The following is a 72089-nucleotide window of genomic DNA, read 5'->3' as shown; positions in this document are numbered from 1 at the left end:
TAACGATGTTGTACAGGGACATCATTTTATTTTTACTTCAATTTTTATTGTACCTGAGTTTTTTAATGTACTTCACTCCCACCCCTTCTACTAAGGAAGTTCCAACTCCACACAGAACCAAGACCGCAGATAGTAAGCAGTACTGAGTTACTGTGTATAGTACGTTCCAGAAATATGTTCGCGTTTTCCAGTGACGAAAGAGCTTTCAATATTGAATCATATTTTCGCATAGGTACTGTCCGTTTGCCTACGTCGCATCCCGATTTCCCCCACCTGCTTCTGCTCGCCCCTCTGTAAAAGCTGGGCTGTCTTAGCTCTTTTCTGAAAACATTAATTTCTCTTAGGAATTGGACGTTTACGTAATATTATACAGCTGTTTAATTTAACTTAAATAAAAGGGCCTCGTCAAGTAATTAACTGTCACGTGATTTCCTCCCTTTCTACAATCCTGCGGCATAACCACTTGGACGGACAGTAGATAGCATGTCTGAGTAATTTTATATTTTCGGGTCGGGCAGAAGTGAAGATTGAATTCACAGTACGTAGAGTAGGTACAGAATTATTTCAACATGAGTTACTAGTACGAAGGACGAAACTGGCAATTGGAATTAGATGCAATAGTCTATAGTGCGATAATATGCACAAAAGAACTGAAGCCTGTATCGAAATGAACGGCCACCATTTTCAAAATTGTGTTTAAATATTAATATTATGATTATTTTCCAATTTAACTTCTTTCTCTATATTGTACGCTAATGTGCTGTAGACAGTATACACTGCATAATGAATACGTTCGCATGGATAACTCACTTCGTGAGTAAAAACACTTATTCTTAATACAGTACTGTACTTTGATTAAAGAAAAACCTAATGAAAATTATCAAACTCAAAATCGCGAAATTTCCTAGTTTACGTAAATGGATGAGCTACTTTTCTTCCATCCTATACCTAGTAGAGTGATTTGTGTTTTACGCCAGTATCATCGAACTCCAGTCTTGGAGGGGGGAGCAAGCGGTGTTTCCGGTTCTCTAAAGGTATAGACAGGTTAATATTAAAAATGTTAGTAAAAATAAAATGATGTCCCTGTACTATGTTACATAGCGTCGAAAATGTTATGTTTTATTTAACGACACTCGCAACTGCCGAGGTTATATCAGCGTCGCCGGTGTGCCGGAATTTTGTCCCGCAGGAGTTCTTTTACATGCCAGTAAATCTACTAACATGAGCCTATCATATTTAAGCATATATTTAAATGCTATCGACCTGGCCCGGGATCGAACCCGCAATCTAGGGCACAGAAGGCCTGCGCTGTACCAACTGCGCCAACTAGGTCGATGGAATTGGTAATAGGGAGAGGGTGTTTGGCTAGATAAGGCTGAGGATTCGCCATGCGACTACCTGACTCACTTTATGATAGGGAAAAACCGCGCAATAATCCCAATATCAGCCCAAGCGATAATGGAACCAACGCTCGAGAGCTGCTCCGTATCAGTAGGCATTTGCGCGTACCAACCTGAGCTACTGTACTCCGGTGGTTTACTGTATTTATTTGAATTTTGAAGTACAGTACACACAGTAATATTTGGAAAGAAAGTAAACTGCCAGTTCTAGTCAAGACTTAGCACGATCCTTTACAGTTGAATATGAAATAGCCAGAACGGGGACAGAACACCTGGCGAACTAAGGATCTTCTGCTGCTAGGCAGAGAAATCGAATAGATGGAAGGATAAATCCGTTGAAAAGGGAGATAAATACAGGGAAGAGGGAAGGAGAGCAAGTGGGCAATGGAGATGAGGACAGCTTGGAAAGAGTGGCGACGGGATGTGAAGTTACGTGCGACGCAAACGGGGTACTTTACAGCCCGAGAGCAGAGGCTAAATTAAACATCATACACCGCGCACCTGCGCGTTCGCTGGAGAGCGGCCCGGTCTAACGAAGGCGGGCGGAACTATATCTGTATCAACTACCATCATTCATCTGCCGTGTTTTAAGCGTTAGCGCTTACGCACAATTCTACCGGACGCGAGTTCGAATCTCTGGAAATAGGAGTACTACCTGTTCCACTTCACGTTACCTCTCGGAGTGATGTCGCAACTGTCTCTGTTTACATCAGAACTACGGTGACTGTTGGCTGCAAGCGGAGATGCGGGGGTAGGAAACATGATATAGAACGTGTTGCAATGTTATAGACAGTATGTAGGTTCTCGCATACCATGCAACAGTAGAATAGTATAACAGGATTCCTTGACGTCTGTAGTACCTGTCAAAGTCATCTAGCTCTACTACTTTTGTGCGTCTTGGGTTTTTACCGGGAGTTGAATTCCTAGTTTTACTGCTCTTTCACACTCTTTCCCAATTGTTTTTATTGTTGTTTCGCTTATCCCAACGGCTTTTGCTGCTCTTTCTACTACTTTTGCTAAAGGTAGAATGTGACCCGCCCTTTTTTCCTCTCTACAAAATTTCAATACGTTATAAATTATCTTCCTGCTTTGAGAATTGTACACTTTCGGGGATGGTTTCTTCTTTGGAGGAGTTTCCATATTTTGTCACAATTGCAATCCTTCCCTGAAAATTCCACACAGTACATTAAGCTATCTTATGGATTCGGTTATATAAAACCTAAACTGAACTTCATTGAATGCACAGTGTATTCAATGATACAACTAAATAAAATAACTAATGCAGTATTAGAATACGTCAACGGCATGTAAACACGAAACGTTTCATTCAATACACAGCATATTAAAAGATATTATAACTAAATGAATCACTAATGCAGTATTAAAATGCTTCAGTAGAATATAAATACGTACCGTTCGATTCAATGCACAGTATATTCTATGATAATACAACTAAATAATTAACTAATACAGTATTAAAATGCTCCAACGGATTGTAGACACGTCCCTCACGCTGCTCTAGTCTAGACTGATAGACTAATATTCTCTCGCGACTGTACAGTGTTTGACGTAACGGATGGTTCACGAAGACGCCGCGGGTAACGTGAGCTGAAACGGGTTGTACACATCTTTTTATTTACATACTAGTGGCTTGTGCAGCAAATGCTGCAAACTAAGTCCATTAGACGTTCAAATAAAATTTTTTCAGATTTATTTTCAATGAATACCAGACATTTTGAAAGTTATTTGCTTCCATAATAATGAAACATACTCCCTCTGAATGGTTTTTCTTATGCCAAATACTTTTTCTTGAACTTATCCACCATCAGTTTTTGAGTTTCAATGCGAAAACGCAAGTAACAATGTCAGGACGATCAATGGGTTTTTCTTGTAGGAGTAAAACAATACCGGTAGCTATTTCAGGTCATTATGGATTGTACGTGAAACTTTCGAGTCAATACTGAAGAGAATGATGCATATAAATATCTATACCACACCATCATTAAGTATATGAAAAAGACTCAACCCCACTCGATTAATAACTATAAAAATATTTCATCTTTAATAACAATATTATTATATTGCGTAAGTTTTGTAGTTTTATATATAATAGCCGCCACTTAGTAAATTATAGAATTGAAGATCTAATTTAAGGTATTCTCTACATCTACTTACATAACCCCAAAACGTTTCACTTTCATATCACCAAAATAGCATTAATATGTATAATTAATGAAAAATAGTCACAGCATGGCATTAACTATAATAATATTTCATTTCTAATGGTAATAATGTCATCAAACCACCTCAAGTTTTGTAGATTTTAATATCCAATACACAGCTGTAGTCCTACTCAGAAAATTACACACCTGTAAATTATTCTTAACAAGTCTTGAAGTTTATAATAACCAATTTAATTCGAACTGTCAGCAATACTGCAGGTCATGGTCTTCGTGTAATAGCCTATTGTTTATTGTAGTGTGTTTGTGTTTTGTTTTATTCTGAAAAGCCATTATTTCTCAAAACTGACGGATGGATTTTGGAAAATAGGAAAATTATTTAGGAAAATAAACATTTCACTGAAAACTACTATTTTTCTAAAAAAACTTTGGGTTCCATGCTTCAAAATGAGGGGTCATTTATTAAAATCCGTTCAGCCGTTTTCCCGTAATTTCCATTACCAGTTCAAATGATATATAGGATGAGTTTATATTTCTTGTCTTGTACTGTATTCTCTAAACCAGGCTTGCAGAACTAGGCGACAATTGTGGCGTTACGTCATTCATCGGAATACGTCACTCACCCCTTCCTTCCACCCCCGCGTCATTGACTTGGTAGGAGAGGAGATTTGTATTCAGTGTCTGTCTTATGTGATTGTGTACGGGCCACAGATACGTCATTCAACGCCGGTGGACTGTGGACGGGGAATCAACGCTTTTCCCATGCTTCCCACCCCTCTCTCGCCAGTTCTATATTCCTGCTCTAAACTGTAGTCCTGTCGTCATCCTGATCACATGATTAAAATGTCCAGCTAATTGTGGGCCTTTATGTCTAGTTTGCATTAAAGGTCGCACATTATAAAGTTTCTCCCTCTAAGAAGTGTGGGTGAATATGATAAACTAAACATCAATCTTCATGTATTTGTCATTTCATATAGAGGGGAGAAAAGCCCTCTGCAATACACTGCGTAGAATCGATTTATTGTGCACAAAAACAACTTTTGCATGACTTTCTACCGAAAAATAAAAATATGTGGTTTCATACCAATTCTGACTCTACTTATAAGTATAAAGTCGAACAAATACACATAATTGATGAAAAATATAACACCGTGTAGACAAAGGATCTCGTAACCGTACCCCCAAGGCCGGTGAGACGGGTGGAGAAAACTTCTTGAAAACTGCGTTCCGGTGGGCATTTTATGCGCATAACTCCGTGAGATCTGAATCAACCCGGACGATTGAGATGTGGATACATCGAGCGTGACGAAATCGATTACTGTTTTACTGTACAATTATTAATAATAATCCGTGGCGTAATAGTCCACGAAGGACCAAGACCGACCAGTCGACTGCTGGCCTCACGGCCACAGGCCGAAGCAGAGGTGGACGATCATCCAACCAGAATGGAGGTATCGTGTGGTTAGCACGATGAGCCCCCCCAGCCGTTATAGCTGGTTTGCGTAACCGGATTTCTCTACCTATCGTAGCTTTCCAAGTGCATCACGATGCGCTGTACAATTATTGAATACAGTAAAACAGTAAAAGAATCTTCGAATCTTTATGGATAGTGATCTTAACTGGAACTCTCAAGTTACACATATATGCAAGAAAATATTGTTGCTATTCCACCCTTTAAAACACGTAAAACACTTTCCAACACTTATATTAAAAAAGAATCATACAGACAATCGTGATATCCGATCTCGATTACTGTGATTCCTTGTTAACAAACTTAAGTTCTAACTTAAATGAGAGATTGCAACGTGTTCTATGTACAACATTCGTCTGTGATATTCGGAAATTTGACCATGCAACACCGTCTCTTGAACTGCTCTTGTGGGCTCGTCTAAAGGAACGAATGATCATACACGCTCTTTCACTTCTACACAAAATTTTACACAACTCTTCTCCAAATTACTTGTCTTCACGGTTTCAGTTCCTAACCACTTCACGAAATCAGATCAATCTCTTCTATTTCTCGTCACAGAACTTCCCTATACTCATCCTCCTACACTCTATCATTGCCTCGCCTCTGGAATTCGTTATCTAGTGACATCAGGGATTACCAAACACTATCATAGTTTTAAAGTAAACTAGAAAAGTATGTCATATCTCACGAAATCCGTTTCTGAGAAGTTGTTAGACTTATGCCGAAGTTTTTATCTTTGGTATTTTGGTAATAATTTCCTTTTGTTAGATTAACCCTTTTTCTTGTACTTGTTTCACGATACTAGAACAGCTTATTGTCCCTTGATTAATATTAATTACGCTGAAGTATCACTGTTATTTTGTGTTTGTATTTGTTGTATATGTTTTCACATTTTTTTTTTTTTTTTTTTTTTTTTTGCATCATTGCTTACTATCTTAGACTAGTTTTTATTATTTTCAATTTCTATTTGTATGTTCACTTGTTTTTGATGTCATATTTACTTTGTCACACGTTATGTATGTGATCTTGTCATGATGTATAATTTTTTTCTAGAAGTTGTATTGTATTTCTGGTGCTGTAGAAGAGAAGGACTGATGCCGTTAACTCCACCAAAATCAATGAATGAATGAATGCATGAATGAATAAATAAATAAATAAATAAACAACAAATAAATAAATAAATGTAAAAAATATTATCAAGTGTAAATTGGACCCTCAACTTAAAAAAAAAAGTGTTCTTGAAAATGTGTGAACTTTCAAAAGTCTCGAAATTCAAATATTTAGTGAATGTAAGAGTTGAGACAAGCACAACAGGAGAAAAAGCTTCAAACAAGCTCTAGACCACCGCTGAGAAACACGAGAGAGAGAGAGAGAGAGAGAGGGAGGGAGAGAGGGAGGGGAGGGAGGAGAGGGGGAGAGGGGGGAGAGAGAGAGACACTCCATGGACACTAAAGGTAAAATATTTATTTCTCCAATTTCATCCAGAACAGTTCTCAATGATAAAAATAGTTCTGTATATCTATAAACTCTCCGGTTATTGAGTCATTGCTGTTATTTGTAAGTTTTTCTTCAACTGCAAAATGGATGTGAAGTAAACCCACGGTCAATTCTCGGATTAACCGACAAAATACCATGTCGCTATCACAATTCCGTTGATTCGTGCAGTTTACAGAGGATTAGTTTCTTTTTAGCATGCTCCAATACTTTGCAGTAATACTACATTCTTAGAATATGCATTTAAATCGCATTAGAATTAATTTACGCAAGTGTAGTAACATTTTTACAGGATATTGCATTCGTGTTTTAAACTATAGTTTGTCAAAGTCTACGGCTTTTATAAATCTTGCGAACACTTTTCAAATATTTGTTTGTTAGTTCATCTTTGGTTGGAGGCCACGTTCCTCCTGGCCCCCCTACCCCATTAATAACCACACTCTACCAGCTACTAGATTTAACTGGCCGTCTGAGTATATCAAAGCATTTCACCAAGTAGACGTTCCCGACACGTTTTTCCAAACGTTTCCCCAACGCTGAAGATGCTGGTCTGTGTCTGTAAGCGTTGCACAGAAACGTCGCATATGTGACTGAACGCTTGAACGCTATCCTGTGTAGTATATTTTATTGAATTAAATTATACGACATGAATTTCAAGGTAAAATGAAGTGGAGAGAGTCGTTGGGTTGTAATTTGTAAAATTCACGGAAACGGGAAACCTCGATAAAACTCATCATCTGATTTTGTTCATTACATTTATGCCATTCCAGTCAACGTTGGCAACTAATCCGAGTTCGTAGAATGACTCTCTCTAGTCCTGAGCTGCAGTACTGAGTACAATAAGCCTAATTATAGGTCCGTATTTATATGCATTCAAGATCGAAGGAGATCTTACGCACTGACTTAATAGGATAAGAAAGCATTAACTACAACCGAAATAGCGTAATTAATAATCTTATTAGCAGCTACCAATTATGGAATACTTTTATATTATCGAAAAATAAATAAATAAATAAATAAATACACAAATACATAAATACACAAATACATAAATAAATAAATAAATAAATAAATAAATAAATAAATAAATAAATAAATAAATAAGTAAATAAGTAAATAAATAAATACATAAATCAGGAAATAAATAGGTAAACAAATAAATAAATAAATAAATAAGTAAATAAATAAATAAGTAAATCAAATAAATAAATAAACAAATACATAAATGAATAAATAAATAAATAAATGAGTAAATAAGTAAATAAATAAATAAGCAAATTAGAAATAAATAAGTTAATAAATAAATAAATAATTAAAATGAATAAGTAAATAAATAAGTAAATAAATAAATCAATCAAATAAATAAATCAATCATATAAATAAAACAATCAAATAAATAAATAAACTCAGTTCTAACACCGCAACTAATTGACTTGCCCTCCACACATCTGAACTTGGCTGTTTGTAGACATTAAATAAACAAATCCCACTTCAACTTGCTTGCCGGATCAGGATTATACCATGTTGCCAGCTCTTCCACTAACACTAAAATAATTGAATCATCATTACCAACGTTAAGGACAGGTTTCTTCTGGATCTGTTCCGTCTCCAACCATGTACCAATATTTTTGGTCTGCCCATCTTTTCAACGGTATTCCCAAAGATCTCTTAACAATTGGCATGTAATGAAGAATTGCTCTTGGTGACATATTGTTGTTCATCCGTAGTGCGTGCTGTGTCCACTATGTTCTTACTAAAATCAATGTCATAAGGAAATTTCTAAATTAAGTAAGTACAATTTAGAGTAAAACATTATTAGAATGCTACGCAATATCGTGCAAACTGCGTTGTACAAACAAACATGTTTCTTAATAATGACCATCAAAGCCTGTTCAAAAAAGTTCTTTTTCCGAAAACTTCAAACAATCGGAAATATGCCAACGAATATTTTTGTTTCTTTTACTTCAACGGTAGATAAATTCATGAGGTCTCATTTGATCCTAAATATATTATTGCTCCGATAATGTGAAGTGATTAATATTAAGAGCTAACTATTACTGTTTCTGACGTGAAACGTCTATGTTCGAGGTACAAGAAAGAAAAAGTGTAACGTTTTGACATGAGAGATTTATTCTGACGTCACTCGTTGTAACAGAAGTGTAAGGTGAACTTCGAGGGTAATGGTTTCCCACGTAAGCCGTATCGATCAGCACGAAAGCTCATCCTGCTCTAGTTTTTTCGTCGTTTCCCTCGGGTCCTGAAACAAATGTCGAGATGAGACCTAAAAGAAATGGACCATGGACCTAAACCCTTCCCTCCAAATCCCCCTCTCCTATTTAAGTGTATATTTCTAAATTATTTACATTCAGGTTCTTCTTTGAAAACATTCTTCGGGCGTTGACTTTGTGATCGATCTTCATGTCTGCAAAGCGGCCTACGATCTCCAAGAATTTTAGTGTGCTCACAATGTAAAATCTAATTTTGTATTGTTCATTTTATTATAAACACTAAAAAGTGTCCACTTAATAATAACAACAGTTAAACATCAAAATTCGGACTACTCTGTACATGCTTACTTACTTACTTATTGGCTTTTAAGGAACCCGGATGTTCATTGCCGCCCTCACATAAGCCCGCCATTGGTCCCTATTCTGAGCAAGATTAATCCAGTCTCTATCATCATATCCCACCTCCTCAAAGCCATTTTAATATTATCCTCCCATCTACGTCTCGGCCTCCCCAAAGGTCTTTTTCCCTCCGACCTCCCAACTAAATTCTGGATTCGCCCATACGTGCTACATGCCCTGCCCATCTCAAACGTCTGGATTTAATGTTCCTAATTATGTCAGGTGAAGAATACAATGCGTGCAGCTCTGCATTGTGTAACTTTCTCCATTCTCCTGTAATTCATCCCTCTTAGCCCCAAATATTTTCCTAAGCACCTTATTCTGAAACACCCTTAACCTATATTCCTCTCTCAAAGTGAGAGTCCAAGTTTCACAACCATACAGAACAACCGGTAATATAACTGTTTTATAAATTCTAACTTTCAGATTTTTTGACAACAGACTGGATGATAAAAGCTTCTCAACCGAATAATAACACGCATTTCCCATATTTATGCTGTGTTTAATTTCCTCCTGAGTATCATTTATATATGTTACTGTTGCTCCCAGGTATTTGAATTTTTCCACATCTTCAAAAGATAAATTTCCAATTTTTATATTTCTATTTCGTACAATATTCTCGTCACAAGACATAATCATATACTTTGTCTTTTCGGGATTTACTTCCAAACATATTTCTTTACTTGCTTCAAGTAAAATTCCCATATTTTCCCTAATCGTTTGTGGATTTTCTCCTAACATATTCACGTCATCCGCATAGACAAGCAGTTGATAAAGCCCGTTCAATTCCAAATCCTCTCTGTTAACCTGGACTTTCCTAATGGCATATTCTAGAGCAAAGTTAAAAAGTAAAGGTGATAGTGCATCTCCTTGTTTTAGACCACAGTGAATTGGAAACGCATCTAACACAATTGACCTATACGGACTCTGCTGTAAGTTTCACTCAGACACTTTTTAATTAATCTAACTAGTTTCTTGGGAATACCAAATTCAATAAGAATATCATATAAAACGTCTCTCTTAACCGAGTCATTTGCCTTTTTGAAATCTATGAATAACTGATGTACTGTACCCTCATACTCCTATTTTTTCTCCATTACTTGTCGAATAAAAAATATCTGATCAATAGTTGATCTATTACGCCTAAAACTACACTGATGATCCCCAATAATTTCATCTACATATGGTGTTAATCTTCTCAAAAGAATATTGGACAAAATTTTTTACGACGTCAACAAAAGTGATATTCCTCGAAAGTTACTACAGTTAGTCTTGTCCCCCTTCTTCAAGATAGTATGGTTATGGACTCCTTCCATTGTTCTGGTACAATTTCCTTTTCCCAAATAGCAAGTAGGGCTACCCAAGTACCAAATCTCAAAACGTTATTCCTTTGCTGTGGTCGTGCCAGAGAATCAGTCTGTACATGCTAAACATAATTAGCCACCACTTAAAACTTTATCTCATAATAATAATAATAATAATAATAATAATAATAATAATAATAATAATAATAATAACGTAATAATAATAATAATAATAATAATAATAATAATAATAATAAGACGTAAATTTAAACAGTCAAAGTAAATAAATTGCAAGTTTACAGGACTAAGGCCTACAGCAGGTGGGTATTGGTACTAATAAGTGCACTGATTCTGTAATTAATATGGAGACATGATATGTTTACTCTGCCATCTATTACAAATTTACTCTGGCTCCAATTCTGTCTCATTAATTGATTGACTGGTAAAGTGATTGATTAAGGTTTTTCACACAACAGGTATGAAAATGTTGGTTATATTGATTATATTCAATACGGTGTTAAAGGAAGCAGATATTCTACAGTATTTTATTACATTAATTCGAAATGTTTGAGGCAATCATTTCGATTTCCTGAAATTCCTTGTCAGTTCTTTCATATTTTTTTTATGATTTAGATTACTCTGGATGCACTTATATAGTTTTTTTTAGAAATGTCACTTGTATCCCTTTGATTCTGACCCCCTCATATTATCTCTTATATTTTCTCACACGCTATTAATATGTAACTCCTTCTCAAGTTAGTCGGAACTTCCTAATAGTAAAAATATCACTGACATAATTTCCTTTAGAAATGAAACATTATTGTATCACATCATCAGAGAATGTGTCAACAATATGATGAACATTGTGAACAACGCTGTAGTCCTATAGCAAATTGACTTTAGAGTGTGTCGACTGAAGGGAAAGCGGTTTTATTTCGGTAATAAATTTTATGGAAGGCTGTGTCTGCTATCCCTCTTGTACTCGATATACAAAAATTTTCCTTAGCAACACGCTCAGTGTTATCAGCTGGCAAAACGGGTCACACAGTACCGCCGCCTCTAAGTAAGCACGTCCAAGTGGAGATAACACTCGATTCAAAGAAAAGATCTTTTGCAAAATTTACGACAATTTTTTATGCTTATACTATATGTTATAAATTGTCCTAAATGACTGAATCTGACAATTTATAACACTATGTTATAAAATTCTGAAATGTATTAAAATTTGTTGGGTTATATTTCCTATTATAGAAATAATTTTTTAAATAGGCTACTTAATAATTACATATGTACTTCACTTCATTCATACCTCTTCCATGTATCAGTTTACTTTATGCAAAGAAATTCCAGGAATATAATACAGTTTATTTTCAAAAAGTCGTCGTTTCTGTGTCCTGTTGTTAAATATAGGGAAGACCTGGTATGGTAGTTACACTTTTTGTTCGTTTTTATTTTTTACGTAGTCACCAAAAAGAATATATCCACATTTTCATTTAATTAACTTGTAGTCCACATGTTTCTGAATGTTTGGAAAAATAATTATTGGCTTCATTATTATTGTGATGAGACTATCAATAATTATTTTGTTATAAAATGTTTGTGACTACCATCTCCGCAATGGTTGTCAAATTTGTCGGAGTTGGATGTCACGTGTTAATATTACGAGAAAATGGACTACAATATTCGAAGGAACAAATACCTATTTTTATTAATAAGATACCTAGAGAATAATAAAGAAGTGTATATAGTATTTGTGGACCTAGAAAAGGCGTTTGATAGAGTAATTGGAATAAACTGATGGGGATCCTAAAGAAAATTGACGTGAATTGAAAAGAGAGGAGGCTGTTCAATAACATTTATATGAAACAACGGGTCAAAATCAGGATAGGAGAAGAAATGTCAAAAGGAAGTGAAATATGGAGAGGAGTACGACAAGGATGCCCTATATCACCTACCCTGTTCAAGATCTACTTGGAGGATTTAGTGAAGAATTGTTTTCAGAAAATGGGAGGAGTGATAGTAGGAGGAAGAACAATAAAGTGCATAAGATTTTCTGATTTTATGGCGCTGTTAGCAGAAGAGGAGACGATACTGAAGTATATGCTACTGGAGCTAAATGACAACTGTGAGCAGTATGGTATGAAGATAAATGCAAATAAGACAAAGAGCATGATCATAAGAAGAAAAATACAGAAGGTAAATTTGCGAATTCTAAATGAGGCAACAGAGCAAGTGGACAGCTTCAAATACTTGGGTGTACTATAAGCAGTAACATGAGCTGCTGCCAGGAAGTCAAGAGGAGGATTCTGTTAATAGAAAAAGGAGCATCTTCTGCTGACTTCTGGAAAAAGAACTAAGGAAGAGACTACCCAAATGCTTTGTATGGAGTATGGCATTGTATAGGCCTACATTAAAACATTAATTTTCTGTATTGTAGGCCTAATGTTACTTAAAATTATCCTTCTTCATACCGACTGTTTTTCACAAAAAGCTAATAATTTTTCTTATCTATAAATATATCTAAATTAAAAATAATTAAATTATTTATACAGCTTAACCACTTTGTCAGGATTAATTATTTCTTTTGTAACGTATCTTGCAATCTAACAATAAGGTCAATTGCATAGACTATAATAACGTAGATAACTAAAGTTGTTTCATTCTAGGCCAATGTCATTATTTGGTTCTCAGCTTTTCATTACGACATTATGAATGAAATATTACATAAAAATATTGGGATAGGTCATTTTTCTTCTCTTCTTTATCATATTTACTTCACTGAATCTTTTCTTCTTTTTTTCATTTTCTTCGCCTTTTACTTCAGTGTTTTGTCACTTTCCACTCTTTTCTGTCATATCTATTTCCTCTTCCCCAACTTCTTTCATCACTTTCTTCCTCTTGTCACCTTTCTTATGCTTTCCTTGCTTATAGAACACAATTATTTCAGTCCTGTCTCACAACCCTTTAACCATCTTTGCAACATTGTGTAGGTTTATGGAATGGAATTGGATTTACAGGAGGGAAGTACTATGGCCCAACACTGCGACCTGTTACGATCTATTTCGATATCAAACTAGGCGCATTCCCAAGCCCACACCGGCTGACTACACTAAGGTTCGCTGCGTAACCAAGTTTCGAGCAGGCACCCCTCTCGTTCCTAGGCCAGCTTTCTCCGTGCGTCGCCAGCCGGCGACCGGAGAATGCTGTGGAATGAAGATGAAATGGAGAAATGGTTGCGGAATAATGTAGATGCTTAATATAGGGAAAAACGGGAGAATTCCGAGGAAAGCCCCAACTGCGACCTTGTCCGTCACAAATATCACTATGGATTTTTCAATGAAAAATCCCAGGCTTAACCGGAACTCGAACCCGGGCCGCCTGCGTGACAGGTTGGAGAAGTGACCACTCAACCACCGTAGGGGTTTTTTGTAGGCCTAAGTCATGTCACAACGAAGACACGTCAAACGCTAAACCTCTTGAACACGAAGAAGTCTGGCACTGAAAGTGAAAGCTTAGTACAGCTACAGTATAGTACTAAGAGAGAGCCTGAGAACTAGGAGCAGTGTGGAAAGAAAGAAGGAACATTACTACAACAAGTACACTGTACCGCAGTCCAGTGGCGGTGCTTCATAAATCCGCCGCCCCCGCCCCTGGCGCTGTAATGCACTAATAAGACGGTGCACATACATAGTGCGGCACCAGGTGTTTGCCTTGTTGGTGTCCAACTGACTGCCTCTCTCACTCCCATTGGCCAAGCTTTTCCCTCCAATGAAACTTCGGGGGATTTTAACAAGTTACATAGCTCAGTCAGAGAAGGAATTGGATACCACCGGTGAACAACATGTGCGTGGAACAAGCTACCCATGCCATCTTGTATGTTGAGATAGCAGTCTACTGGAGAAGGAGGACAGGAAGAGAGTGACAAGGAAAAAGAGGACAAGGGAAAGAGAAAGAGAGGAAGAAGATAGAAAAATGAGGAGGAGAATGTGTATGAGGAGGTGAAAGAGAAGAAGAACAATATGAAGAAGAACGATTCTGCACAGTATCAGGGATAAACTGGCATACAGAATACATCACCGTTTCGGGAATGAAACTACAGTTATGTTGGTTTCAATGTTTTATTCTTGTTTCTGTTTACAAATGAAGAGTAATGGATATATGATAAGAGGATTAATTGAATACCCCCTCCCCCCGAATAAGGTTATAAGCACAGTCTAGTGTATACAGTCACGAAGCTCAATATGTAGGGAATATGCATCCACAGATAGTTGATAACCACTAGGGAAAAAAATGTAAATATTTTTTTACTTACTTACTTACAAATGGCTTTTAAGGAACCCGAAGGTTCATTGCCGCCCTCACATAAGCCCGCCAGCGGTCCCTATCCTGTGCAAGATTAATCCAGTCTCTATCATCATACCCCACCTCCCTCAAATCCATTTTAATATTATCCTCCCATCTACGTCTCGGCCTCCCCAAAGGTCTTTTTCCCTCCGGTCTCCCAACTAACACTCTATATGCATTTCTGGATTCGCCCATACGTGCTACATGCCCTGCCCATCTCAAACGTCTCGATTTTATGTTCCTAATTATGTCAGGTGAAGAATACAATGCGTGCAGTTCTGTGTTGTGTAACTTTCTCCATTCTCCTGTAACTTCATCCCGCTTAGCCCCAAATATTTTCCTTAGCACCTTATTCTCAAACACCCTGAACCTATGTTCCTCTCTCAGAGTGAGAGTCCAAGTTTCACAACCATAGAGAACAACCGGTAATATAACTGTTTTATAAATTGTAACTTTCAGATTTTTGGACAGCAGACTGGATGATAAGAGCTTCTCAACCGAATAATAACACGCATTTCCCATATTTAGTCTGCATTTAATTTCCTCCCGAGTGTCAATTAGATTTGTTACTGTTGCTCCAAGATATTTGAATTTTTCCACCTCTTCGAAGGATAAATCTCCAATTTCTATATTTCCATTTCGTACAATATTCTGGTCACGAGACATAATCATATACTTTGTCTTTTCGGGATTTACTTCCAAACCGATCGCTCTACTTGCTTCAAGTAAAATTTCCGTGTTTTCCCTAATCGTTTGTGTATTTTCTCCTAACATATTCACGTCATCCTCATAGACAAGAAGCTGATGTAACCCGTTCAATTCCAAACCCTGCCTGTTATCCTGAACTTTCCTAATGGCATATTCTAGAGCGAAGTTAAAAAGTAAAGGTGATAGTGCATCTCCCTGCTTTAGCCCGCAGTGAATTGGAAAAGCATCAGATAGAAACTGACCTATACGGACTCTGCTGTATGTTTCACTGAGACACATTTTAATTAATCGAACTAGTTTCTTGGGAATACCAAATTGAATAAGAATATCATATAATACTTCCCTCTTAACCGAGTCATAAGCCTTTTTGAAATCTATGAATAACTGATGTACTGTACCCTTATACTCCCATTTTTTCTCCATTATCTGTCGAATACAAAATATCTGATCAATAGTCGATCTATTACGCCGAAAACCGCACTGATGATCCCCAATAATTTCATCTATGTACGGAGTTAATCTTCTCAAAAGAATATTGGAGAAAATTTTGTACGACGTCAACAAAAGTGATATTCCTCGAAAGTTACCACAGTTGGTTTTGTCCCCCTTTTTAAAAATAGGTACAATTATGGACTCCTTCCATTGTTCTGGTACAATTTCCTTTTCCCAAATAGCAAGTATAAGTTTTATAAATTTCGCTATATAATGCACTCCCACCCTCTTGTATTAATTCTGCTGGAATTTGATCGATACCTGGAGACTTGTACTTTTTCAGATTTTCTATCGCAATTTCGACTTCTGAAAGCGTGGGTTCGGGTATAAATGGCTCAGCAGTTTGTATTTCAATTTCGTCCCGATCATTTCTATTTGGCCTATGTACATTTAGTAGTTGCGCAAAATAGTTTTTCCATCTGTTTAGGATTGATGGAGAGTCTGCAAGCAAGTCACCATTCTCATCCTTGATCACGTTTACCCTTGGCTGATATCCGTTCTTAAATTCCTTTATACCCTTATATAAATCTCGAATGTTTTTATTCTTACTATTTGTTTCTACCTCATTCAGTTTTTCCTTCAAGTAACTTCTCTTTTTAATCCTAAGTGTACGACTTGCTTCCCGTCTTTCATTGAAATAATTATCTCTCTTCTCCTCAACTGGATCCTGTAAGAATTTCAATTTTGCCTGTTTCCTTCTTTCTACTACCATGCAACAATCTTCATCAAACCACGGTTTCTTTTTCTTAGTTTCATATTAACCTATGCTCTGCTCAGCTGCAATTTTGATACTATCTCTGATATTTTCCCACACGCTATTAACATCTAATTCTTTCTCAACTTCGTCGGAACTTTCTAAAGTGGCAAACCTATTCGAAATTTCGACCTGATAATTTTGCTTAGCTTCCTCGTCCTTTAATTTCAAAATACTGAATTTAGTAATATTAACTTGTTGCTCTACTCGCTTGGCTACTGATAATCTTTCTCTTAATTCTCCAATCACCAAATAATGGTCAGAATTACAGTCTGCACCCCTGAAAGTTCGAATATCTACTATACTAGTATGTCTCCGTTTATCTATCAAGATGTGATGTATTTGGTTGTGTGTCAATCCATCTGGAGAAGTCCAAGTATATTTATGTATATCCTTATGGGGGAATGTTGTACTTTTGACAATTAAATTTTTCGATGTGGCAAAGTTGACTAATCTAACTCCATTGTCACTACTAATTGCGTGTAGGCTCTCTTTTCCAATAGTTGGTCTAAAAATATCCTCCCGTCCTACTTTAGCATTGAAATCCCCCAATAAAATTTTCATGTGATATCTAGGGAACTGATCAAAAGTATGTTCCAATTCTTCATAGAAGCTATTCTTTATATGGTCGTCTTTCTCTTCTGTAGGGGCATGAGCATTTATAACTATGATGTCGCACCATCTACCCTTAAGTACTAAATATGATAACCTGTCACTGATAAATTCGACCTTTTTTACTGCTGATTTTATTCTTTTATGAACAAAGAATCCTGTTCCTAATTGGTGATTATTGTTTCCTTCCCCATAATACAACAAGTAATCTCCTATTTGTGATATGCCATTCCCATCTAACCTAACCTCTTGTACTCCTACGAAGTCTATTCTATATCTAGCTAGTTATTTTGCTACTAATGTTACCCCTCCTGTTCTATAAAGACTAGTTACGTTCCAAGTGCCAAATCTCAAATCCTTATTCCTTTGCTGTGGTTGTGCCAGAGAATCAGTCCTATTCCGAGGCTTATTATAGGGATACGTAACAAGCTGTTTTTTACGGTGATGGGTTGTTAGCCCTTCGTCCAACCCCCAAGCTGGAGGACCACCCCTTATCGTCTGTCCACGACTGCTTATTCAATATATTCGCAGCTACCCTCCATATCTGGAGGCCGTCTCCTCTATTAAATCGTAAAAATATTTTTGTCATATAGAAGGACAGTGTCTTACAGGTAGGCCTACTAATTTTCATTATTGTACAAGATATAGTAATGGAGGAAAAAATGTTGAATATTTCCAAAATTTTACTTCTGTAAGCTGTACCTAACCCCTAAATGGATTGAGGGAGAAAATTCAACTAGATAACTTATCCAACAACAATTTGAATCCGGGGCCGCTCGTTTCATGGTCAGGCATGCTAACCGTTACCCCACATCGGTGAACATGTATCTTAATGTTATCTATCATCTGATATCTTCTTCTGCCCCATGCTTTTCTTCCAAACATTCGAAATTCTGCCATTTTATTTGTTTCACCACGGATCCCGGAACGGGCGCCTATTCCGTTGAGGTTAAAACAATATTGTACATCGAAACAGGTGCGTAGGCATCTACTTACACTTAGTAATAGCGTATTGTTACAATGAACAGAACTGGGTTCATTTGACACACAAGAAACGGAAATTTGTAATTAACCGCTCCTACACAGACACGAAGTTCTTGTGGTTCGCCTTGGATCCATCGTATCTTGTGGGAGACTTATGGAATGCAGACTATCTGACCAGATATTATTATATAAATAGCTGCCAAGTTTGCTTTGTAAATACTCCCTTGCGGAGATAGGTTCTCAAAAGGGGCATTATTAATTACGTATAAAAATAATAATAATAATAATAATAATAATAATAACACTATTATTATTATTATTATTATTATTATTATTATTATTATTAACCGAGCACAGCTGTGTAATAGCTATCATTCCCATCTTTCATTCGGAGGTCCGGGATTCGATTCCAGGGACTGGCATTTCTTAATTAGTTTCTTTTATTTGTAGTTTTCCAAATCCCTCCAGGCGAATTATGACATAGTACAATCCGACTTATTTCTCATTAGCACTTGGATTATAATTTCTTATATATCATCGTACCATCTCCTCGCGATGGGCCTGTCACCTGTCTAATGTATTCTAATAAAAACGAATTGACAAATTATAGCCCATCTCGCAACCTCCAGTTCATATTACTACATAAATTAACTTAGAGCGGAAGTGAAATAGTCCTGCAGCTTGAAAGGGCCGATAGCGTACACTTAAATGAACAGAAAACCTGTATTACGTTTTGTGATTAAATGCAAGGTTGATTAGAAAATTAAGTTATAAATTTCAGCAACCCGTTAACATCGCCGCTAACACAGTTCTCTTTCTTCTCGTAATACAGATGTAAAAGGTCGACGAACTCATATCTGTCTCCGTGCGTGAACTACCTCGCTCTTCCGTTTCTAGCTACAACGATGCAGATTGCATCGTTCAGTGGCTTGAACTTAGTGGTTTTAAATTAAATGTACACGAAAATCGTCCACGCTACTGAAATATTGCAGAGGGATAAATAATTCTTTATTACATTGTCTATCGATATTGACAAAATTCACGATCCTACTCGCAATAGGTACCGAATAAGAGGGTGTTAAACTTTTGAAAAAAAATCTGAGAAAAATTTTGGAATTTCCACCAATATGGTATTACACTTTTCTGTTATATACAACATGAGATATTGGCTCTGAAAATCTGTAGGGTTATTTCACATCCATACTATATATAACGATAATGACATAGCTAAGAACAAATTATATTTCAGAGAGAAGACAGAAGAAGGCAAGCCAAAGGTAACTCTTACTGTATCATTCTTTTTCGACCAAACATTCCCAGCTTCATATTAAGCTACTGTATCTTTTTTTTGGACCAAAAACTCGCAACTTAATATTAAGCTACTGTCTCACAAGTGTCTTTCTGTATCACTCTTTTTCGACCAAAAAATCCCAACTTAATATTAAGCTACTGTATCACAAGTGTCTTTCTGTATCATTGTTTTTCGACCAAAAACTCCCAACTTAATATTAAGCTACTGTGTCACAAGTGTCTTTCTGTATCATTGTTTTTCGACCAAAAACTCCCAGCTTAATATTAAGCTACTGTATCACAAGTGTCTTTCTGTATCACTCTTTTTCGGCCAAGAACTCCCAACTTAATATTAAGCTACTGTATAACAAGTGTCTTTCTGTATCATTGTTTTTCGACCAAAAACTTCCAACTTAATATTAAGCTACTGTATCACAAGTGTCTTTCTGTATCATTGTTTTTCGGCCAAAAACTCCCAACTTAATATTAAGCTACTGTATAACAAGTGTCTTTCCGTATCATTGTTTTTCGACCAAAAACTTCCAAATTAATATTAAGCTACTGTGTTACAAGTGTCTTTCTGTATCATTGTTTTTCGACCAAAAACTCCCAACTTAATATTAAGCTACTGTATAACAAGTATCTTTCTGTATCATTCTTTTTCGACCAAAAACTGCCAACTTAATATTAAGCTACTGTGTCACAAGTGTCTTTCTGTATCATTGTTTTTCGGCCAAAAACTTCCAACTTAATATTAAGCTACTGTATAACAAGTGTCTTTCTGTATTATTCTTTTTCGACCAAAAACTCCCAACTTAATATTAAGCTACTGTGTCACAAGTGTCTTCCTGTATCATTGTTTTTCGACCAAAAACTCCCAACTTAATATAAAGCTACTGTGTCACAAGTGTTTCTGTATCATTGTTTTTCGACCAAAAACTCCCAACTTAATATTAAGCTACTGTGTCACAAGTGTCTTTCTGTATCATTGTTTTTCGACCAAAAACTCCCAACTTAATATTAAGCTACTGTGTCACAAGTGTCTTTCTGTATCATTGTTTTTCGACCAAAAACTCCCAACTTAATATTAAGCTACTGTATCACAAGTGTTTTTCTGTATCATTGTTTTTCGACCAAAAACTCCCAACTTAATATTAAGCTACTGTATCACAAGTGTCTTTCTGTATCATTCTTTTTCGACCAAAAACTCCCAACTTAATATTAAGCTACTGTATCACAAGTGTCTTTCTGTATCATTGTTTTTCGACCAAAAACTCCCAACTTAATATTAAGCTACTGTATCACAAGTGTCTCTCTGTATCATTCTTTTTCGACCAAAAACTCCCAACTTAATATTAAGCTACTGTATAACAAGTGTCTTTCCGCATCATTGTTTTTCGACCAAAAACTCCCAACTTAATATTAAGCTACTGTATAACAAGTGTCTTCCTGTATCATTGTTTTTCTGCCAAAAACTCCCAACTTAATATTAAGCTACTGTATCACAAGTGTCTTTTTGTATAATTGTTTTTCGATCAAAATTTCCCAACTTAATATTAAGCTACTGTGTCACAAGTATCTTTCTGCATCAGTCTTTTTCGATCAAAAACTCTCAACTTAATATTAAGCTACTGTATAACAAGTGTCTTCCTGTATCATTGTTTTTCTGCCAAAAACTCCCAACTTAATATTAAGCTACTGTATCACAAGTGTCTTTCTGTATCATTGTTTTTCGACCAAAAACTTCCAACTTAATATTAAGCTACTGTATCACAAGTGTCTTTATGTACGTTATTAAGAACAACACAGAAATGAAAACATCATTAACAAACATCACAACTATGAAAATATGTTAAACACACGTTAAGGATGTACATGTACATTACCAAGACATCTCTGACGTAGCAACTCCAACAATGTGCAAGAACGCTTGGACGCGGTGTGCCAACCTCGGCAATAACTCACCTGGAAAGAAAGAGAAAAAAGTCAAGCTAATGTGAATTTAAGCACAGGGCAAACGATTAATGGAGCCGTGATATGCAACACATTACTTTTGTCACGAGTTATGAGTGTTCAGAATGTGTTAAAAGATATTAAACAGCAAGACCGCTCGTTGCTAGGCACGATATGCATACAAAAATAAACCTTGTCTTAATGCACAGCAACGGGAAATTCTGCAAGGCCATGTAACAATAAAGTAATAAGTTACTCTCATTTTCTCCACGGGAACAGATATTTATACGGGGCAATATAAAATGTGAAATACAATTTATTCTCATTTCGTTCAGCAAATACACTTGTACAAGGTCAACTAACAATGCGAGGAAGAAATTCACTATTTTCCGAAGAAGGAGATATAATATAATTATTATGTGAACATATTATGTGAAGGCCATTTAACAATGTGGCAAAGAAGTTAATATCAATTTTCAAAGCAGTGAAAATATTTTAACGTTATTTAACAATGTGTCGAAGAAGCTAATATAACTTCGATAGTAACGAAAAGCATACAAGTTCTTGTAACAATGGTAATTTTATTCTACAAAGCAGCAAAAATATTTTTAAATCATTTTTAAATACCTCAAATAATTGACATAATTTGCAAACAAATGAAAGCATTTCAATATCATTTAACAGCTTCGCAAAAGAATTAATATAATCGTTCAAAGAAGAGAAAACAAGCCATTTAACAAATAATTTTCACAGCAGCGAAAAGTTCACATGAGCATACAACAATGATTAATATCATTTTTAAAACCATCGAAAGTATTTTAAATTAATTTAACAATACAAATTCTCCTGTTGCGATGTACATTAATGGTTTCGCCCAATTCAGCACTTGTCAATTATTCCATTACATAAAATATTGGTCAGTGAACTTTCTGCAAGGTTAACAACCATTAACCTAAAGTTATGCTACAGTACATGTAGCCGAAAGATGTGCGTATAGACTACAAACTGACAGACGGTTTCATGGTACGACCATTCTCAGAAAATCACAGCGTAAAATATGTTTCACATTTACGGAAAAATATTAGCGGAGAGGGAAAAGTGAATAAGGCGTTATGTTATGTAGGGATACATTTTTCTGAAACAAATATCGACATATTTGTACACCCGTTGACTTGGCGTTTCGAGGGCTGTAGCAGGGATGCTCATTGTGTGTCCTATATATACGATGATTGTGAAATCCGACAGGTGGCTTGGGTAGCATTCGTGAATTCGACGCTGACAAGTAGGCGATCCTGATTCAGCCCCTGATAGAGTCAGGTTCCATCCACAGACTAAGTTAATATCAGTTTGCAAAGCTGTTAAAATTGTTTAATGTTATTTAACAATATGCCAAAGGATATAATATAATTTTGATAGTAACTAAAAGTGTACAAGGCCATGTAACAATTCTTAATTTCATTCTGCAAAGCAGTGAAAACATTTTAATATCATTTAACAATGTGGCAAGAAAGTGCATATAATTTTGACAGTAACGAAAGTGTTCAAGGTCATGTAACAATGATTAAATTCGTCTTACAAAGCAGCTAAAATATTTTAATGTAATTCAGTTACAAAATATTTTATAAATTGAACCTTTTAAAAAAGAAATTTACAAAATTATTCATGATATACTGTATAATATTAAAAAATGTGTGTATTTTTTATCTTTTATTTCTGTCGACTATATTCATGTTTTTATTGAATATCACTGGCTTCTGTCTGATTCAATTTATATTAAAAGTGTTTTTTTCTCTCTTTTTCTCTTTCTTCTTCTTCTTTTTTTGCTCTTATTTATTGGTTTGAATTAAATTAATTACTGCATTTAGTGAACTGTCCTTGCAAATTTTATGTTATATTATTGGCTAAGACCACACCGTACACGAGCCTGGCTATTACGGTAGTGGCTAGAAACATTTTTGTTTTATAATTTTAACTTGTACTCGCTAGCTAGCTAGTTAAATAAATGAATGAATGAATGAATGAATGAATGAATGAATGGACGAACGAATGAATAAATAATTAAATAATTAAATAAATAAATAATTAAATAAATAAGTAAATAAGTAAGTAAAGTAAGTAAGTAAATAAGTAAATAAATAAATAAATACGGTAAAGGAATTAATATAATTTTGCAAGACAGTGGACATAGTTTCATGTAATTTAATAATGAAGCAAAGAAGTTAACGTAATTTTGACAGTAACAAAAAGGTACAAGATTATGTACTCGCAATAATAGTCAATCTAGTTAATAGTAATTAAATATTTTAAGATTGTTAGTAATTTGGCAAAGAAGTTGATATTTTGTAAGATCATGAAACAATGCAAAAGTATAGCAGTCATTTTGAATAGCAGCATATACTGAACACCTCCCAGGAATAAGTACGTAACCAACAACGTAATATATTGAAGAGTGCGATCCCAAAACGCGTTTAGTCCTTTTTCACGAAAGGACTTTCGTATGCACCATTCTATAGATTGAGGGAGTTTTCAAGTAACATGCACAATAACACAACCTTTTAGACAAGGTTGGCCGTTGTTTTGGAAGAAAACATGCTTAAAATATGACAGAGGGCTGAAACATAAATTAGGGATAAAAATTGTATGCTGTTACATTGCGCTTCATGCTCCTCTGACTTTAGGTACCGGTACGTAATTGCGTTGGGGTGGGGGATTTCAGTGTGTTTCGTTCAGTAGTTTAGATTAGTTGATCGGTTACATTACGACCGGATACTGCTATTCGTAACAGGCGACATTCACCTTCGGCAAGACGCCGAGGATGAAATTTGTGACTTAATTTCAAATGAGAAAATTTGTAATAATGATGCAGATTTTGAGATAAATAATGGTTGTGTAAAATATTTCAAATATGTCCTCATTGTTTCTGCAGAAGTGGAACGACGTTTGTCTAGATATAAGGCTGTGTTTTCTAGCAACAGTCAATCATTCTCCTTTGAAAATTTGAAAATGTGGCTTGTTAGTCATTGCAACAAAATATGAAATGAAAAATTATATAAAAAAGCGCAATACACTATGATATAAACACAATGAAATAATAAGACCGATACTTGTCAATGTCATATGAGGTATATTTTCTACAGACAGAAAGTAACATGTAATCAATGATATTGTGACGAAACTGAATAGTTGGAACACGAAATAGGAAAAAATGTAGCGAACAAGATGAAAAACAATACTGGATAAACATTACGGATATTTAGCTCTATGTAAAATTTGTGACAATTTCAAATAAGGAAATTTATAATAAAGATACAGATTTTGAGATAGATAAATGCTTGTGTAAAATATTTCAAATATGTCATCATTGTTTCTGCAGAAATGGAACGAAGTTTTTCTAGATGTAACTTAAGGCTGTGTTTTCTAGCAACAAGTAATCATTCTCCTTTGAAAATTTGAAAATGTGTTTTTTTTTTTAGTTGGCTACTTAACAACGCTGTATCAACTACGAGGTTATTTAGCGTCGATGAGATTGGTGATAACGAGATGGTATTTGGCGAGATGAGGCCGAGGATTCGCCATAGATTACCTGGCATTCACCTTACGGTTGGGGAAAACCTCGGAAAAAACCCAAATAGGTAATCAGCCCAAGCGGGGATCGAACCCACGCCCGAGCGGAACTTCAGACCGACAGGCAAGCGCCTTAACCGACTGAGCCACTCCGGTGGCTGTGGTTTGTTATTCACTGCAACAATAATAACTTATATATTATGAAATGAAAAATTATGTAAAACAAAAACGTAATACACCATTATATTAACATAGTGAAATAAAAAGGCTCATACTTCTCAATGTTATATTAGGTGTATTTTCTACAGACAGAAAATAAAATGTCTTTAAATTAGTGCAATTTTTTCTTAAAAAAAAAAGAGAATGATGTCTTGAATTTTTTTAGCAGATAGTTGTGTTTCGAATTCAAAGGAGTGGCTTTCAACCACTCTAATTCTGAGGACTAACCGTGATGATAAGCATGAGTTCAAACGAACGAAAGATACTGCGTTAAATCACCCCAACTCTGAGACTTACTCAAGGTTAAAAGCGCACTGGTAGTATAATGGCATGTATTTCTCAGTCCTAATAATCATAATTGAAAGAGTGAGAATGAGATAGTCCAAAGCCACGCTTTCAATAAAAACTGTTTTTCTACGAGTTCATTTTAGCCTACACGCTAAAGAAATTATGATACTGCACTTAATAGCATTGGACTCTCAACTTTCAATACGCTCTCCTGTAAAGTTTTGTCTTTGTGGCTAAGACTATATTATTCTCACCCCTTCATATGTATGTCATAAAAATGGCCACATAGCCTGACTGAAATTTGGGATCACAATCTTCAATTCATGTTTCAGGAGAAAGGAAAATAATTTATATTTACTAGCACAGCCATTTGACTAATCAAGAATACAAATTCATTCAATTATTCAACACAATAATTTATTGCTATAAATTAATGCTTTAAAATTACTTTTTCCACCTAAGACACATATATCAGTAATTTGATGTTACATCTTTTTCCCGGAGAGGTTTTCAATTGTGGAAGGTCATCTTACAAAGCGAGATAGGAATTATGTTTGTTTTGAAAACAACAAAAATGTTTCTAGTATATTTAACAATGACTAAAGAAGAGTACAAGAAAGAGAACAGAAAGAAAGGAGAAAAAACAGAAGAGGACGAATAAAATAACAAGAACGTTGAATTGAAGAATTGAAGTACTCAACTATAAACAGAGAGATGTACAGATCATGCAGGTATATTACTAGAACAGCCTCTAAAACAAAGAAAACTCGAAACTAGCTATACTGACATCCTGTAGCATAGCAGGAAACACGTCATAACATGGCCTGCAGCGTCTAAACGGCTTCCCGAGCTTTCTCATACAAGACGCCAGCCACTTCCGTGACGTACGTCCTGGCTTGGACATCACAGAGGTCGTCCAACCAGCCAGACAGATAGACAGACAGACAGGCAGGCAGGCAGTCTTAGAGAGCAGAGCCGCAGTCAATCGAATTAGAATAGCTCGTCAACACCGCAATATGATCTAATTTACCCAAAGGACTAGTTACGACCCTCTGGCGACGTCTGAACCTGTGTCTCAACGAGACTTATTTCCTACACATTATTCGAATTTCGTTCCATACGTACGATATATAAGCAATTCACTGGTTCTCATAGGAGTAGAGATTCCGTTCAGAAAACTTCTTATGCGATGATAGAATACCGGCTTAGACCAGAGTTTGAAACACAGACGTTAGGTCTTTTTTATAATGTCCAAAATTTTAATGTCCATTTTATTATATCCATTACACTATGTCCATAAATATATGTCCTATGAAGTATATGTCCATTTTATTTTAGTCCAATTACACAAATTTTATGTCCACATTTTTACGTCCACTACATGATTGTACAATGCATTATGTCCATCTACAAATTTACTTCAATACCCTACTCAATCTCTTCTACCTGTTCATCTTCATACACCTTCAGATGATAACTAATGGCGTTGAAGTAAGTTCTGATGTGTCCTTCTTCGTTGTGGTGTTGTAATTCCGAACAATCTCTTCCACTCGACTTAAATTTTGTAGGTACGATCTTTTAATAGGGTGTCGCACATTCAAATGCCCGCCAAGCAATTGGATTATTATAATTTCATTATTCCTTTGGTTTTTCTTGATAAATTCCATGAATTTCCAGACCGACGCGCGATGTGTGACGATGTGTTTCTGAAAGCGGTTATGCCAGCCCTCGACTACGTTAGTTGTTCGATGTTGTCCTGCCAGAACCTGGTTATAAGTGTTCCATATTTCAGGTGCGAATCTAGGATGCATTGCTCTTCTTCTTCTTCTTCTTCTTCTTCTTCTTCTTCTTCTTCTTCAAGCAGATGTTCCTCGGATGTAAGTTCTTTCCAAGTACAATGCTAAATCCATTATATCAGGCTCAATATTATCTATAAGGCTATCAAAAACAGCCTGAACATCTTCTAGTGGTACAAAAGGAATTGACTTAAATAAAAGTGGACATAAATGAAAGTGGACTTAAATAAAAGTGAACATAACAGCCATGGATCCAAAAAAATGGACGCACATAAAATGTGGACTTAAATGAAATTGGACAAAAATATTACAGGATAAAGTCATATGGACATGGTTTCAATGGACTTAACGTCTTGGAATCACAAGGAGCAAACTCAGACGTTAGGTCCTTTTTATAATGTCCACAATTTTAATGTCCATTTTATTATGTCCATTACATAAAAGTTCATTACACTATGTTCATAAATAAATGCCACTTTATTTTAGTCCAATTGCACAATTAAGGAGATGACATGGGTAACACAAGTGGAACGAGTGGACGACAAAGAGAACAATGAGAATAATGGGGAATACAAGGAGAACAAGGGGAAGATAAGAAGAACAATGGAAAAAAGGACGGTAAGCAGGAGGGAAAGATATGTAGAATAAGAAAAAGACAAGGGGAACAAGAGGACTATAAGAAGAATAAGGGGAAAAGAAGCAGAGTAAGGATAAAGTAGGGAGAAGAGAAGAAGAAAACACAAGAGGAGCAAGGAGAATACAATGAGAACAACGGAAGGGCAAAAGTAACAAAGGAAATACACAAAAGAGGAAGTGAAATATAAGGACGGAATGAGAATAGGAGAAGAGAGGGACGACAAGGAAAATAATGAAATACAAAGAGAACAAGGGGAATATACGGAGAGCAAGAGGAATATGTGGAACAAAGGAATGCAGGAAGAACAAGGAGAATACGAGAAGGACCAAAAACGACAAGAAGAACAGAGAGAATATAAAAAGTAAAAGGATAACGCAAGGAGAACAAGAAAACAAGGACGACGAGAGGAGGTAGCACTGTTATGTGACATCAATTCCCAGGTTACACCCCATATCTAGTGAGAAAGACATTGTTCAAACTTCAAAATCAGGAAAGGAAAAATCATATGATGGAGGATATAACAAGCGGCAACTTTATTTCTGATTTGTCTTCATTAATCACTAATCAGTTCAAAGACTGATATCCACTAGGCGCGTCCCATTAATTATTCGGGGCTTCAGGGAAATTAATGTAGCTGACCTGCAAATTCCGGTTTTCATTATGTCTAGCATTTGCCTTTCCTAGCAAATGCATTAACTCGATATTACAAAGGTCGTCACTAACGTGGCTAATAGGTTCGACTCCAATACCGGTGGGAATTGTATTGTTCAACTAACGCTGATAACTATGACGGACATCTTTGAGATGGTTGCTGTTATAAACTGTCTGAAGCTCTGTTTGTATTTCTAATAATTTATTTTAAGCAATAGGTTATTTTCTTTTCGTTTCATTATTTTATGATTTACATCAATGAAACAGTGACCAAGGACTGAGACAAGTGACCAACTGGCTTGGACCTAACGTAGTTACTTACCTAGTGCCGCTAGATTCCTTGGGAGATCTTAATTTTGAGTGCCTATAAATTTCTCTCTTTCCAACATGCATTCAATTCATTGTGACTGTCATATACATTGATATCAGAAACTATTGACACACTCAATATTTTCCCTAAAATATCTGTACAAAGGACAATTTTAAGAAAATAATATGATTATTCCAGTTCGATTAATTAAAATGTGTCTCAGTGAAACGTACAACAGAGTCCGTATAGGCCAGTTTCTATCTTATGCATTTCCAATGCACTACGGGCTAAAGCAAGGAAATGCACTATCACCTTTAGATTTTAACTTCGCTCTAGAATATGCCATTAGGAAACTTCAGGATAACAGAGAGGGTTTGGAATTCAACGGGTTACATCAGCTTCTTGTCTATACGGATGACGTGAGTATGTTAGGAGAAAATCCACAAACGATTAGGGAAAACACGGATATTTTACTTGAAGCAAGTAAAGCAATAGGTTTGGAAGTAAATCCCGAAAAAACAAAGTATATGATTATATCTCGTGACCAGAATATTGTACGAAATGGAAATATAGAAATTGGAGATTTATCCTTCGAAGAGGTGGAAAAATTCAAATATCTTGGAGCAACAGTAACAAAATATAAATGACACTCGAGAGGAAATTAAACGCAGAATAAATATGGGAAATACTTGTTATTATTCGGTTGAGAAGCATTTGTCATCTAGTCTGCTGTCAAAAAATCTGAAAGTTAGAATTTTTAAAACAGTTATATCACCGGTTGTTTTTTATGGTTGTGAAACTTGGACTCTTACTTTGAGAGAGGAACAGAGATTAAGGGTGTTTGAGAATAAGGTTCTAGGAAAATATTTGGGGCTAAGGGGGATGAAGTTACAGGAGAATGGAGAAAGTTACACAACGCAGAACTGCACGCATTGTATTCTTCACCTGACATAATTAGGAACATTAAATCCAGACGTTTGAGATGGCCAGGACATGTAGCACGTATGGGCGAATCCAGAAATGCACACACAGTGTTAGTTGGGGGGCCGGCGGGAAAAAGACCTTTGGGGAGGCCGAGATGTAGATGGGAAGATAATATTAAAATGGATTTGAGGGAGGTGGGATATGATGGTAGAGACTGGATTACAGTAATCTTGCACAGGACAGGGACCGATGGCGGGCTTATGTGAGGGAGGCAATGAATCTTCGGGTTCCTTAAAAGCTATTTGTAAGTAAGTAAGTAATATGATTATTCCTTAATATAATGTAAAACTGAAAATCATACACTGAAATTACGACAACAATAACACAAAATAATTATTTAAAAAAGAAAATCCATGTTTTTTTTCTTCAAAATATACTGACACATTATACTAATAGTTATAATAATAGGTCTCTGTAATGCATTTCCAATATCCTGTATGCAAGCCATTAGCAATGATGACAACTACCAGACGTCTCGGCATTGAATGAACCGAATTTCTCGTCGACTTAGGGGAAATTTCAAATCATACATACAAGAACCCTCTTAAGCTCTTATTTATTAGTTGGATGGCGCTTGGCCTTTTTCTTTCAAGATAATGCCACAAATACTCAATTTTGGGTTCTGTAGTGGAGTAAGAAGTCTTCTGGAGGTATTACATTATAGCAGCCATTCTGTTGTTTTTATAGCGGTGTATTTGGGGCTGTTATCTTGTTGGAAAACGGAAGACCCCTTCAAGGCTGACCTTAGACTATGCACAAAATATCTTGCAACACACCAATGAATTTGTACTGATCCATTTCTCAATCAATAAAGGCCAGATTTCTTCCCGAAGATGCCCTGCACATCCAAACCATAAGATGCCTACCTCCATGTGTTGTTGTTGTAATTCTGTGTTAGGTTTTCGCCACACTTTCTTCCATCTTTCAGAACCGAACAATGAACTTCGACTCGTCTGAGAATATGAAAATGTCCCAGAATTCTAATGGTTTTCCACAATATTCTTTGACAAACTCAAGACGTTTCTTCCTGTTTATCTACGAAATATAAGGTTTTTGTTGGAAGACCTGCCATGAATATCAGTAATAGAGATGAACAAAACTAACTGCTGCTCTCGCTCGCTGTGTTCGTTGCATTTGTCTTTCGAGTCTCTTCTCGTCCTTCTCGCTGCACTTCGAGTCTCGCTCATCATTCTCGAAATAGCATTTGGTCGGCGTGGAAAGATTTTGTAACTTTGAATAACATACGTAACTGAAATAAATACCATAAATATTTATATGAGACAAAAAGACAAAACAGAACAGTATCTTAGTTATCAAATGTTCCAGTTCTATTATATGATATTATCTATGGTTATAAAAATAAAAAAAAACAATTCTCAAATAAATTTGCATTTCTAAGAAACATAAAACACGACAATATATTTTTATTTGACATTGCACACTTGGTCTGAAACATATGAAAATTCATAGCCTTTTAATAAAGGCCTAGTAATTAAATAAAGACTGGGGAACGGATTATTATGCAATGAAAGGTAGAGATGATGTTTCAAATAGGCTACTTGATTGTTTATACATATATAACAGTTGCCAAAGTAGATACAAGTTCAGTCAGGTATAAACAAATGCTGACTTTGGGACTTCGGGAGATGATCAATATCGAGTCTCTGAAGACTCACAACCAGTCTTTACGTCAAGAACGCGACATAATACAACATTGTCGTGCGGGTTTTCGACTTTGCGGGCGCTGTTAGACTCGTTTTCTCTATCGTTGTTCATCTCTAATCAGTACTATTCAAGACAGTCCAACCCAGAGGTCTGCATCGGACGTTTTCGCTCGAGCGCCAAGTAGTTCATAGCATAATCCGATAGGTAGCGCTCATGCATGATGGGTAAAATTGTCACGAGCGATAAATCCTCGAACGGTATAAGCCGAGCGTTAGACATTCGTTCTTGTTACAGTGATGAACTGTATAGTAACATCATAGATGTTTATCATCTCAAAACTTTGTAGTTTTTAACTAACCTCTCCATAGTACAACTACAAAACTTGCTTTGAAATGTAATATAAATGTTGTAGGTAAACGTTTCCCCCCCCCCCCCACACAGCAGTGATTTTGTTTTTGCAACATCTGATAGATGTTAATGGATGTAAATGTAATTATTATGAACGGAGAACACAATCACGATAATACAAGGACTGTATCAAGTTTCCTAGTAATAATAATAATAATAATAATAATAATAATAATAATAATAATAATAATCTCTAATAATTGGTATATCAATCTTTGCGTCTGTGACAGTTGTGGAGCATGATTATTCGTTTTATTATATTTTCTGTGACGTTATCTCTGTACTAATATTGTTATTAATCTACTGCTATATCAATAATATTTTGTAAAACGTTTCTACTTTGTCGCATTATATAGGCGGAACACTATATATGAACCTATCATATTATATATGAGGTAAATCAAATACTGTATTGGATAATTATTAATTAGCAATAATAACTGTATATCGAAGTTTTTCATACTATTTTATTTATAACTTCATGTTCCTGTTTTGGTATGTTCCATTGACTGTTCCATTAAACGTTTGTCATAAACGCAGAAAATAAAGCCTTATTTTTACCGTGTGAGCAAAACATATGTGTATCTTATCTGTCGCCTTCCAAACAAGATAAGACATGTCGGTGAGATGACCTTGTACTGTGCTTCTATATATTACGAGCGTATCATGACCGATCGTATCTCACTCGAGGGTGCTACACTCGACCGAGTTCAAGCGAGCGATTTAACTCCAATGCAGCACTTTGGTCCGTACTGTCTGAGCATATACCATCTTGTTAGATATTGTTGAGCTGTTAGCATCTAAAGAGGCAGCACTTTCTGTAGGTTTCTTTTGAGCTAAACTTATGATGGTTCTTTTCTCTCGATATGTGAGTCTTCATGGGCAACTAGATCTCTGCTTGTTTCGTGTGGATTCTTGTTCTCTGTGCTTATGTATTATAGATCTTACAGTAGAGAAGCTTCTAGAAAGTATTCTACCTATCTCTCTGTAACTTTTTCCTTGTGAGTGGAGCAACACAACTTTATCTCGAACAGAGGATGAATGTTCAGCTTTCTTCAGTCCCATGTTGACAGTAACCACACCAGTCTTATGACTGAGTGGTAAACAACCTTTAGCGAAGATGCAATAACATGACCTAGTGTTTAATGCCGTTTAAATTACAGAAACGTACGATGGCGCCACTGTGCCAATATATATATATATATATATATATATATATATATATATATATATATATATATATAATTCTAATACTATATTTTAATTTCTAGAAAGGTTGTTTATCGTGTCATTGAATAATTTCGTAATTAAAATCGTTTAACTGCCTTATCTTTGCGCATATATAAGCTGAATTTTCAATTGTCTTAAATTGAACCCAGTACTACAACAAAATGGGGTGTGCTAATAGCTTTTAGAGCGAGCACAGCAAGGCAAATGACTGCAGTATGCCGGGAATTATATAATGGATGAGCGCTGAAATATACATATTTCAAAACAAAAGAAGTAGGTTTATTGCGTTGTCAAAATATTTTCTCTTAACTTTGCATCATAATGAAATAAAACTGATTATGCATACATGGGTGACAAGTAAAAGGCAGAGACTAGAAAACCTTTCTGTTCCTGGAAATAAGTCCGAAACAATAAAGGTCGCGTAGCGTGTCGGGAAATGGACGCCACGTCTGAGTTGTAACGGGGGCTCTTCCGACAGCGTCGTTAGCTCAACAGCCAATAAACCGCAGAGTGGGGGACATACTTTAAACAGTCGCTACTTGTACAATGGGGTTCGGATCTAAGCCACAAATGTGACTTTACAAAAAGTGGAACAAAATGAACGATGCAACTTTTAGGAAAAGCTGTTAAACGTGAATTGGTCTCGATGTAATCAAACTATGTCCGTGTATCTTACTCAGAAAAGAGGTAAGACAATAATAGTTTTTATGTTACTACTAGACCACGGAACTTGATGCAATTGCATGTTTTTATTGATTTGGCATATTGAAAAAAGTAGAAGCAGATCTTTTCCGATCATGTTTTTAAGTTCGATTGAAGCCAACTTTATTTCGCATAAATGCATATTTCGGGGGTTTAATCATTGCATCAGTGAAGCGAGATGATTGAGTGAAGTTATAGTTTCACAGTGCAGTGAATAGTTCCGATTAGTGATAATTTATATTTTCAATGAAATGTGTTCTATAGTGTCAGTGAAATGTGTCATAGTGCCACTACAGTGAGTGAGATGAGATTAAAATGAAAGATTATTATTAGTACCAATGTGAAACTTATTTAGGGCCTATACATATGTAGGTTGTATTGTAAAATTAGGTTCACTTATTAATTAGGTTATTTTATATATTATTATTAATTATAATTATTGTGTATAATTGTATCGTGTATTCTTATTGTATTGTCTATATAATTTTATTGTGTACTGTATGATTATTATATTACTATATTACATCTAGGTCAGAAAGCATGAGTAGACATAAAGGCTCGGTTAGAAAAGCCAACGTACTATGGTAGGAACGATCATGATTTTTAAATTAAATGTAAGAAACAGAAAACGGATGTAGGTAAATTCTCATTTTTAAATAGAACTATAAATGATTGGAATGACCTACCTGCAGCGGTCTTTGAGGGCTGTCCTTCCTTAAGGAGATTCAAGAATAACTTAAAAAGTTGTGTAAAAAGTGTAAATTAAAATTAAGGTGACATTTAACATTTAATTTTTTAAGGTGACATGTATTTATTTAGCCTGACGAGTTACTTCCTTGGTTTGAATTGTAAATTATTTAAAAATAGCGTGTAAGAGGGTCTTAGACTAGAAATGTTTAGCTTAAATGTAGTTCTGTTTATAAGTATGCATAAGGGTGTAATTATTTGTCTTATTTGAGCTGTTGTATCTGTGAAGCGTGGTGGGTCAGTGAAGTTATGGTTTACAGTGCAGTGAATAGTTCCGATCAGTGATAATTTATAGTGTCAATGAAATGTGTTCTATAGTGTCAGTAAAATGTGTTATAGAGTGTCAGTGAAATGTGTGCTAAAGTGTCAGTGAAATGCGTCATAGTGCCACTACAGTAAGTGAAATGAGAGTAAAGTGAAAGATTATTATCAGTGCCAATGTGAAACTTACGTTGGACCTATACATATGTAGGTTGTATTGTAAAATAAGGCTCACTTATTAATTAGGTTATTTTATGCATTATTATCAATTATAATTATTGTGTTAAATTGTATTGTGTATATAATTGTATTGTGTATTGTATAATTGTATTATGTATTTTTATTGGGTTATTTTACGACGTTGTATCAACATCTAAGTTATTTAGCGTCTGAATGAAATGAAGGTGATAATGCCGGTGAGATGAGTCCGGGGTCCAGCACCGGAAGTTACCCAGCATTTGCTCGTATTGGGTTGAGGGAAAACCCCGGAAAAAACCTCAACCAGGTAACTTGCCCCGACCGGGATTCGAACCCGGGCCACCTGGTTTCACGGCCACACGCGCTGACCGTTACTCCACAGATGTGGACTTATTGTGTACTATACGTGGTGTGTCTAAAAAGTTCGGTGAATGGTGTCATATCTGAACGGCAACTTGGCGCATGTGCTTGCGCATGCGCATGGTTCTTCAGAGACTTGGGGAGAATCGATACACAGCATGCAATGCATGTGACTGGCAGTGTAAACAGACTGCGACCATTTGAACGTAGTCATTGTGAGAGGAAGTGTCACAGCGCAATGGAGCAACGTGTAAACATCAAGTTCTGCTACAAATTGGGGAAGACTGCAACGGAGACACATGGAATGTTGGTGCAGGTGTACGGAAGGGAAGCCGTGAGCAGAAAATGTGTTTACGAATGGTTTAAACGCTTCCGTGAAGGGAAGGAAACAATTGAGGATGAGCCACGTTCAGGTCGGCCATCGACAAGCAGAACCCCAGAAATGATCGAGAAAGTGCGACAAATGCTGGCACAAGATCGGCGACTGACTCTAAGATTGATTGCGGAGGAATTGGACATTAGCAAGGACACGGTGCACACCATCGTCCGCGATGATTTGGGTAAGCGGAAGATCTGCTTCCGATTTGTGCCTCACAAACTCACAGACGAGCAGAAAGCAAAACGGATGGAAACTTCTGGTGGTTTCATTTCCATGTGTGACCAGGATCCATTGCTTCTGAAAACCATCGTCACGGGAGATGAGACCTGGTGCTACCAGTTCGATCCGGAATCTAAACGGCAATCGATGTCATGGTGTTCACCGACTACACCGCGACCAAAAAAAAAAAAAAACCGTCTGCAAAAATCCAAGGTGAAAACACTGTTGATCGCCTTCTTCGACAACAACGGCATCATCCACAAGGAATTTGTTCCTGCAGGTCAAACCTTTAATGCTACATTTTACCAGTCCGTTTTGAACCGATTGCTACAGCGTATCCGGCGGGTTCGGCCAGAGTTGCACAGGACTGGAAAATGGATGCTGCTCCATGACAATGCTCCTGCACACTGTGTGATCCGTGTGCTCCCATTCCTGGCTCAGAAGATGGTAACTGTTCTTGAACAACCTCCGTACTCCCCTGATCTGGCTCCTGCGGACTTCTTCCTGTTTCCCCGCTTGAAGGCGACCAGATCAGGGGAGTACGGAGGTTGTTCAAGAACAGTTACCATCTTCTGAGCCAGGAATTGGCGCACACGGATCGCACAGTGTGCAGGGGCATTGTCATGGAGCAGCATCCATTTTCCAGTCCTGTGCAACTCTGGCCGAACCCGCCGGATACGTTGTAGCAATCGGTTCAAAACGGACTGGTAAAATGTAGCATTAAAGGTTTGACCTGCAGGAACAAATTCCTTGTGGACGATGCCGTTGTTGTCGAAGAAGGCGATCAACAGTGTTTTCACCTTGGATTTTTGCAGACGGTTTTTTTTTTTTTTTTTGGTCGCGGTGTAGTCGGTGAACACCATGACATCGATTGCCGTTTTGATTCCGGATCGAACTGGTAGCACCAGGTCTCATCTCCCGTGACGATGGTTTTCAGAAGCAATGGATCCTGGTCACACATGGAAATGAAACCACCAGAAGTTTCCATCCGTTTTGCTTTCTGCTCGTCTGTGAGTTTGTGAGGCACAAATCGGGAGCAGATCTTCCGCTTACCCAAATCATCGCGGATGATGGTGTGCACCGTGTCCTTGCTAATGTCCAATTCCTCCGCAATCAATCTTAGAGTCAGTCGCCGATCTTGTGCCAGCATTTGTCGCACTTTCTCGATCATTTCTGGGGTTCTGCTTGTCGATGGCCGACCTGAACGTGGCTCATCCTCAATTGTTTCCTTCCCTTCACGGAAGCGTTTAAACCATTCGTAAACACATTTTCTGCTCACGGCTTCCCTTCCGTACACCTGCACCAACATTCCATGTGTCTCCGTTGCAGTCTTCCCCAATTTGTAGCAGAACTTGATGTTTACACGTTGCTCCATTGCGCTGTGACACTTCCTCTCACAATGACTACGTTCAAATGGTCGCAGTCTGTTTACACTGCCAGTCACATGCATTGCATGCTGTGTATCGATTCTCCCCAAGTCTCTGAAGAACCATGCGCATGCGCAAGCACATGCGCCAAGTTGCCGTTCAGATATGACACCATTCACCGAACTTTTTAGACACACCACGTATAATTGTATTGTGTATTGTAATTTTATTTTGTATTGTATATATCGTGTATGCCACTGCCATCGGGTGCTTGCACACTTGCAGTGTGTGTGTATGTGTGTGTGTGTGTGTCCAATGCCCACCCACTTCACTTGCGTGATTCGGGTTCCGTATACTGCGGATAGATGGTAGAACTGTGACCCATTTTATAGTTGTACACCACTTCGGCGGGTCACACTGTACATGATGTGTATCTGTGGAGAGTTATGTCGTGTACTAGGGTGAGTGTATGTGTAAGTGTTCGTGTAAGTGTAGTGTCTGGAATGAGTGATGATGATGAAGATGAGGAAGGGAGAAGGGGAAACCCGGTGCCTGCACTTAGCCTACTCCTGTAAATAAATATATAGATGACATAGATTTAAATGAATATGCATGTTTATTTTGCATATTTAAATGCATATAGCCTAATTTTCGAACGACAGCATTATAAAATAATTATTAATAAAGAAATAGCACATCCAATTTGTAATAATGGGTAGTTTGATATCATAGTATATGAAGAAAGAGGTTGCAACGACAAAAACGATGTATTAACCTCTTCCCTTACTATATATCTTACCAGTTTTGTGAAAAAAAGTATCATAATTTTTTTATTTTCGTAAAGAGAATCACTGTACATCACTAATTTTCTTACATACTTAAAAAATCACTATGAAATAGACAATGGGACTCAAACGAGTTAACTCGGGTTAATAAATTTTGACACATGTTAGCAACCCGAGTTAACTCGGGATAATAAGGGAAGTGGTTAAATAAAACATTGCACAAAAAATTGTTTCATAACATTGACTTTATGGCACAAGTTATGCCGTCATAATAGAAGTCATGACGTTTTATTGACGTGATAATATTTTATGGCACTAGTACAATAATGTGGCATATTATGAACGATTTTGATTTTTGGCTAAAGATAAAGAGTGTTATAATGCTGGATTACAAAAAAAAAATCTGTAGCTAGTTCTAGCTTTCATAAAGAACGTGAATAACGCTAGTAAATTCTTGGTCTTTCCGATTTAATTTTATCATATACTGAACAGTATCTTCAAATTCTTAATTAATACACGATCAGAAAGCATGCTACAAGGAAAATCTCTCAGATAAATTTTTATTCGAAATTTTCTTAATCCGGCATTGAAGTTTCTACCACATTCATAACAACACTGTACCAAAGAAATTCTTGTTTGAAGGTTTAAAATCAATTCGCAAACTTGGAAAATGTGTGTAATGAACAATCCAAATGGCTAACAAACGTCTTTTCATTATTTTTGAAAGCTTGTTGCATCATAACAATGCAGAAATTTCTTTAAAGTTTATTTGAGGAGAAAAATTAGGGGATGAAACCCGGTTATTAGTACCAAGTGCTCTAACCACTGATCTACGCCGAAGTTCAATCCACATCACCGGATTGAATCCCTCTCCTCTAGTGTTTTCCCTTTGTGGCCTGATTCTAAGTTCGACATATTATATGTTGACATATTTTAAGTCAACTGCCATTAAACAGTTGATTAACTTAGTGGCCTGGATTCCATAACAGAACTATTCTGAGGGACCAAAAATTAATCTTTACGTAGATTAGTTTAAAGCAGTGAGTAAGTAAATTCCATTCTGTACACATTCAGTAGTAGCTTACACGATTTTGATTCCTTAGCTTGTTATATTCGTATTAAATAATTTACTTCATAATAACTTTATGTATTAATTAATTTCTTTCAATGGAACTTTTTTTTTACCTCGACAGTAACTTCATAACCTATGATTATTATTTGGTATATTGCAATGCATTAAGAAAATAGGTGGCTTTCATTTAGACTTAAACGTTTTCATCTGTTCCGATTTCAAATGTAGTTCTATGAATTTAATATATATATATATATATATATATATATATATATATATATATATATATATATATATATATATATTCTCAATTGTATTCTATAATTTTGGAATATATATTTTTTCATAAATTGTCCTACTTTATTCATGTACAATATTATTCCTCTCTATGTTAATATTATATTATAAAATTTCATTGCAGCTGTAATTTTAATTTTAGTTCCTATTTTACATTATTTTCTATATTCCTCTTATATTAATATATTATATTATATAATTTTACTGTAGCTGTAATTTTAATTTTAGTTCCTATTTTATTTTATTTTGTATATTCTCTTATAGGCCTGTTAATAATATATCTGAATTGCAACCGAACACGAGCGCTGCTCATTCGGTCCTCAAATTTTGTTGATATTACTGTATATTCTTTTTTTATATTAATTGTATTATCTTATTTCTATTTCTATTGTTGTAATTATATTCTGTATATTTAAATTTAAATAATAAAATAATCAATGTTGTGTAACCTTATAGGAAGAATTACCTTCGAATATCGAACATGGAGAAAAGTCGTCGTAAAGGTTATAAAAAATTGGTGTGCACAGATAGACTAATTTTTCGGTATCAGTTGTACTGGTAAGAAGCATTTATGTAAATTCTGTGCTGTTTGGTCAGAACGTGATAAGTCCAAAAATAACCTTTTTTTAGCTGAAAGCGCAGTCCTATATAAAAAGCAGTTCTTTTTCGTTTGGTATAGCCGTGATATTTCCATCTAATCTTATGTTATTTTCATTTTCATTTGTATGTAAACTAGATTATGATTTGTGTAGAAAAAGTGAAAATAAAAATATTTGTTATCTCAAAACAGGTTTTTCGGAATTATGTTTTAACCAAACGCCACAGAAATACGACAGCTTTTTGCGTGTAACGAGAAACTGAGAGCATGAGGTGGTACCACAGGAATATTAAGATAATAAAGAAGATGATAAAACGGGCCAACATCAGACTGTTTTTAATGATTGAGCAGTAGGCTATAAGAAGGAGAACCACATCTATGCTACAAGCCTCCTAGGCGATGTGCAGGTATTTTCCTCTGGTCGTTTTGCATGGTCAGACAGACGGACAGACACCAGGTGTAATGCACGGCTTTGTTACCACGCAACGAGCTGGCATCGTACTTGGATATACTGCTCAAAAGTTTATGCTGGAAGCCAACGAATCTCTCTCTCATTACTCCCACCCCCATACATTAACACGGCTGCTTCGCCGGTCAACTACTCAACAGGCGCAGTGAAGCCAGACATTCCAACGATCCATGAATTCACAGTCATGGTGAAAGTTTAACAAAAATCGAATTAAAACGACAACAGACACTATGTTTATGTGTCACAAATTTACATTAAATAAATCCTCAAAGCTTAAGATGCGCGATAGTTTAAACAAAACTGCCGTAATTAGAAAAAATAATTAAGTAATAAAAAGAGGAGAGGGGAAATCGAGAGGAACAAAAATGAAGGGACACGCGTTACGGCCTCCTTAAAAGGCTTATCAAAGCTCCAAGTCTGAATTCTAGTATTTCTCCTCGGAGTAAGCTGTTCAGTTGAAAGAATTTAAGGAGAACTTACAAAATTAACACAAAGTTAATCTGCCTTAAATGTCATAAATGTTATATTGCAGGGCAGTAGTCGGAAAAAATTGCGTCATATAAAATACAGCCCGGAAAACACAGAAAAGGTGAAGGTATGATGGGGTAGGTAAGAAGAGGAGAAGTCGGAGAACACCTTCACTGTTGCAAGTTTCCTATGCGCAGAAACGGACAGTGAACATACCAAAACTCATTCACTTTGAATGAACAAGTGATGGCTAAGGTGAGGGAGATCATGCCTTATCACTCCACCCTGCTTGTGTATTAAGAGATTGACTCGCGAATCAAGAAGTGCGGACCACTACTGTAACGTGAAGATAAACCCTTAAATTCGCAAAGTAACCTATAGATACAACAGGTTAATAGGTTATATGCTATAATCTATATATATATATAATTTGAACTGGTAATGGAAATTACGGGAAAACGGCTGAACGGATTTTAATGAGTGACCCCTCATTTTCATGCCTGGCATCCAAAGTTTTTCGGAAAAGTAGTAGTTTTCAGTGAAATGTCAATTTTCCTACATAATTTTCCTATTTTCCAAAATCCATCTGTTGTCAGTTTTGAGAATTAATTTTATTGAATCACGGCCGACTTGATTGATTTTCAGAACAAAACAAACTCTACAATAAACAATAGGCTATTACACGAAGGCCATGACCTGCAGGATTGCCGACATATTTAGAGCTCAATTCAATTTGTTATTAAAATCTGATTCTGCAGTGTATAATTTTCTGAGTACCGCTGTGTATTGCATATAAATCTACGAAACTTGAGGTGGTTTGATGACATTATTACCATTAGAAATTAAATATTATTATAGTTAATATCATGATGCATCTATTTTATCATTAATTGTACATAATATTGATGACATGAAAGTGAAACGTTTTGTGGTTATGTAAGTAAATGTAGAGAATATCTTAATTTAGATCTTCATATCTATTACTGAGTGGCTGCTATATATAACTACAAAACTTAAGTAAGATAATAATATTTTTATTAAAAATCAAATATGTTTATACTTATTAACCCAGTGGGGTTGGGTCATTTTCATACACTTAATGGCGGTGTAGTGTAGATATTGATATGTCTTCAGTATTGGCTCGAGAGAGCGCAAAAATTACAGTTCCTAAGGAAAGATCAAAAGGTATTACTTACTGATAAAATAAGAGGCCTAGAAAATTTTGTAGTCTCCAGATCATTTCAGCAAGATCTCTTAGTAGGATAAAATGATTTTACGCTCTACATTTCAAGTTCTACATGCAGCAGCTATACGAAAATGCAATTGTTCGAAAACTTAGCAAACCTGACATTTTTTTTAACTTTTGCCTACAATCCACAATGACCTGAAATAGCTACTGCTATCGTCCTGACATTGATACTTGAGTTTTAGCGTTGAAACTCAAAAACTGAAGTTGGATAGGTTCAAGAGAAAGTATTTGACCTAAGAAAATCCATTCAGAGGGAGTATGTTTCATTATTATGGAAGCAAATAACTATTAAAAAGACAAGTATTCTTCATTGAAAATAAATCTGAAAAATTTTTATTTGAACGTCTAACGAACTTAGTTTGCATCAGCATTTGCTGCACAAGCCACTAGTTTTAATAGAATAATAGAAAAAAAAATTGGTAGGAAAATTAAAAATTTCACAATACTATAATAGGCTATTGTACAACATATAAAATTTGGACATTGCGATAGTTGGTTTTCTTTACAGTCCGACACGGTTTAATAAACTAGTGTGAGAAATCAAGTTTTGCTAATTTAAGGGTCAAGATTAACAGTAAAGTTTAGTTGCCAATAACATTAGCTTCTAAATCTAACATACAACCTATATCCCTGTAGCCATTCTGACAGACTGATGGAGCACGTGTTTACCACGGATAGCCATGAGCCCTTATTTCTGTTCAGCTACATTGTAAGTGGAAAGTCAACATTCTGTGTTCGATGTTACTTGTGTTCTGTAACAATAAGTAGAAGGGTTATCGAAGTGATAATGAAACAGACAACTTTACGTCACATCCCAAACCAACTTTTATCTTACAGATTTTATAGGTAGTTACATTTCACTTTTTCTTCGACGTATTTACACGTGTAAAAACTTAAAAACGTTTTTAATGCCCTGACAAATCCTCCTCCCTTGGCGGTGTGAACCCTCCAAAATTCAGCGAACACGGTAACCGCTGAACTACAGAGGACAATTGCTCAGTTCGACGATGAAATACGTCTTCTCCTCAATAGGTATTGGGAGTAACTTGGGAATTCATCGTCAATAAAAATGCAAACCTCTTCCCTTGACCTCGTTTTATTCCATTCCCTTGTTACTGCCTTCCTCTTGTTCTCATTACATTCCCTTGTTCACATTTTCTTCCCTTGTTTCTCTGTTTTCTCCTCGTCCTCTGTCTTACAATTGTTTTGCCTAACTTCCCCTTGCTCTCTCCGCCTTCCCCTTGTTCCTTTATTCTCCGTATTCTCCTTGCCTTTCCCTGCGTTCCGCTTGTTCGTATTGTATTCACAATATTCCACTGTATTCTTCCTTGTTCTTCTTGTTTTCCCCATGTTTACTTCACTTACCCTCGTTTTCCATGACTTTCCCGTCCTTTCTGTCTTCCTCTTGTTCTCTCAGTTTTTCCAATTTTTCTTCCTGTCTTCCCCTCGGTCAGTCAGGCAGTGAGTCAGTGTTATTCTCCATATCTTCTGCTTGTCCTCCATGTCTTCCCCTTGTTTTTATTGTATTTCTCTTATTATTATTGTACTACTCTTGTTATTGCATTCCCCTTGTTCTTATTGCAATCCCCTAGTTCTTATTGTATTCTCCTTGTTCTTATTGTATTCTCCTTGTTCTTATTGTATTCTCCTTGTTCTTATTGTATTCTCCTTGTTCTTATTGTATTCTCCATGTTATTATTATATTCCCCTTGTTCTTATTGTATTCTACTTGTTCTTATTGTATTCTCCTTGTTCTTATTGTATTCTCCTTGTAATTATTATATTCCCCTTGTTCTTATTGTATTCTCCTTGTTATTATTATATTCCCCTTGTTCTTATTGTATTCTACTTGTTATTATTATATTCCCCTTGTTCTTATTGTATTCTACTTGATCTTATTGTATTCTCCTTGTTCTTATTGTATTCTCCTTGTAATTATTATATTCCCCTTGTTCTTATTGTATTCTCCTTGTTATTATTATATTCCCCTTGTTCTTATTGTATTCTACTTGTTCTTATTGTATTCTCCTTGTTCTTATTGTATTCTCCTTGTTATTATCATATTCCCCTTGTTATTATCATATTCCCCTTGTTATTATTATATTCCCCTTGTTCTTATTGTATTCTCCTTGTAATTATTATATTCCCCTTGTTCTTATTGTATTCTCCTTGTTATTATTATATTCCCCTTGTTCTTATTGCATTCCCCTTGTTCTTATTGCAATCCCCTTGTTCTTATTGTGTTCTCCTTGTTCTTATTGTATTCTCATTGTTCTTATTATATCCCCTTGTTCTTATTGTATTCTCCTTGTTCTTATTGTATTCTCCTTGTTATTATTATATTCCCCTTGTTCTTATTGTATTCTACTTATTCTTATTGTATTCTCATTGTTCTTATTATATCCCCTTGTTCTTATTGTATTCTCCTTGTTCTTATTGTATTCTCCTTGTTATTATTATATTTCCCTTGTTCTTATTGTATTCTACTTGTTCTTATTGTATTCTCCTTGTTCTTATTGTATTCTCCTTGAAATTATTATATTCCCCTTGTTCTTATTGTATTCTCCTTGTTCTTATTGTATTCTGCTTGTTCTTATTGTATTCTCCTTGTTCTTATTGTATTCTACTTGTTATTATTATATTCCCCTTGTTCTTATTGTATTCTACTTGTTCTTATTGTATTCTCCTTGTTCTTATTGTATTCTCCTTATTCTTATTGTATTCGCCTTGCTCTTATTGTATTCTCCTTGTTATTATTATATTCCCCTTGTTCTTATTGTATTCTACTTGTTCTTATTGTATTCTCCTTGTTATTATTATATTCCCCTTGTTCTTATTGTATTCTCCTTGTTCTTATTGTATTCTCCTTGTTATTATCATATTCCCCTTGTTATTATTATATTCCCCTTGTTCTTATTGTATTCTCTTTGTTATTATTATATTCCCCTTGTTCTTATTGTATCCTACTTGTTCTTATTGTATTCTCCTTGCTCTTATTATATTCCCCTTGTTCTTATTGTATTCTCCTTGTTCTTATTATATCCCCTTGTTATTATTATATTCCCCTTGTTCTTATTGTATTCTACTTGTTCTTATTGTATTCTCCTTGCTCTTATTATATTCCCCTTGTTCTTATTGTATTCTCCTTGTTCTTATTATATTCCCCTTGTTCTTATTGTATTCTACTTGTTCTTATTGTATTCTCCTTGTTCTTATTATATTCTCCTTGTTCTTATTGTATCCCCCTTGTTCTTATTGTATTCCCCTTGTTCTTATTCTATTCTCATTGTTCTTATTATATTCCCCTTGTTCTTATTGTATCCCCCTTGTTCTTATTCTATTCTCCTTGTTCTTATTGTATTCCCCTTGTTCTTATTCTATTCTCCTTGTTCTTATTATATTCCCCTTGTTCTTATTGTATTCCCCTTGTTCTTATTGTATTCTCCTTGTTCTTACTATATTCCCCTTGTTCTTATTGTGTTCTCCTTGTTCTTATTGTATTCCCCTTGTTCTTATTGTATTCCCCTTTTTCTTAGTGTATTCCCTTCTTCTTATTAAATTCCCCTTGTTCTTATTATATTCCCCTTGTTCTTATTATATTCCCCTTGTTCTTATTATATTCCCCTTGTTCTTATTATATTCCCCTTGTTCTTATTATATTCCCCTTGTTCTTATTATATTCCCCTTGTTCTTATTATATTCCCCTTGTTCTTATTATATTCCCCTTGTTCTTATTATATTCCCCTTGTTCTTGTTATATTCCCCTTGTTCTTATTGTATTCCCCTATTTCGTATTGTATTCCCCTTGTTCTTATTGTATTCCCCTTTTTCGTATTGTAATCCCCTTGTTCTTATTGTATTCCCCTTTTTCTTATTGTATTCCACTTATTTTTATTGTATTCCCCTTGTTCTTATTATATTCCCCTTGTTCTTATTATATTCACCTTGTTCTTATTGTAATCTCCTTGTTCTTATTGTATTCCCCTTGTTCTTATTGTATTCCCCTTTTTCTTATTGTATTCCACTTATTTTTATTGTATTCCCCTTGTTCTTATTATATTCCCCTTGTTCTTATTATATTCCCCTAGTTCGTATTGTATTCCCCTTTTTCGTATTGTATTCGCCTTGTTCTTATTGTATTCTAATTATTATCCTTTTATTATCTTTTCTCTTTGTCATCCCCTTATTATTCTTTTACTCCCCCTTTCCTCCTTGCTCTCTTGTTATTCTTCTTGTATTTACCTTCTTCTTATTGCGCTCCCCGCGTTCGTGTTATATTTGTTTTGTTCTCCTCGTCGTTACTTTATAAGTATTAAATTGCCTATATTCTATTGTATTCCCCTTGTTATCCATGTCTTCCCTTTTATTTCCCTTGTCTTACCCATTGTTCTCTTTTTATTCACCTTAGCTGTTCTAAAAAGATGGGTGAAGGAAGAATAATGCTCACACTGATCAGGAAGAGAAAAAAAAATTGACTTGGTCACTCGGCAAGAAGAAATTGCCTACTGAAGGATGCACTGGAAGGAATGATGAACGGGAGAGAAGTTCGGGCAGAAGAATATATCAGATGATAGACAATATATATATATATATATATATATATATATATATATATATATGCATTCACTTTAAAATTACGGGAAAAATACAAAATAAGTTTCCTTGTTTGCTTTAAACCCCATGCTGGTTCTGTGCTGGCACCATATAACGTATGAATGTATGAAGTTTTAGAACAAACCGAGCATTTGGATCACCTAGATAAATAAGAATGTATGAAGTTTTGATTCATAATGACCATTCTCCTTGTATGAAGTTTTTCGACAAGATGACTGGTTAGCTTATAAAGTTTTGGAACAAAATTTATGTTTTAAATCTAAAAATCTCCTAAACAATCGTATTTAACACAAACACTAGGTGTATTATGATGCAGGGGTAACATCTGAATTTATTAAAATATCGGCCTATATCTCAATTTTTTTTTCTTTTAATTTTTACCCTTATCAAGTTTTGGAACTCACCTCTTCATATAAATTCTCAAGCGTTTTAATGACCAGCTCGATAATGTATACCTCATTTGAAATGCCGCATCGCCTCGGTTCCGCATCCATGGCTCGCTGTGCTTGAGTATTCAATACATTGTAGACAACTTCCTAGTTGCTCTGCAACTAATGCGCCTGATGCCGCGTGTGATACGCTCCACGACTGTCAACTGTCACCTCGGCTAAAGAGGCATCAAGTGTGAAACTACTCAAGTGGAGGGGGAATGCGTGTAATACAACCCCTATCTCAAGCCCAAGCTATATAGTTTTGTAGCATCGTACACATCTGCGATTATCGTCTCGCCACTCCAAGTCACAGAAAATTTTGCTAAATGCATTTTATTTTTGTGAGTCAATTTGTAGCACATCCGGCTATAAATTCAGTAGGCCGGGGTCCCATTCCCGGCAGAAAAGACGACATTTGTCTCCATCTAACAAAGACTAAGCGTGTATGTTTGAACGATATTGTCTTTAGCTGTTACTCTACGCCATACTGACTAGCTATCTAGGAAGTCCTAATACTTGTAAGCCTTAGTGTCTAATATCTGTTCATAATCTTCAGGGAACGAGCAAAAAGGCATCATTATTGCTTCATATTCATAATTTGATACATTTCAATCCCTCTGAATTAAATTTTCTGGTAATTTCGACAGTTATTGGAGAAAAAATGGGAGTATAAGGGTACAGCACATCAGTTATTCATAGATTTCAAAAAGGCATATGACTCTCATTGTATTTGGTATTTCCAAGAAACTAGTTCGATTAATTAAAATGTGTCTCAGTGAAACTTTCAGCAGAGTCCGTATAGGCCAGTTTTTATCTGATGATTTTCCAATTCCTTGCGGGCTAAAGCAAGCAGATGCACTATTACCTCTACTTTTTAACTTTGCTCTAGAATATGCCATGAGGGAAGTTCAGGATAACAGAGAGGGTTTGGAATTGAACGGGTTACATCAGCTTCTTGTATATGCGGATGACTTGAATATATTAAAAGAAGCTCCAGAAACAATTAGGGAAAACGCGGAAATTTTACTTGAAGCAAGTAAAGTGATAGGTTTGGAAGTAAATCCCAAAAAGACCAGAATATTGTACGAAATGGGAACATAAAAATTGGAGATTTTAACTTCAAAGTGATAGGAAAATTCAAACATCTTGGAGCAACAGTAACAAACATAAATGACACTCGGGAGGAAATTAAACGCAGAATAAATATGGGAAATGCCTGTTATTGTTCGGTTGAGAAGCTTTTGTCATCCAGTCTGCTGTCAAAACATCTGAAAGTTAGAATTTATAAAACAGTTATATTACCGGTTGTTCTGTATGGACTCTCACTTTGAGAGAGGAACAGAGATTAAGGGTGTTTGAGAATAAGGTGCTTAGGAAAATATTTGTGGCTAAGAGGGATGAAGTTACAGGAGAATGGAGAAAGTTACACAACGCATAAATGCACGCTTTGTATTCTTCACCTGACATAATTAAGAACAATAAATCCAGACGTTTGAGATGGGCAGGGCAAGTAGCACGTATGGGAGAATCCAGAAATGCATATGGAGTGTTAGTTGGGAGGCCGGAGGGAAAAAGACCTTTGGGGAGGCCGAGACGTAGATGGGAGGATAATATTAAAATGGATTTGAGGGAGGTGGGATATGATGATAGAGACTGGATTAATCTTGTATAGGATAGGGACAGATGGCGGGCTTATGTGAGGGCTGCAATGAACCTACGGGTTACTTAAAATCCATTTGTAAGTAAGGAAGTAAGGTAGTTTTAATAATACAGCCTCATTCTAAGCTATATTAAGGCTTAAAAGCAGACCGAAAATAAGATCACCCACGAAATATGGTGACTTAAGTCTCTTTAAAAGAAGATAAAGTAAAATTTTTATTGATGTATTAACAACAGTCCCCATCTCAAACATAGCAGTTTCTGTAAAACATATCTGCCTGTATCTTGGCATAACTGACGTCTACTTCCAAAGTTTGAATTCAGCAGTGGTGGTCTTTGGTGCCGCCTTGGCAGCTCAATTGGCACAACATTGGCTTGCGGTGACTGAGAAAGCGAGTTCAAATTCATATTCGAAGGAGTCGTATTTGTGGTACAAAAAGTTCATGTTCCTGAGAATTTCCAAAAGATTCTCACATTTCTCTCCATCACCTCACAACTCTTTATTTCAATACGCATTATCATAATTTTAATACATTCACTGAAAACGGTGCGGTGTGATATGGTGTTGTGAATGGGATACAGATGGCATCAGCTCTATAGAATATTTTGAGATAAAGAACTTGGGGTCTACGAAGTCAGATTAAGGGAATATAAACTTAAACATGTATGTCGCTATTGCTTACTGTTTTCCATATTATCTAAGTACATTTATTATTTATATTTACTTACTCATATATAGGCCTATATGCAAATCTCAGTACCTGTCATTGAAATATATATAGGGGGCCACGAGTGGGGCTACTTCCGTCATTGACTTCTAACAGAATGTGGTGCCCACAAGTGGCGAGGCAACACGTTAAAGTACAAAGTGTCCAACATGCCCGACTGTCCAACAGACCCTAGCTTACCCTATATATTTGGATCATATGAGACAAAAAGGAAGGCAGAAAGTAGGAAAGACTGGAGAAAGCAGGATTTGCAGTGAAAGACCTGCCCTTGGTCAGAACAATGAATGGATTAATTAATTAATTAATTTACATTTTTATTGCAATTATCTTTTACATTTATTTATAATTTACATTTCGAAATTATTTTCTTATCATTTACAAATCTGAGTTAAAGACGTACCATTTGGTACTTCACGACAGGTGCTCGAAATAACGGCTACAATATTTAGTATTTACATTTACTATTTATATTTGATATTTATATTTACATTTACAATTTATACTTATTTAATATTTATATTTTTAATTTATAACATATAGGCAATCTGTCATGTTTTGTTTGTCGGTGTATCGTCCACAAGGTAGTAGGTTATCGAATTTACATTGTCACATTGTAAAATATATGAGTCATCGACAGATCCTTTCATATCATTCGAACAGTTAATCACAGTACGTATAGGACGTTGTTAATTCAGATTTGTAAATGATATGAAAATTTGAAAATGAAAGTAAATATTTACTAAATTATGAGTGTAAGTAAATGTGAATAATAGTTGTAATATTTAGATACTGAGTGTAATTTTAGTCGAAATAGTTCCTTTAATTGGTTATTTTACGGTGGGTTATCAACTGCTATGGTTATCTAGCGTCTGATTGAGATGAAGGTGATAGTGCCAGCAAGTTAGTCCATGATCCAGCGCCGAAAGTTACCCAGCATTTGCTCTTAATGAGTTGAGGGAAACCCCGGAGAAAAATCCAACCAGGTAACTTGTCCGTAACCAGGATTTAAACTCGGGCCCGTTCATATCACGGTCAGACATACTAACCGTTACTCCAGAGCGGTGGATTGAAAATAGTTGTACAAATAATAATAACAATAAGAATAACTGTTACTAGTATTAACTAAATGACAGTAATATTTCTAACAGAAATTCTTCTTCTGTCTTCAGAGAGTGGGTATTAATATCTGTCCTACCTTCACATTCTCTTTTGAGCTCTATAAGCAGGAGGAACTGATATACACAATTTATATGCCGAAGAGAGAGAGGGAGTGAAAATGCAGAAACACGTAAATAAAAAACTCGATCTACTTCATTTTCGTAAACCAGGCTAACTGCATTATTTCTGCGCTAAACGCTGAGAGAGTAAGTAATGAAGCCACAACGGGGGGTCGAGCGTTCAATAGTGTAAAAAATCCAATAACACTTGATTACAAATACCTTCGCCAGGGAATAAAATTCCATTTATCGCTCCGGAGGTTCATATTCTGTGCCATCATGTGAGGAACAGGTGATGTCAGGTTCGACCCCGAAGCCAAGCAAATTATATATAAGTTATGCATTGTTATTTGTGTTAAGGATTCGAGTTCTGAAACTCAGCTACCAAGGAGCAAATGAGAGATATTTTAGTAGCAGTATTAGTAGTAATTCAACACCCTTCAATATAGTTCAATTAACAGTGTTTCAGTTGGTTATTTAACGGCGTTGTATCAACTACTAAGTTATTTAGCGTCGACTAGTGATAACAAAATCGTATTTGGCGAAACCAGGCCTAGGATTCGCCTTAGATTACCTGACATTCACGTTATAGTTGGGGAAAACCTCGGAAAAATTCCAACCCGGTAAAGCCTGGTTCACAATAAACCGGGAACGGAAGCGACAACGAGAACAAGAACGAAAACGGATTTTTTTTTAAATAAACATATAAATGTGAGCATTTACAATTAATGAGAAGCTTGCTGGAGACCGGGAACGGAAACGTGAAAGTTAGCGAAGTTAAGGCGGCTTCACAATTGCTCGGGAACGGCGACTAGAACGAGAACGGAAACGGTAAAAATCTTGGAAGCTTTATTCTTTAATATATGGATACACAATTACTTTCTGGGTACGATAGGCTCTGGAACGACAAACAAAATTTCACGAAGTTTTAATAATATTATTTCCATTCCCGGGATTCTTCTGCGTACGTCAGATCAGTCACTTGTTCAATTTCGACTGTTGATTGTTCATCGAAATTATCGTGGCAACTATGCAGTTTGAAGAATTTTTAATTGTTTATGTGCAAGAGAAAGAAATCTTGTATGATAAAAAATGTTCATTATAAAAATGAAAGAATGAAAGAAAAGACTAGGTCAACAATAGGAGAGATCCTGAATAGTGATAGTAAGTTGTAGGCCTAATAGTTCGACATTTTTCTTCGGATTTTAAAGATTTTGCTAGGCTGAAACGAATCTACATCGTAAGTCTGTATGCTGTAACGATAAGTTAAGGTTATGATTTATTCTGGCAGAATAACAATTTCATGAGCTAATTTTATATGGATATGAGATGAATAATGTCAAATGACTGAATTTTAATTTTACTGTTATTGGTAAAACAAATTCTCAGTGTCAGTTTAATGTTGCTCAGAAACAAACGTAAGCTTGTATTTTTAGCTTGTCCGATTTTTGAACATTATGACACTGGTTTAATCAACGATTTTGAGGTTTATAGAGAATTGTTGGTTTAAGGTTAAGTTTTATTAGTAAAAAGTAATGTTTTGATACAAATTGCATATTCCGAAGTGTAAGAATTTATTAGAGCTTCTAAAATACTAGTAATACAGCAGCAAAACGTTTCAGTACAGCGAGGAGTATAGATGTCACGCGCGCCTAGCCCTGCTCGCGCTCGCTACAGACGATGCATAGTACGTTCACATGAACACCGCATAGTGGCATTCTGTGGAACTGTGTAGAGTCGTCAATAGTTTGACGAATATTGTTAATTTATATTAGGCTAGATATTTTAGGTTCTGAACAAAGTGAGCTATTTTATTATTATTGTATTATTTACGTTATTATGTAAGTTTCCATGAAAGTAAACTCATATGGTACTAAATAATTATGCAAACAGGAGTATGTAACACTTTTATTTTTTCCTGATTATTCTTCGTTAAATATTGACGTCTCGTGCTTGCCGTGCTGCTATGCATTCGGTTGCGTTACAGCCCAAGTTCAACATCGGAATTACGATACGAACTTCCTAGCTGTCATTACAACAGAAATGAAACATTTTCTTGAAAAGAATTTTTGGTTTAACATTATATACCACATACGAGATATAGGCCCACTATTAGATTCACAAAGTAGTTGTTCACCTAATGATAGTAAGATATAATGCAACATATTTCAGATTTGCTACAGTAACGTCTTGTGGCGTAGAACGAATATTTTCAGAGTCAGAGTACGAATATTGTTTTTATTTTTTCTGAACATAAAAGGAGTATTTATTTTGATAAAATGAAAATGTTCATTGTTATTTGTTATAATGAGGCTAAAATCATAATTGTATACTTTGTATGTTATTTTTTTATGCGTGAGTAAATTATTTTTGATTGGGAGTTACGAAATTTATTACAAATTATTGTTTTTTTATATTGTTCGTTTATTATTTTCTTGTTTTAAGTCTGTGGACGATAGCACATGTTTGGTTACCACCCGGCTGTACATGTTTGTCGTTCTGGTTCACTGACATTTGAGAGATGCGCTATTACTTTTCATTCGGTAGAGATATAATCCAAGCTCACACAACTTAACAGTTTTGGTACCAACTTCCTAGGTCTGGTGCTGTCATTCATCAAAAGTATCATTCCAGCCAACACCAGGATCAGAACCCGGGTCCATGCAACAAGGTGATGGCACTCAGCAACTGAAGAGGCGGTATATAGTACATACCACAATTATACAAGTGCAAAGACAGCAATCTGTTTGTTCTGGTAATGAGAGAGTAATTTTGTGTCGTATGTGGATGTAAAATTGTGTCTGTGAGAGGAGCAGCAGTGTGTTTGTTATGCTACAAGGACACAGCGAGATGTGGAAAGAGGTGGGGTTGTCGTAGTCTCAAGTATAATTAGCGTGAAGGTGGCCCGCCTCGTGTAACAGTGGCTTCCTGTAGTGTAATCCAATTAGAAACCGGTAAGATGGGATGCCACGTTAAGGACCCTTCCCCTACACACTTCTACCCTCTTGTAGTCTTGATCCACCCACCAGGTACACTCCGTCAAGACGGAATACACACGCACACAAGAATACGCACACTGTCAAAATATTGGTTGGTTTAAACTACATATTTTGTTCCTTAATAGATATATTAACTGAAAGGACAGGTTATTCAAAATGTATTAAGTGACAACATGCTATGAAGGAGCAGTGTGAGAGGAGTTCGGGTTCTTATAAAATACAGAGTGTTCAAAAAGTATTCAATATTTTAGGAGGTGTTAGTAAGCATCAAAACAAGAAAATAATGTCTAATAAACAAATAAAAAAACCTATAAATGTTGAGGATACTTAATCAAATGAAGAGTCCACTGCAAGAATGATGGATGTCACTTTCTTGTCGAAAATGAATCAAGACTGCCAATGCATAGCTTAAGACATATAGAATGTACATAGAGAGTTATATTGCATTAACACTGATAGTCACTGTCCAGTAATGATCGGAAAATCACAGTTAAGCTTTGAGCGCTAAGCATTTCAAACTTTCAATTGCTTCTCCTGCAAAATGTATTCCAAATGACATCCATCATTCTTGCAGTGGACTCTTCAAATAAAAATGTTATAACAACAGATCCAGAATTAAAGCTAATTCCTACAACACATACTTTCTGAGATCTGAACACTTGTTCATAGGAGGTGCCTTGATTCTTCAACTGCATGGGGATTTTCATCAACCTACACATGCTGATTATGAAAATTTACAACACCATCTCTGCTGAACCCCGCTCATATCCGCAACCAAACTTATGTTTTCAGTATTCCTTGCGACGTATCATTATTCCATCCCAGAGGTGTCAACTAAGGTATGATTATCTGGTATTTTGCTGTATTGTAGGGCGAGAAATGCATTGCCATAAATGTACGTCACATTGAGCACTTCCTATGAACAGATGTTTCAGATCTCAGAAAGTAAGTTTTGTAGGACCCATGTTTACTAGACTTTTTTTTGTTTTGATGCATACTATCACCTCCTAAAATATTGGATACTTTTTTTTTTACACTCTGTATATTTCAATTTTAACTCTCATTATATGTGAAGTAAACAGAAGCATTTTGAGAATAAAAATAATATATGTCTAGATTTTTACGGAAACGTTTGTTTTCAGCAACTCTGACACTATGTACAGACATATTTCTTCTAAACTATAGCATAGATTTTGTTCAATATCTATGAATCAATTTATCCTACAATGAGGCGCATGAAATACGAAAATGATGGGAAAAAAAATCGGGGTATGGCTGTGTCGGGGACACTGTTGTGGGTTTCACGTCTGGTACCAAAATTAGAACATTAACACATCGGAGTAGCGAGATACAGGTCTACTGCCCGCAAATTTTCGTCCAAGCTCAAAATGGCCTCCAATCTCCGCAGCCCCCACTAGCGCCTCAAGGTCGTGCTCGCATCTTAGTCGCACATCCGATCGAATCTAGACATTTATTTTAGTCGTGTTAATAGTCAAGAAGTTACAGTGTCGGAATGGGTCACCCTGCAAACGTTTCACCGCCTTTTTCGTCCTGATATCACATGAGTCGGTCTAAATTTATCATCATATAGGGATGGGATGGGTGTGGGAGAAAGGAGAGAATAACAGGAGTAATGTATGGCGTAATGTGAAGATGCGATTAATTGATATCGAGAGGCAAGATATTGAGCTCCAATGTTCGGAAAAGTCCTCACTATATTTACAATCAGATCTCATGCTTAACTGGGGGAGGTGTGACTACATAAATTCTTGTAACAATGACAGCAGAGGAGGTTTAGCGTGGCTAAGATTGGGGGCATGGAAGGATAATAAAATTGTCAACGAAGAAGGGGAGCGTCTTTGTCCGCTTTGCAGAGAAAAGGACTACTATAAACATATTTTATTACAGTGTGTCGAATTGGAACATGTAAGGAGAAAATATCTACCACCCTCGATGCTAAGTCAGAATAGGAGTTCGCTTGCATGTCTTGATCTCATGGGTAATAGAGAATGGGAACAAAAGATTGAATTGTTCCTCTTGAAGGCGAGAAAGATTAGAACTTCAGTTATTGAAGTTCGTGACGCGAACTGAGGAAGGGATAATAGTATCTACCCAGCTGTACACTTTATGTTAGGATATATTGTATAATGTATTTTATTGTACCATTTTCATTTTAATATGTGTGTTCTTTTAGAGAGTAGTTGGATATAATCATAGGTGGGGGGAACCTACAAAGGAAGACTTATTTTGAGTACAAAGCACGTACGGTCAGAAGACCCGTGCATTCGATCTTAGAGAAAATTATGATAATATAAAATCTGTATGTATAATATTACTCAATAAATCCATCTATCTATCTATTACTAAATTTTAAAGATGTATTCAAGTCAAAACTTTGGGAGCGAGTTTTCCACACAAAAACGAGAAACATAATTATGTCCGAAAATGCCTGGTTTATGAGTTACTCAAATACAAAGGCAAACAATGATATTTTAATGCAAACCGATTGATTACATTTATAATGACACATTAACAATGTTTTAATCTCTCCAATCACAGGAAATTCTCAAAATATCTTCCACCTTCGAAGACCCTAGGATTGTGTCGAAAGGTTTCGTAGAATCTTACAATGCGTAGAGGTGTCTCTTCATTTAGATATTTAATGCACCAACTGGGGCTTTTAGGTGTCCCAGAGATAAAAATCTAAAAGATTGAGGTCAGGCGAACGTGCAGGTCATGGAACTGGTTCTCCCCCTATATAACCATTTGTCGTGGTAGATATTAGCGAGTGCATCTCGAGAAAATGCGGCTCAAATGTGCTGGGATCCCATCATGCTTAAATAACTTGATTGCTGTTAGTGTCTGAGGTACATCACGTAGAGTCTGTAAGAGTGTTTACAATAAGATGCAGTCCACACCTGTGGAGTAACGGCTAGCGCGTCTGGCCGCGAAACCAGGTGGCCCGGGTTCGAATCCCGGTTGGGGCAAGTTACCTGGTTGAGTTTTTTTCCGGGGTTTTCCCTCAACCCAATATGAGCAAATGCTGGATAACTTTCGGTGCTGGACCTGGACTCATTTCACCGGTATTACCACCTTCATCTCATTCAGACACTAAATAACCTAAGATGTCGATAAAGTGTCGTAAAATAACCTACTAAAAAATTAATAAAAAATAAGATGCAGTGATAAAAGATATACATCTGTTAGACAACAACGGTCATCAGCACAGTGCACCTCGGGTTAGCGTCTATTACCCGCGGAAAAGACATTGCACTGGCGTGCATCCGTTGCTGCTGGCAGCTTTGCTTCTTCCCTCTCCCTTTTGCAGGACGGTGCATATTGCGATACACTTCTTACCCGTTATTCATTTAAGCAAGTGCTGACGACCACAGATCTACAATGTCAGCCCACACAATGGAAGTGTTGTATGCTTTTTTTCTTGTGCTTTTTATCATTCAGTTGCACTAGAAAATGCCTAATATTTGTCGCAGTTGAATTAGCCTTGTCTCCAAAATCTTTTTTACGCTCTGGAGATAAATAGCGCAACATACATTCTAGCAGTTTAAAAATATCGTTAAGAAAACTAATTCTTCTTTGTCACTTATTGTCTTGTTAATGAAAGAAGCTAACTTGTCCCGGCATGTAATAATTTATTCATTTTATTATGCTGTATTATATAAGTCATTACTCTAGTCAACTACCATTATTTTCGGAGGTTATATTATATTTTTACAGAGAAGGTAAACGAGCGAATATACTAAATGGGTCAATAGAGCAAATGGACAGCTTCAAATACTTGGGGTGTACTAGAAACAGTAACATGAGCTGCTGCCAGGAAGTCAAAAGGAGGATAGCAATGGTAAAGGAACCTTTTAATATAAAATGGAGTATCTTCTGCGGACTTATGGAAAAAGAACTAAAGAAGAGATTAGTGAAGTGCTTTGTGTGGAGTATGGCATTGTATGTTGCTGAAACATGGACATTACGAGAAGGGAAGAGAAATAACTAGAAGAATTTGAAATTTGTAGAAGAATGGGGGTGTAAAATGGATAGATAGAATAAGAAATAACGCTGTGTTGAGAAAAGTGGACGAAGAAAGAATGATGGTAAAACTGGTCAGGAAGAATGAATAGGAAATAGTTGGGTCACTGGCTGAGAAGTAATTGTCTACTAAAGAATGCACTGGAAGGAATGGTTAACGGGAGAAGAGTTCGGGGCAGAAGAAGATATCAGATGATAGGCGACATAAAGATATATGGATCATATGCGGAGACAAAAAGGAAGGCAGATAGAAAACTATGTATGTAAGTGTGTTACATTATATTTTGATGTATTGTGTTATATATTGTATTATATATTATATTTCAGGTATATTTCTCAGCATGGTATAATTCTTTTTCGCAAACAGTAGGCTGGAACATTTCGCGGCAAAGAATCCCTATGTAGCCATGTCTCACCAGAATACTTGTACTTATCGTTTTCCTCAGTGGTGTGTGTAAATAAATTTGTTTAAGAAGCACATTGTTTGTCTCTAATGGGCGAGAATAGATTCCCAGACTTGGAATTAAAATCCATCCTGATAAATGGTGCAAGGGGAAGCTATATTACGCACTGTAATTAAGTTCTCAGATACAGCAGGCTTCTACAGAGGACAAGAAAAACAAACTATCTGCACCATGGAAACAGCAAACAGTTGCCACTGTATCCAAGGCTTGGTTACAGAGTGCTCAGAAATTTGCAGTTATCTTTTGTTTGATACATTTGATGTGCTATAGGCAGAATGGACTATCGATAATAATTATTTTTACAATAATTATGTATGTATGTATGTATGTATGTATGTATGTATGTATGTATGTATGTATGTATGTATGTTGCCGACTAGCCTTCTTGAAACATGTTCAGCGAACCTTAGAGATATCAGGTGGTATAGGTTGGAAATGCGCCTAGCTTGGGATCAATTCATTCAATTCGTCCTCCCTTTATTACAATATTATTTATAGGTGCATACGGAAATATTTTTTCGCCTAATTTCAGTTTTAATTGATTTGTGCCATTCACCCAAGCGTTCTCCTCTCGGAATAATGCACTGAAACTCTACAAATATTTGCAGTCTTAGCGTTGCTTTTAATATACCACAGTTGGTGATATGCACAGTACATTATGGTTATGAATATGATGATTAATGGAAAATGGGTAATGTCGGTAGAGGAAACAGGAGTACCCTGCGAAAACATACCACTAAACACTCTCTTTGTACACTACAAATTCCACTTTGAACCATCGAATCTCCGACTCGGATTATCGGAATGGTAAGCCGACACTCTAGCTGTTCGGCTAATGGATACAATTCCTCATTTTAGATTAGATTTTCAGCCATCAGCGAATTGGAGATTTATCTCTAACAGCATACTCGTATAATTCAATGTACGGTATGTTTCGTATTTATTTATTTTCTCTTCACTCCCATTGAGTGAAAGATCTCAATACTTTTAACATATTATGGTGTTGATTAAATTTCACACAACAATGATAAAATGAGCAAGAAAGTCAATTTTGAAACAAGATTATAATAGTTATTACGCTCATGAAGAATATGCTATAATTTAAGTGTTTACTCACAAATGAGTTTTAGAGAACCCGGAGGTTCTTTGCCGCCCTCACATAAGCCTGCCATGGCGATGGCATCGGACCCTATCCTAAGCAAGTTTAATCCAGTCCCTACCATCATAACCAACCTCTCTCAAACCCATTTTAATATTGTCCTCCCATTTATGTCTCGACCTCCCCAAATGTTTTTTCCCTCCGGCCTCCCAACTAATACTCTATATGCCTTTCTGGACTCACCCATACGTGCTACTTGCCTGCCCATCTCAAACGTCTGGATTTAATGTCCCTAATTATGTCAGGTGAAGAATATATGCATGCATTTCTGCGTTGTCTAACTTTGTCCATTCTCCTGTAACTTCATTCTTCTTAGACTCTTCCTAAGCACCTTATTCTCAAATATTCTTCACCTCTGTTCCTCTCAAAGTGAGAGTCCAAGTTTCACAACCATACACAACAACCGGTAGTATAACTGTTTTATAAATTCTAACTTTCAGAGTTTTTGAGGCCAGACTGGATGACAAAACATTCTCAACCGAATAATAACTGGCATTTCCCATATTTATTCTGCGTTTAATTTCCTCCCGAGTGTAATTTATATTTGTTACTGTTGCTCCGAGATATATGAATCTTCCACCTCCTCAAAGGATAAATTTCCAATTTTCATATTTCCATTTCGTACAATATTGTGGTCACAAGGAATATTTTTAATAAAATATTAAAAAGAAAAAAATATTTCCAACACAAATCTACAATTTAATACATAAAAAAACAAATAATTAGTATAAATAATATTGTTTAAATAAAATTGAAAGAGGAATTATTAAAAAAAACTTGCTATATATTGAAAGATGAAGGAAATATTCTGCAGAAAAACGGAAGTTTCTTAAATGAGAGATCAAGAACAAATTATTATTATTAATTATAATTGTGTCATGAATATAACATTTTTTAAAAATTAAAGTGAAGAAAAAATTATTTTTTGCAAAATCTAGATTACATGAAATGTATAAAATTATAATACTAATTAATCGATGAAACTTGAAACTTGCATTTCTTAAATAAGAGCTGCAGAGGAATAAACCACGGTCATAGAAATAATACATCGTAAGTAAAATTAAAATATATGAAGGGTTAAGAACCATAGTGGGTCAAGTGTCATATATTAAAGATATATAAAACAGAAGTTAAAATTAAGTTATTACCATAATTCAATGAAAAGATATAGCAAGTAATATAAAGTACCGGTATGCACATTAAAACTAAATTATATGTCAATCTTCATTAAACTGTGGTATTCACTTACATTTAATAACCCTTCTCCGTTTTTAATACATGGCGCTTGGCCCACTATGGCTCTGAACCCATCATATATATATATATATATATATATATATATATATATATATATATATATATAAAATGAACTGGTAATGGAAATTACGGAAAAACGGCTGAACAGATTTTAATGACTGACCCCTCATTTTCATGCCTGGCATCCAAAGTTTTTCGGAAAAATAGTAGTTTTCAGTGGAATGTCAATTTTCCTACATAATTTTCCTATTTTCCAAAATCCATCTGTTGTCAGTTTTGAGAACTAATTTTATTGAATCACGGCCGACTTGATTGAATTTCAGAACAAAATAAACTCTACAATAAACAATAGGCTATTACACGAAGGCCATGACCTGCAGGGTTGCCGACATATTTAGAGCTCAATTCAATTTGTTATTAAAAACTGATTCTGCAGTGTATAATTTTCTGAGTACAGCTGTGTATTGGATATTCAAATCTACGAAACCTGAGGTGGTTTGATGACATTATTACCATTAGAAATTAAATATTATTAGAGTTACTATCATGATGCATCTATTTTTCATTAATTGTACATAATATTGATGATATACTGATGACATGAAAGTGAAACGTTTTGTGGTTATGTAAGTAAATGTAGAGAATATCTTAATTTAGATCTTCATTTCACATATAATTTACTGAGTGGCTACTATATGTAACTACAACACTTAAGTAAGATAATGATATTGTTATTAAAAAACAAATATTTTTATACCTATTTAACCCAGTGGGGTTGGGTCTTTTTCATATACTTAATGGCGGTATAGTGTAGATATTGATATGTGTCATTGTCTTCAGTATAGGCTCGAGAGAGCGCAAAAATTACAGTTCCTAAGGAAAGATCAAAAGGTATTACTTACTGATAAAATAAGAGGCCTAGAAAATTTTGTAGTCTCCAGATCATTTCAGCAAGATCTCTTAGTAGGATTATACGCTCTACATTTCAAGTTCTACATGCAGCACCTGTACGAAAATGCTATTGTTCGAAAGCTTAGCAAACCTGACATTTCTTTTAACTTTTGCCTACAATCCACAATGACCTGAAATAGCTACTGCTATCGTCCTGACATTGGTACTTGCGTTTTCGCGTTCAAACTCAAAAACTGAAGTTGGATAGTTTCAAGAAAAAGTATTTGGCCTAAAAAAATCCATTCAGAGGGAGTAGGTTTCATTATTATGGAAGCAAACAACTATCAAAAAGACAAGTATTCTTCACTGAAAATAAATCTGAAAAATTTTTATTTGAACGTCTAACGAACTTAGTTTGCAGCAGTATTTGCTGCACAAGCCACTAGTATGTATATATATATATATATATATATATATATATATACACATATACACATACATAAAAAATACGGGGCATAATTTCAGATATGTATTTCCCACATGTAGACAATCAAAATAGTTCATTACAAAATGTGTCCGGAAATGCTTCATTTCCGAGTTATGGCCTTCACAACATTGAAATTCACCGGAACGTTTTTCTTTCCGCAGGTCGTTATCATTACAGAAGATGTTCAAAATGTCCACCTCCTGCTTGAATACAGACCTCACATCGATGTCTCATTGACCTGCGAACACGATCCCAAACTCCAGGAGTATTGCGCATGTCCTCAGAACATGCCACAATTCGATTCCGAAGGGATTCCAAATCAGGCACCGGAGACGAATAAACCAATGATTTTAAATGGCCCCACAAGTAGAAATCGAGAGGGTTCAGATCAGGTGAGCGTGGAGGCCAAGCAATTGGGCCACCTCTACCTATCCACCGATCAGGAAACCTTCGATCCAAGTACCGGCGAGCCGTACGACTGAAGTATGCAGGAGCGCCATCATGCAAGAAGTGAATGTGTTGACGATTGATCAGTGGAGTGTCTTCTAAAACATGAGATATGGTGTTTTCCAGGACGTTTGTGTACGCCTGCCCCGTAAGTCTGTTTACAAGTACATGGGGTCCAACTAATCGATCACCAATGATATCGGCCCACATGTTGAGGGAGAACCGCCCCTGGTGATGAGATGGAACAGTTGCACGTGGGTTTTCATACGCCCATACATGCTGATTGTGGAAATTTGTTATGCCATCTCGTGTGAACTGTGCTTCATCTGTAAATAATACTAAGGCAGGAAAGTTCGGATTTACACCACACTGCTGCAAGAACCACTGACAGAACCTAACTCGTGCAGGGTAATCTGCTGGTGACAGGGCCTGTACACGTTGCAAATGATAAGGATACAATTGATACTCTTTCAACAGTCTCCAGACAGTCGTATGAGGAACATTGACTTGCAACGCTACCCTTCGTGTGCTGATAGAAGGAGTCATGTTCACAGCCTCCAGAATCTCCTCCTGTACTTCTGGAGTTGTAGATCTTGGTCGTCCGTCCCCTTCCCAAACCAGGAGAGTTAAATTTTCCATACTCGCACAGACGGTAATGGAGACGTACAAATGTCTTCCGATCTGGACATTGTCGCTGTGGGTACCTCTCCTGGTACAAACGACGAGCCAGCGCAGCATTGCCGTCCGCCTTACCGTACATGAAGTGTAGGCTATCTCTGCCAGCTCTTGATTTGAATATATGTCGCACAGTCTAACGCCTACACAACACTGAATGTAACCTTCGCCTCGGAATGAACTGTCAGAGTGCCCTCTTAATGTCTCCTTTGACGGCAACGACCTGCGGAAAGAAAAACGTTCCGGTGAATTTCAATGTTGTGAAGGACATAACTCGAAAATAAAGCATTTCCGGACACATGTTGTAATGAACAATTTTGATTGTCTACATGTGGGAAATACATACCTGAAATTATGCCTCGTATTTTTTAAACACCCTGTATATATATATATATATATATATATATATATATATATATATATATATATATATATAAATCAAAAAAAGTAAAAAAAAATCTTGATTAAAGTATAAAGAGGACGAAGCTATTTTACCGAAAAACATCGTTTAAATAAAAATAAATAAGAGAAAACTGTGCTACTGAACTAAAAATAGGGCTAGAAAACTCACCTAGAAATTGCTAATTTTATTTTAAAAGAGAGGGCAAAGAAGAACAGGAAACCTTTGCCTTATACGAGCAACTAGTTAATTCTGAAATAAAAGATAAAGATCGCATAGAATAATAAATAGGCCTACCTTCCTCTTACTATATATCTTAAGCAGTAATCACGGATGAACATAAAAAAGGAACAGACCTTTTAACTTACATTTCGCGCATAGAAATGAAGAAGAAGAAGAAGAAGAAGAAGAAGAAGAAGAAGAAGGACATACAAACTGCTACATTTAGTGAAATATTTCAGAAATAAAAGTTTATGAAGAAAAATATTATGAAGAAGAAGCCACTTAGGACTAGTAATTCTCTGAAAACCGCAATGTTGGCCAATACTCTATCATCTTCACACTACAAGTTCAGAAAGATCCGCCAGTTTGTTCACAGAGGGCGCGCGCTATGTCGTTGTCTCGCCGTCGGCAATTGAAACAGCGAAATTGTGGTCTCTACTTGAACTTGATCCAAGAAAAAAAATCTCCTTTTCCAGATAGTTTAAGAGAAGAGGATTTAGGGAGAGAGAGGGAGAGTTAAAGAAGTCCTCCCCTAATTCCCGGCCATTCTCCCAGCTAAATCCCCAGGGATTTTAGCGATGAAAGGTTTGCCAGCCTGTTTGATAGAGGAGGAGGGGCGCCTGTGAAAGCTGCAACTATATTGCACTGATTCCCTAGAAATGAAAAGAGAATAGTATATGCAATAGCGATTCAAGTCTATTGTCTCATGCATCATTTCATTTCTTGAGCTCATTCTCATTCAATTTTCTTATTTTACTATGATAGTAAAAATAACAGCTTTCAAGATGTCAAAGAAAATTAACTTTGTTAGAAGGGTTCAACTATAAAACGTAGGGTGAAAAAATGGTAGATTTAAAGATTTTCACGGAAACAAACGTTGTCTGTATTACTTAGAAAAAAAAAAGAATAAAACATGTACCACAATGTCGTTAATAGAATTAGAAGATATACAATTGAAGACCTTCTTTCTAAAGGGGCTAAGCGTCAAAAACAAGTTTCTGAGATATTGATAAAAGACACATTGCGAAATGCATGTTGAGATACACCATCTTTCGGCGTAGGGCCTACGAATGAGTTCAACTACGACATATCCTATTTAGTATGATATGCTCATATGGATGTACCTCCTTTAGATTGAATAAAATGAAATTCGAGAAAATTGGCACTTAGCCCCTTTGGAAAGATAGGTCTTCAATTAGTTTAGGAATAGAACAAAATATACACTTCAGAAATTTAAGCATAATTTAATATAGTCAATTCTCGACGTAATGAAATACTGGGAACATTAAAATTTCGTTATTATGAACAAAAACAATATAGCCTAACAACATAAGAGTGAAACATTCGAGTCATACGATACAATAATGAATGCTGACAGTGTACAGTAGACACACTGAAGAAATATTTCTTGTCTACATTGAACTTCTTCTGGTATTTGTCTATTTCCAGTTTTTGCATACGTATTTTCTTTTAAAGAGAACTGTTTACATTTTACTTTCTCTGGTGCGTGGATTGGCATGCTTGATCTAAGGATACTCTTTACCAACTGAAATTCCGACCGATCAGAATTTTCTTGAGACAACACAGGTTCAGTGAAAAAGGAAAAAGCCAACGAAAGTTTGTCTCAAACATACAAAATGTTCGGTGCATGTAAAAGTTTAAAAATTTGTTCTAACGACACAGTTAATCTTCTTCAGCACACAAGCAAAACACACAAGTTCACTATAGGTGCATAGCTGTGATGATTGACACAATTCCATTGTGGCGTAAGCATTACAATATCTCTATAAGACAGCCGTGGCGAGAACGTGACTCGCGAGACATTGTGGCTCGCAATGATAGCTGTGCATTTCGCTTGCTTTTAACCTCCGCCAACCTCCACCCCTCTCACTCACTGGAGTCAAACTCCGTTCCATTTGTATTTGTCTCTGACCTGCGAGTGGCATATGTCTCTCTCGAAACCATGTACGAAAGTTCCAAGTAGGATGGGAGGACGCATTTTTTTGCTGTCAATATGATGAGAATATTAAATGTATGATTTGTTCACAAGTATTACGAGGAAAACGGTTGTATAACATAAAACGGCATTATACTACATGTTACTGATGAAACATTAAAAGATTAAGTGTTATTGTTATTGTTGTTATCATCATCATCATCTCTGTACGTCGACTCTTTTTCAGCAGATGTACGAATAATGCGGTTAGCTCTTCAATTTGAACTCACTGATTTACTATGTGATGTCAAATGAAAGCTAGATGTAAGGACTTTACAAATGTTGAACTTTCAAATCTTTGCCAAAAAATAAATATCCGAAGCTTCGTTCTTTCGCTTGCTCTGTTGAAGCCATGTTCGCTACAACTTAGGTTTGTGAAAAATTATTTTCAACAATGAAAATAGTAAAAACCAAATTTAGATCACGACTGACAGATAAATACCTTCGTGATCAACTACGACTGGCAGTAAGTGACATAATTCCTGATTTTGAAAGTTTGTCGCAGAGACATTCTGAAGACAGTTAATTTTAGGTTGTGATATTGTTCATTTCTTTCTTCGTTACACGTACTAAACATTAGTTTGTAGCCTTGTACTGTATAAAATTATATTTAAGTGCTTGACGTAAGGAAAATGAAAAATCAGTTAATAAGTCAGACAGTTGCTTCACTTCCCCTTCGGTTGTCCGCCTCCCTCCATAGGTGCTATGCACGCTGCAGGTTACACAGTGGCTCGGCGCACTATTACGTGTTCGCCACCGCTGCTATAAGGGCAACCATAAGACAAATGTCAGGTAATGTATAGCGAATCCTCGACCTCGCCTCGCTAAATAGCATCTCATTATCATCAATAACCTCGTAGTTGATAAAGCGTCGTCAAATAAACAAGTAAAAAATTAAACACATCGAAAAAAACACGTAATCAGCCCAAGCGGGAATCGAATCCACTCACTAGAGCAGCTCCAGATCATCACGAAAACGCACTACCGCCTGAGCTTCGCAGGCGGCCATTGAAATATTCCCCATTCATATTTTAAAATATGGCAGATGATAAAGGAAACAGGGGGGGATGTGGATGTTGTTGCTGGAATTAAAGATTGAAACAGGAATACCCCGACAAAAACAGTCAGCAATATCAAATTCTATCACGACCAGTTCGGGCGTCGAACCCGGGATAGAAGAGGAGTGCACTAGAGATGAACCACAGACGTGCCGAAAGGTAAAGTATAGCAGCTATGTGTGATTTATACTGCACCCTTTATTTCCACTTGTACTTAGGTCTATTCTACACTGATATATCACAACATGTCACAAAATTTAGAATAGGGATATCAGTGTTCAGACATATTATGTTTTAAACTAATTACACAAACTATGAACCACTTCAAATTTCTAGGCTGTCTATTTGATAATGAGGAATAAAACAATGATTGGCCTCGCTGGTAATCCTTGTAAATGCTACATTAAATGGCTGACTGTTTGATCAATTAAATTTGCGTAATGACACACGTAAAACGTTTGCAACGTTCACTTCTGCCGTCTCCTATTTCAAGAGAGAGAGAGAGAGAAAAAAAAATCAAATTAGCAATCATAAAATGTAGAGTTTCAGATGGATGAAAGCCGTGCAATGCAGTGTCTTTTATATACAACGTTCCTATGTGTAAGTGTTTTAATTAATTGCTATTAGAAGTTTTTTTTTTTTTTTATATTTTTCCTGCATGTTGTCATGGTATCTTTGACAAATCCGTGAAATATTTTTACTCGAAAATTGCCTTAGTTCATATGATTTACTTTATTGATGATGGTGAACAATGGATAGATGGTAGAATTAGTATTGCATGATAGAATTAGTACTCTGAATAAATTCGCTCATTTAAGTCTACGCCTTGTTATTTTACAATACATAGTTTAATTTTTTTACTTTTTTGTTTTACCAAAGAATCTTGCAATCTTTTCCTTCGTCTTTTCCTTTTCAGACTTCTTGTTCCTATTGGCTTGCCTTTATCTAGCATTCCTATTTACTGTTATTTGTCAAATTATTCTGGTGTATGTTTATTTTTTCTCTATTCTTTCACTTGTGGTTCATATCATCCGTTATGGATCAAGTAGTCCTTTTTATATATAGCGTATTCCGAATCTCGCCGGTGAGCAATCCGATGGCATCACGGTGTTCCGAATTCCACCGATGACGTCATTGATGCTCCACCGGTGTCGCACCGATGCCATCAACTTGCAGAGGTGGTGGCAGTCTCCATCAGCCGCCATCAGTGAATCTGATTGGTTCTTGTATAAGGCGGGAATTAGCAGACGAATGACATCGTGCACTGTTGTGTCATGGCGGTGTGTTCTGCTTTAGTTCTGCTGTATTGTTTGTAATGAGCACAACGTAAAAACAATATGTTAATGGCTTATGAGCGAACATGTCAACGGACCAGTTATTACTACCGGTTCAAGAAATAAGTTGTTTATGATCTCTTTTATTTGAACGAGATGGCAGTACGGAAATTTCGCAAAATTTTGCTAGCGTAGCACAGATAACCACTTACACACTCGCCATGACAGCATCGATTCTTCCAGCAGTTTTGTTCCTTATTTTCGTTGCAACGTGACGTCATTGATGCCACCGGACCGGTGAGATTCGGAATACGCTGATACGCTAATGCGCCCATTGTACAGAATGAATCAGCCAGGGCTAGACCGGCATCTAGCGTAGTAACTGCTGCACCATTGTAGTAATCAGACCTCTTGCTCGCGTACGTTTCGTGTTTATTTATGTAAACACGTTCACACAGTGAGGATGCAGCTGTATACCTTACATTTAGAGTACAGCAGTGTGTCCATTATGAAATATAGCCTTGAACAAGGAGTGTTTATTTACGACAACTTTGTGAAATACGAATCTTGGAGAACAGCTGTAACAAACTTCCGTCAAACAGTTGTAACGAACTTCCGTCAGTCATTTCCTGATTCGCCAGAGCTTTTTAAAGCAATGATTTACAATTTAGTGAAGAAATTTCGTGCAACTTGATCAGTATTGGATAAGAAACGAACAAGTGTGTTCTCACTGAGGAGATGTTAGATGAAATTGGCTACCGACTAGAGAGAAGTCCTACGACATCATCCCATCCCATTGTGTAGCTCAGCAGGTAGGGGTGTCAAATATTCAGTGATAAGAGGTAAGAAACAATTAAAATTAAAACCTTACAACATTCGTGTAGTTCAGAGGTTAACGGAATCCGATTATCGGAGCAGACTTAGGTTTTGCTTGTCGTTCCAACAGTCAGTGTCTGATGGACTACTTGACCCTACCTTAATTTTTTGTAGTGACTCGCATTATAACAATGCACGTCGAGGAAGAACTACTTTCATTAGAAAAAGACGTGTTAAACATAGCAAATATTGGATATATCGGATTCTTATTCAATGAGCGCAGTATGGGCAATTTCAGAGCTTCGAGTCCATGAAGATAATTTTTTTTTCACTACTTCAGGAAGTCAGAGTTGTCTTTTGATCATCTGTTGGAAAAAGTGACAGACAGTGCAGACCAAGGAAAATTTTTTCTGAATATTCTGAAAGGTCTTAGAGAAGGAAAGCTAGGAACATACTGCAGGGCACCGAGTCAGTCGGCTGAGGCGCTGCCTGCAGATCCGGAGTTGAGCGCGGGTGTGGATTCTATTCCCGCTTGGACTGATTATCTGGTTGGATTTTTCCGAGCTTTTCCTCAACCGTAAGGCGAATGTCAGGTAATCTATGGCGAATCCTCGGTCTCATCTCGCCAAATAACATCTCGCTATCACCAGTCCCATCAACATTAGGCTAATGACCTAATAGTTGATACAGCGTCGTTAAGTAACCAACTAAAAAACACACTCAAAACAAGGAAAAAGACTTTCCTGACTTACACAGATAAGCTTGGGAGATTAGGGAAAGAGAGATGCTGCTAATCTTGTAAAGGAAATTACAATTATTACATCAAGATGTGCCACAATATAAAAAGAGCGTACATGTCAACTGACGAAAAGCCTATTCTACTAACTCCTGAGAGATTTTTTTAACTTGGTTATTTAACGACGTTGTATCAACTACAAGGTTAAGAAAGGTTTTCTCCTTATTACAAAATAAATATGTTACCTCTAACTATTTTACAAAGTTTAATCAAGATCTGTTAGATAGAAGAAAACTTGTTAAATTTGTCTAAATTCATCCCTATAATGGAATAATAATAATAATAATAATAATAATAATAATAATAGTAGTAGTAGTAGTAGTAGTTTTATTTTCCCTGGCAGAGTTAAGGCCATCAGGCCTTCTCTTCCACTCAACCAGGATCAAATCACATACAGAAAAATACATACCGGTATACAAATATTAACTTTAAAATTTTAATGATAATAATAATAAACATAGTCTCTTTTACATAAATATAATTAGACCTTGTATACAAAACAAATATATTACCCTTATATACGTACAAAGTTTGATGAAAATCTGTTTCGTATGAAACAAGTCACTAAATTCACCCTACAGTAAGGCAGTTTCTTTTACACAAGTGTAATGAGCGTTTGTATACAAAACAAATATACTACCTGAAACTATTGCACAAAGTTTTATGAAAATCTGTTACATAGGAGAAAAGTTATTAATTTTCTCTAGATGCACCCCATTATGGGTAGTTTCATTTATGCAAACGTAATCAGAGTTTGTATGCAAATCAAAATATATAGCCTATCCTTAACATTTGTGCTGTTTTCAAGGCGTTGAATAATATTTTCTTTGTCAGAAATACTCAGACGTGAAAGTGTTTGTGACATGATGCCTTACCGGTATGCGAGGGCTTCGATTCTCGTCACAACAGACCACGTTGTACTGTTTTGTGCTTTCTTTAGACTCAAACGTATTCTACTAAATCGACGGAGCAATGTACCGATATGACGTCATTAAACGAAAAGAGTTCAGTTACTCCTACATTCTTTCAAAGGTGAGAAGTTTTTGGAAGATTCGATATCTGAAACGAAAACTTTTAACTTTAATTGGACTCAACAGTGACAGAAATTAAAAGTTTATACTTCACTGTAAAACAGATTAAAATTCCTGTACTTGCTTTTCTTTTCGTGACCAGATATGGCGGGCGGGAGTGAGTGGAGTTTAACACTTTCACTTGCAATTACTTTTCGCTGGCCTCATCGTAAATTCAAGGTACAATTGGATCTATGCTGCTATCTGCACTCGGTCACGCGTACTGATAATGCACAGTGCCTTATACCTCCGTACGTGTTCCCCAGCGATCGTTATTAAAACATCCGCCTTCACACGCCAACAAAACCCGGCGGTTCACATTCGTTGTTCATTGTCGATTCAAGGATTCGGGCTTTTGAATAAAATTGCTGGCTCACATCGGCTGCCCAACCTTTAGGCCTACCTATAGAAATAGCCATACAAGAAAAATATTCATTTACTGACCTTTCTTTTGTTTACATTTCCATAGCAACTCAAAATTCAATTTTGCAAATAAAAGAGAACCGTAAAACACAACTTAGTGAATATTTTTCGTTTGTGTAGTTGTACAGCAAAAAGAAAATTACTGTTTTATGAAACGAGAGCAACAACTCATAGTTCGAAACTTTTTGCATCCCACGGACACCGGGTGTTTGACTTTCGTATTATCTTTGCCCTGTATTACAAAATCAAGAACAAGAATGTTCTGAGTTATGTCTCCAGGAAAGCGAAGATTTATATCTCTATAATACAGAGGCAATAGAAGTATTCACTTTACCTTGTTCACGCTTTTGACTCCTTAAGCAGTGTCTTATAACATGCTAATTACATGACAACAGAGAAAATTTAATGAAATTTTCAATTGGGGTCTTC

This window comes from Periplaneta americana, chromosome 15 (assembly GCF_040183065.1).
Source record: "Periplaneta americana isolate PAMFEO1 chromosome 15, P.americana_PAMFEO1_priV1, whole genome shotgun sequence".
Lineage (NCBI taxonomy): Eukaryota > Metazoa > Arthropoda > Insecta > Blattodea > Blattidae > Periplaneta > Periplaneta americana.
This window is presented reverse-complemented; position numbering follows the sequence as displayed.